This window comes from Manacus candei, unplaced genomic scaffold, assembly GCF_025592945.1.
Source record: "Manacus candei isolate 608988 ecotype Guabito, Panama unplaced genomic scaffold, ASM2559294v1 h1tg000027l, whole genome shotgun sequence".
In the NCBI taxonomy this organism is placed as follows: domain Eukaryota; kingdom Metazoa; phylum Chordata; class Aves; order Passeriformes; family Pipridae; genus Manacus; species Manacus candei.
Window position 1 is genome coordinate 3,977,737 of NW_026138075.1, and position 72,089 is coordinate 4,049,825.

A 72,089-nucleotide genomic window follows, 5' to 3' on the forward strand; every position below is an offset into this window, starting at 1 on the left:
CATTTCACTGTACACATAATTTTAGTGGATGTTGACTGTTCACTTAAATGCACAGGCTATACTAGCCAGCAACTCATCTCCACAATTTGAAAGAAACTGACATATTTGGGGCATGAGCTCCACAGATGCTGAAACAAACTCCCATATGAGGCTTTCAGAGGGAAAATAACTTAGGAGAGTTAGACAAAGGAATATTGAATAGGGAAGCAGAATATTCTGTTTTAAAAGGGATAGTGACTAAAGAATCAGAGACTTATTGTACATTGAACATCAGTTTAAGAAAGAAGGAACAATGTCTTCAATTTGAGCCACTTCATGTCATATATTTTTAATTCAAAAAGGACCATTGACACAATGGATAGAAGAATGGGGATGATTTTAAATTGTTGCAAACATCTACAAACTATTTAAACCTAAAATGTAAACTATACTTCAGTAGCACCTTATCTTTTATTCAGTATTTCAAGTGCAGTTCATGATTTTGCAAACAATCATTTTGTTCATGCTAGTGGTTATTCTGTGGTACAATGCTTGGAGTTTCAAGGAAACACTTTAATTTAGTACAATGTGTGGGAGCGAGCTTCACAGAGGAAATAGTTCAGCAACACCTCCATTCACCTGGGTTGAGAAAAGTCTGCTAATGCTAGGTGTTAATTGCTTATTGAAAGACAATAAGCAAATCTTCAATCTTCATAATGAGTGGGAAGATACACAAAATAAATTAACAGATTCTTGAAATAACCAGAGTTTTATGATAGCCAAATATGACAGCTGATCTGAATCTTCTATTCACGCTAACCTTGTGATGCAAAAAAACCCTACAATTTTTTGTATGAGCAACCAACACTCTGTGACACTGAACTCCAGAAATGCCATTATCCTTTTGTTCCGCAACAGGCTTCAGATTTTAAGAAAAGAACCTACACAATCCATTCTTGTTTTCAGTTGTCTAGTACACACAGTAACACTAATCCTCACTAGGAGACTAATATGAAAGCACTTTTGTATTCTCTCTTTACAGAGAGAAGAGATCTGATCCACAATTCAACTGAATTCTAATCCTGATACAAGCAAAAAACAAAGATCATGAGCTAAGAAAGCTGGATAAACACACATGAACTCTGCATGTCCAAACGGACTCTTTAGTTCTGGATATACCATTTTCACTCTCAATGGAACAAACTTGAAGTATAAGATTGAGCTGTTCAAGTTGTTGTTCAATTTTCATTAGAAAGCAAGCCAAAGTCAAGTACATCATAACACTTAACAGAGTGTCATGCCTACATCAGTTTCTTCATCATAAATCTGTTGCATACCCGAGCTTTTCAAAAAGCAGTTACAAGATAAATGACTGAACAAACACTGATGCATAAGATGTTACAAGCTTAAGGTGTTAGCATTTAACCATGTAAAAATATGATTAATAAAGGCTTGCCAAGGTTTTTTGGTGGTTTTGTTGATATTGTTTTTTATTGTTTGTTCGGTTTTGGTTTGGTTTTTTCCCCTTCTAGTTTCCTTGAAGACTCACAGAAATGCTGAGTCAACAGAACTATATAGAGAAACAACAGAAGACACTAATCTGTAAAGTTTACACTAATTTTGTTGTAAAAAGTGTACGATCTTCCAGCTAAATTTAGGTTTCCATCTGTTCAGAAACAGTATTGTGTTCTTTTTTTCTTATTTGACCACAAATAATACAAATTCATGGGCTCTTCCTGCAGCCTTATGATTAGCTGAAAGAACAGCTTCTCCTGTATTTTATATGATTAAGATTTGTCTACAATTGGTTATATTAATACTAATACATACCACTATCAAGCTCAGTATATCGTTAAAATGACAGGACAGTACATCCTACGTTCATATTGTACATTTCAGAAAAATGTTTAGGTGCTCTGATTTCTTGAAGAAGGGATAACCAGTCCCTGCAAATGTATCTTCTACTCAAGAACATCCAAGTAGAATGATAGTTCTTACAATTAACATGCACGCAGATGAATTACCTACTTTTCTTCCTCCCTGATTCCCAGAATTACTGCAAATTTTTTTTCTTTTTGTATCTTGAGACCACCGAAGACAACTGATGAAATTTATCAGGTTCAGTAGTATTTGACCATACAAGTGATTTTAACTCTGCAGAGGCTTTGTAAACGCTTGAAGATTTCACTTTATGTCTTTCTGCTGCCCAAGCATCAGTCTTTGGACCCTATGAGTATTAATGCATTACAGATTGCCAAGGCAGTGACAAATTCATGTGAAAATACCTGTAATGAAGAGATTCAGAATTAAAAACAGAATACTTTACCACAAATACTTATTTGTGGATCTTTAATACCTTCTCCCGCACTCTTTACTAAATGTTGTTTTTTCTTGAATATAATCTCAATTTGTTCTGAACAGGAAGTATCCAGACACGAAAACAGAGCGTTTAATGTTTCACAAGGTACATCCCTTTATTATTGTAATCACAAAAACATAATTTTGTACAGGAATGTTTAAGTGAACATTAATCAATGCAATTAAATTTGTTTCATAAAGATCAGGTAAACATACTACAGAACATTGTATTGTAAAGAACAAAAATATCAGCTTTCTGGCCTTGCAGTGCACACTTTAGTGCAAGTATTAAGACACAATAGTGTTCAATTCAGCAATGTATTGCAGAACATCATGCCACAGTCCACTTCAAAGAGGGTCAGGACATGCAGCTTGTTAATAAAACGCTGTGGTATATAAAAAAAGCCACGTTAATTCATAAAATATATAGTGGTTTATTTGGATGATTTAAAGTGATTTCACTGTGGAATTTAGTTTAATCCAGGACAAATATTCAGAGTGTCTTGTCATTTGGAATATTCTTCTTTTAGGCAATGGCTTTGGCTTCAGGTAGGAATGCCTCCCAGTATTTTATTAGCTGGAAGAGAAGGGAAAAATCACTCGTTAAATACTAAATGCTGGAAAACACAACACATACCTACCTCCTCTTGAGGTAAACTTGCTTCCCAGACAAAGTAAGAACATAGGTGCTTATTCATTCACGTTTTTATATAGTGCAAGAAAAAACACAAGTAATAAATATACAAATATGCTTAATTATATTAAGCTATAGGTATGTTACCACATGTTGAGCACAATGTTACAGAATACAATTATACAGAATTTTTATAAAAGCTCAATCTGCTATTCTTACTTCTAAGGATAGTTTTTTTTTTTTTAATTAAACAAAGCTGGAGGGTTATATTCCTAGAATGAACAAAAGAAAGCATCTGGACACTTTTTGGGGAACAAGGCCTACTTCTTAGACACTGGAAACTGTTTTAATGCTTTATAATATTCAATAATATTATTTCATACTTTTTAAAAAAAGCAATAAAGATTTAACTATCAAAGTTTCTTCAGTAAGTGTAAGTACATACTGATTACAATTTACTCCAATCTGTAAATGGAAATACTGCTTTGGTTTTGGAAGATTACAAGACCCTTCGCTTGCCCATATCCCTGAGAGAGCTCCTCCCTTGCTTCCCCGAATTACAGCTCTGCAAGGGAGTATAGCAATAGCTGGGAAGCTGTGATCATCATGTCATTCTCCAATACAGTACGGACTAGCAGTTCTTTATATTTTGGAAATTGCTATATTTAGAAGAAGACGGGCTTTAAATAACCTAGTATGGAATATATTAAATATTAACTTGTACAAAATTTAAAATTTATCTTACCTGCTGTTGTGTTTGCACTAACGACTCTAAGTACTCGATAATAACAGTTTTAAAGTCTTTCACTCGTTCCTTCTGTTAATAAATAAATTATGGCATATTAACCTCTTAACAGATTTTACTTGGAATGTCATATTCTCAGAAGTAAAACTGTCATTTAGCTGGACAAAATTATACATGCCTCAAATCTTCCCACTTCCTTGCGAATGGTTTTGGAGATCTGTTCAAAATCTTTTTCCCCTTGCTGAACTTTTGTCTCCCACTGGCAAAGGAAAGATATGCAGAGGTAAGAGTTTGTGTTGTTCATTCAGTTTTCCAGTACCTGAACTTTCTTTAGCATATTAATAGTCTAAAAGTTCATATTGATGAACTAAAAGGACCTGTTTGATTTTCTTTTGCCTACTTAAGAGAAAGCCTTACAATAATTTCAAATTTACATAATAGGATGTTACAACAACAGTATCTTTAAGTAATGCTATCTGTAGATAAAATGTAAAAATTTCTTAATATGGCTATTAAGAACACTTAACATTTTAAAAATATTCTTTAGAAAAGAAAATGGATATCTAAGGCTTTACTTGCTATTCCTCTTACAAATATCATATAAAAAGAATCTAAACCTGTCCAATCCAGCATGGAACAGTCTCAAAAGTTAGTTCCCTGTACTTTCCTGATTCCAGAAGAGATGATTAAATCTTCATGTTTGCCTACGAGCAAGTATATAATTATCCCTGTCACATTTTTGTTGAAAAGCTACTGAGGATGTGTTTATTTGCTTTCCAAACAGAATACACATTGCTTTAGGAAGCTAAAGTGCAAGCCTTCTTGTGGAAGCTGTTTTCATAGAAAGCAGGAATAGAAATGCTATTGCAGGTTAAGAAGATCACTAGAGGAAAATGCAGAGGAAGAAACATTTCTTATGGGATTTTGCCATATTGGGAGCATGGCATTTATGTAACAGTACCTGACACTAGGCTGCATCTCCGTTTCTGTGAAAAGACATGCAGCTAGACAAGAAGAGATCATCATCGCCTACATTAACCTGTAACTGCTTTTACACATCTATTACATTGTTAAGTTTAAGCTATCTGTGTAGATACACTGTGAGCCTCACACTGCAGACACATGCAGGCTAGAAGTTATTTAAAATGCAACTGTATCTGTTAATCACAACATATTACCTGAGTCATGGGAATATATTCAGTAACATTTATCTTCCTCAGAAAGAGGCAGCAGGGAAGCAACATGCGTCAATGTAGCATAATCCTGTTAGCAATCCAGTGGTGCTACTTATTTACAAAAAATCATTTGGTGATGCAGTGTCAAGTTACTATTGGGATATGACATAAACATCATCTATGTTCCAATAAACATCTCCATATTTGTATTTTTAGTTTATATTTATTCAGAGCCCCCTTATTGCCTTTTTAGATGTACATAATTAACCAGTAAGTCATAATAGGATGTCCTTCATGGAAGAACAGCCTAAAGAGATAACTCAGACAATATAAAACACAGTTAAGGAAAGGCAGATTAAGACTACCTGTGCCCTCCTACCACACCAACTAGAAGTGCCTGAGACTTCTGTGAAAGCCTCTACAGGCCTAATGAATCCAACAACATTCCAGTTTCATCATGCCCAAATGCCAGGTTTTATGTGAACTATCACAGGATAACAGTTTGCCATCCTACAGTATCTGACAAGAAAAAGTTTCTCATTCAATAAGGTATTTCTAGGACTGTTCTTTGCCCTTTTATCCATGAAAAAAACAACTGAGTCATGGATGATGCTCAAGCTGCGTAGGCTTCCACCTTGCAATTTCTCTGCCAGAAGGTCCACTATTACAGAATTCAGCAACTCTAAACACATTTCAATGGCAGCAAGAACTTTCACTTGACACATTTAAATTGGGGATTTACTAAAAGCCTTCTCTAATCATCCAATAAAGTAGGAAAAATAAGTTCTTAAGAAAAATTATAATTAATTATTTTAATATTGGAACTGGGAAAGGATCACTATATCCTACACTTCCAATAATCAGGAAATGCACTGTGAATGGATGGGTAACATCAAAAGAGGCAACCAGCAAGAATGTGGTCACACAGGAGTGATACTAAGTTTTCTCAATAAGCAAAGGCCTTTTTTAAGAAAAAGAAAGTCAAGTTAATGAGTAACTTCACTACTGTATGTGAAATATATTGAAGGGCAAAAAGAACAAAGGAGCATGTGGTTAGTGACCAATGAGGAAGCCAAACAAAGCAACTGTGTAAGAGAGCTTGAAATCTGCAATAATGTTCTTCTGTTATTTAATAGAGAGTACTGGAGCATAATTAGAACACATTAGTGTTAAATAATTAAGTTGTCCTACCTCCTCAATTTCCTTAGTGAAGCATGACAGAAAAAGTGTATAAATTATGACACTTCAACATGTTAAATTTATTTTTACTGAAATTACACCATATATACATGCATATATATATATGGGTAGATATGCTGCACAATTAAGCAAAACATGGGAACAGTTCCCTATTAGTTGCCTTTGCTAGACTTAGCCAAGTCATCTTAGCATTAGAAATAGAAATGCTCCGCTGCCTATCCAAGTGATCTGTTAAAAGTTAAAAGCATTACGTTTTACGTATTCCCCTCCTCCCATCTCCCAGACTCCGTAGAGACACTATTAGCTGCCTTACAGATCTTACAATGAGTAACAATTGCACATACTTGGAATTTAAATAAATTCCTTTTAACAATTTCAGTAAATATGGAAAATGGCAAATAAGTAAGTGATTTGTAAATAAAAATGGTATAAAGCAGCATTAATGCAGAATGAATGAGCTAATGTAGCATGTCCAACCTCCAACATAGTGTTTGATAACATTACCTCTTTTATCTCATCTTTAGCTTGCTGCAATTTATCAGGTTTGTTGGCAAGTTGGAGCTTTGCTTCAGCTTCACGTTTTTTTTGTAAAGTGACCTGAGCATCTTGCCACTTCTGCCAGCATTTCATTCGATGGTCAAACACACCCTATAAGAACAGATAAATTTATTAAACAACTGGAATTGTAAGAGCTATCTAGATTCCCAGTAGGAAAAAGTAATTCTGAATAGAGCTGGAGACTAGCTCAGTTGGTTAGAGCATGGTGCTAATAACGCCAAGGTTGCAGGTTCCAACTCTGTATGGGCCATTTACTTAGGAGTCAGACTTATGATCCTTGTGGGTCTCTTCCAACTCAGCAAATTCTCTTTGATTCTGTGTGAAGTACACTCAAAAAAACCTAGTGTGTCTCCTGTTATTTCATGTGACAGCATGCTTGCACAGCTCAATACCTTCCACAAATAACAGTATTTAAGAAGAATTCTTTTCAAAGCAGATACTTTAGTGCCCCAAAACATTTTATGTGCCTCATTCCATTAAAACACTACCAAAACAACCACTAAAAAGTGCTCTGTTATGCAGACAATTCTCTACATGCAGATTCTAGCAAACTTTTATGCATACAGATTACATGCATATTCAGCAACACATTTTTGTTAGCAATGGACTACAGTAGCAGAATTAAAACAAAAATATCAAAAAAAAGAAAAAAAAAAGAAAAAAGAAATAAAGTGAAAAAGAAAAATATGTACTCCCAATAGCCTGGCAAGTTCAAGGATATTTCTGTAAAGAATTCACAGACACCCCTTCCTATGTCAAAACCTAATTATGCTGTGAAGCATAGCTTACATCTAAATTGAATATTTTCTTTAATGAGATGCAGATCCACAAATTGCATTTTTTTCTTATTTACAGAAACTATCGGCTATCTACCAAATACAGCTGAATTATGTTATTAAAAATGTATGAGCATAGTGTAACAATAATCTGAAAGAAGCCGGTACAGTATGCTAAACACAGTATAGTTCAGTGTCCCCAAACAATGTATACAATTGGTACTGCTCAAAGTAGATTTTCCTTTTCTTGGGACCTTATTACTCCATTCACATTTTCGATCACAACTATTTTTATCACTGGAATAGCTGATCATGAATGCATTCATTTTTACTCAGCTACAACTTCAGGCAAAAAACTTAACTGTCTTAACTCCGTAATAACATGCAAATGCACACATTCATTTACCCTGAATCTACAAGTTGAGAATGTGACTTCAAAGACAAAATCGGTATTTTTCCTAGCAGTACTCACTTTTACTGCAGCAATCAGACGAATGTAATCCCCAAGAAGCTCTGAGAACACATAGAAATCAGCAAAAGCTTGTTCTTGATGCAATTGATCTATCTTCTCCTCAACCTCTGCAAGCTGAGACAAAGCTCTAGATAGGGCAGTGTGATCCTCAGAGTTACCTAACATGGCAGCACTTTTAGCAAAGGCAGCTGTGTTGGCTGAAAGCTCTGAAACACAGGAGTAATGTTCAGTACAACGTAGTTAATTTGTTATATTACTCTGTGGCATAGATCAGAGGAACAGAGACCTCTATTTCAACCCTAACTTCACCAACGGAAAAACAAAAGCTAAAGATCATGATAAAATACACAAGGAGACCACAATGAAACCACATTTAGGAGAAAGACTCCTATGCAAAAAACTCTTGATCAGTAAATGTTTTGCTGAGTCTGTTAATGTCATGCTTAATCTGTCAAGCAAAAGACATGGAAAAAAATGTCACTTCAGTATTATCCAACTGCGTAGCTCAGAGAAAATTCAAGCCCACAAAAAAAAAAGCCAAGTCACCCACAGGGCAAATTCAGAACAATTTTAACAGGTTTACAGCACAGTTGTTCCATTAAGTTCAGAGAGAAAAAAAAAAAACAACTCTTTCACAAAACCACCATTCCCATGAGTGGAATTTATTTCTGTTGAAAGGTTTTATTGGTTGTTAAGTAACTTCTACTGTGCATACTGTAACATATTGCCACATCTGCCATGCTTTAGAATAAAAAACAAACAATCCTCACATATCAGCATCTGTGGAGGTAGTTTTGAGCTTATTTATTAACAAATACTGGCACAATTGTCTCATCAAATCCTATGTAAGTAATCCCATACAAAGTTAAGTTCTATGAAGGACCTTTGAACAAATGTTTAGTCCAAATTACTTCAGGATTAAAAATGCAGGTTTGTTTGCAGCTCTGCTACTCCTGCAGAATCATCAGAACACCAGAAGTGATTGCAGAAGAAAAGTGTCTTCAGATATTTGAAACCTTTACAATTGAAACACAACCCTTAAAGAAACCAACCAACACTTCAAATTTATAATCAGGTGTCAAATCAACAGTAAACCAAGATTTCCATTTTCCACTACTTCTTAAATACTTCTTAGCCTTGAGGACAGCTGGCTAAAGATTTTTCTACTAGAGAGAGCAATGTGTGCTTAGAATTATGAGAAAGCAACTTATGACATTTTCATGTACCTTTGAAAGAGCTCAAAGGTGACACCATATTTTAACATAATACAATAGTGTCAGAAAGCACACTCATGGTCTTCCTCGAATTATAAATCAAAATTGTGGGGTTTGGGTTTTTTTTTTGGGGGGGCTTGGGGGCTTTTTTAAATCATCTGATAGAAATCCATCTTTGACAAAAAAAGCAGCACAAGCTGCTTATGAACTTATGGTTTTGCTTCTCTCTAAAATAAGTAAACAAAAAGCTGATACTCTGTGACTACTTATCTTTCCAGGAAAGTTTACTTTAACAGTAGCTTGATGATATACCCTTATGTGGGACCAAAATAAGAAAAGCAATAAGAGCTTAAACTCAGTTAACAGAGCAATACTGAACCAAAAGATGTTTAAATGGATTTATGCAGCCACTTTTTGTTCAGAAAGAAATTACTCTTGCCATGAGACCTAAATTTATGGATGTCTACTGTAGTGGAATCACCTGGTACAGGTGTGGTATTGAAAGGGTGCAATGGAAAAAAAATATGCTAAATTGATAAAGTAACTGTAACAATGACAGATATTCTGGTTAAATTTAAGATTAAAAAGATAAAAAAGTACTAGAGCAGTTTAAAATAAAAGGTACAAATAGAAGATCTGTGCATTAAAATATATTGCATATCTCTATTAATTAGTTAAGAGCTCTCACGTGCTAAGCTCTTGTTTCATCATCACTTCCTAAAGTTCACGCAGTCACATAAAAGTTAGGTTACCTTTCCTGTGGCAGACTAATGCTTCAACACTGGCATGAAGTTTCCTAAGTTGCTGATCCAGATTCTCAAATTGCTGCTGTTTTTCTTCAAACCACTGACAAAAGATGAAAGAGTCAAGCATTACAAATTAGATTACCAACAACATTTCTGGTTCTAAGGAAGCAAATTATCCAGGTACTGCCAGGGTGGTCAACTTATACAGCTAAGAATTCAAGCCAATAAGCAAATTAATAACCCATTTTCCACTTCTACAGCTTTAAAATGCAATTGTTGAGGCTCATTAATTCGTCTCATTATTCAAGCCGAAAAATCAGCTCTTACTGCATCCGATTCATTCATCTTGATTGTCATTTTGTTGACAGCGTCGGCAGCCTTGTTCACCATCCTCAATATTCCTGCTCCACTCAGAGCCTGGGTGTTAACCGCTCTCGGCAGCTGGAATTGAATGACAAATAAGGGCAAACAGACTGGTTAAAAGGATGGAGGTTTAACTGGGCACAAGGGGGAAAGAAAAGGATATAGTGTTTTCTTTGCTCCTATGCGTTTCAATATAGTGGAATCTAATTCCTCAGATTTACTACTTTTACATTCTCAAGAGGAAAACTTAAAAATATAGACTATTTACTTTTCTTCTACAACTTTACATTTAAATGGAACAAACAACCCACTTGTCCAAAGCTGTTATGAACTAGTCAGGTGTCCTAACTAGCCACCTCTACACTACAAAGAACAAACTGCCACTACAGGAAAAAAAAAACACTTAGATTTACAACAAATTAGAAAAAAGAAATTCTGTAAAACATTTATCTGTAATGTAAGACATGCACTATGTGCTGATTATAAAAGGTCGATGACTTTTTGCTTTTCAATATAGAGTGGATTTCAAAACCTACCTCAAGTGTATCATGAGAACTGTGTTATCTGCATAGGTACTGAGAAATCCTTAGAGGTAAGTTAACAAACTTTAAATTTAACAAACTTTAAATTTATTACTCAGGCTAGATTGAATATGCCATATGCCGTACAAGGTGGCCCCCCTTATCACACCATCTACCCTTTATATGATGTTTTGTCCATCAGGAGCATTGACAAACCCACTGTAAATTATCTATTGATGCTTTTATCAGCAGTGAGGCCTCTGTGACTTATTAGTATAACTAAGATACTGATATTAGCCAAAAGACAGTTCAGTATTACAGTGAAACCACTATGAATATTTATAAAGAGATATCATGTATCTTTAACAATATACTTAATATTGTGAAACCTGCCAGATTGATAGTACAGAGGACTGAAGTCCTCTATTCACAAAACACCCAGCCTGGCCAGCAGCACTGCTAGCATTTTCACATTATCCTACCAATACAGCTCACATTGAACTCCTGGGGGCAAGAGAGCTGCTTCCAAGCCAGCTTAATTCTTGATCTTAATTAACAATCAGTAACATCAATTATAGACTTCCACCATGTATGACAAGTTTCACTCAGAACAGGACAGACCAACTCACTTGAAAAGTCACTGTACAGCAAATAGCTTTTTGTCACTACTGCTTAGTTTTATGAGAGCCAGAGGCACACCATTATTTAAGTAGGTTACTATATCTAGAAACAAATAGGAGAAATTAAAAGAACTGAAATACCTCAGAACTTTCCAAGAACTGTCTTAAATCTGGATCCTGTAGCAAGGTTGGATGCTTTACTGTTCGTTGTAGATACCTATGATTTTAAAAATTAAAATATCAGATAACAAAACAAATATAATGTGTGTGACTGAAAATAATACAGTGCCATGCACTCCATACCACAGCATAACATACTAAAGGTCAGGCATTGGTTTATAACAGTTCCTTTAAACCAGAAAGTCCTTAACCTGGGACCTACCATAACTGTATGTTGCACAGCGGTAAAATATTATACTTAATACTTTCAACAGCTGAATAAAAACCTCCTCCTTTAATAACATCCAATTTACACCAGAAAAAAAAATGTATAGTGCAGTGGACAGGCCTTTTTGTTACAGGTAGTTCTGGTATTTAAAGGAAATCTTGGACAAGTGACTTGATTATGATCCAGGTATGAACTACTTATATGCTGGATAGACTATAGTCATCAACACATTTAGTTCTAAAGGACTGATGCACACACATAGAAAAGTAAAAATCAATGCAACTCCTTGGAGTGGGTTTTTTGCATTGCTGCTTAGATACAAAGTGTAATTTGTTATCTATCCTCCATTAGGTATGACCACCAGCTCCTTATTTTTCTTCCTATAGAAGCTAAGGATTGCAGTGCAACTATTTTACACACTAGATTGCTCAGCTTTTCTTTCCCTGTTCTGTACTCAGCATCAAGTACAAGTACAAGTTAATGTGGCAGTATACCAGGGACAGGACCTTTCCATGATGAAGACACTTGAACAGTATCAGCTGTATGCCAGCACTGGGCGACAGACATCTTAGGCCAAAACATATCTCTTAGGCCAAAATCCAGCCAGTCACATCAATGTCATCAATATATGTAATCAGGAGGCCATTTGACTTTCAAGTGACCCTTTCACTCATCTCCCTGCCCCACAGTTGGTTTGCTATAGAACAGATATGCTGCTGTAAGTGCCTTAATTCCTTCAACAACAAACATCTAAATAAGCTGATAAAGATAGTACTGAATCTGTACAATCTTAAGTTGAAACAAGTTATCCATAATTTTACTTAGATACAAACATTACCTTTCTAGAGCGGCTCTTCTTTTCTCTACAAATTCAGTAGATGAAGAATCTTCTTTGCCTACTTTAACCTTGGTCATGCCTTGAAGAAAATGGCATCATATTGATTTTAATTAAATCATTAACATAAGTGATGTGATTAGAAGATAAAGCTCACCTAAGTTTACATATTTAATTCAAATTACAATGAAAACCACTACATAGGAACAGAAAAAAACCAAAATATCAACACTTCATGTTAAATGGTTTTGTGGAAGCAGCTCTGTGAAATATGTAATTTCACGTAGCATATTAATTGTGACTAACAGTTGTGGAAAACTAGGTTAATTTGCATTTATGAAGACAATTTAAATGCCAATCAGAGTCTAACTGGTAACTCATGTTCTGAAGAAGAAAACAGTTAACCATATAAAGCAGAATAGAAAAATAAATCTTGGGTTGTAAGCCTATTCATTGGTAAGCTTATGACCAATATTTTCATTCTACTATTTTTCCAAGTTCTAAAACTAGTAATTTTTCAGTCAACTCAGGCAAGCTAACAAATTCTGAAAATTCTAAACAACTACAAACTGAATGAAAAATGAATCAGCAGAATAAAATGTATGCAGTTTTACAGTGCTTCCTCTGACCAAGACAAGAATGGCCAAAAAACTACAATGGGGAGCCAGCTATTGATGTGTCATGGTATGGGAAATACGTTCAATCTCAGCATCAGAAGAACTCTAAAACTATCAGACTGAGGTCACTATTTTCATGCTAAAGACCTAAAGAGAGTTTAGCAACCTGAGTCCTATTAAAAACACCATGAAACACTGGAGATTCATAATTATTCTTATTTCCTAAAACACAGTATTTTATGATAGTCCGGACACCTTATTACTAGCTGTAGTGTATTTCTGACCTGTTAGTTTTGTGCTTCTCCAACTAAAAGGTCTACATCTGAGATTCTGAATATGTACTCTTGTGACCTGCCAGGTCAACAGCTCCCAGTGTTGTTCCTTGTCCCATCTCCCTTCTGGCTTTACAAGCTTCGCATAGTAACCCACAGAAGGGACAAATAGCATCCTTACAGAAACAAGGAAGAACCCTTAAGCTCTCTGTGGAGCCTTAGCTTTTCCTTTCTCTGCAACATAATGAAAATAAATCTGATAGGCATTTTTTTCAAAGGTATACTAAACAGTGTAATGTAACTGTAAATCCACAAATTTATCTGTAAAATCAAGTATGTCTTAAAGTAGAAGGATTAAGTATTCAAACAAAGTTGAGGTAATTCACATACCTCACCTTTTTGCATTAGAGTATTACTATACATTAATATTTCACTGCAGAAAGTAAGAAATTCTGTGTTTAATACAAAAGATCCTTCACCTTTGAAGTTTGAACAAAAGTTCATAGGGAAAAAAATGAATACATAATCAAACGACCAGTATAAGGAACCCTTAATCTGTGATATTGACAGTTCACGCCAGGTTTCTTTCTCCGTTAACATAAGCATATTTAAATGCAAGTGTAAAGGTTGATTCTCAGCCCAAGCACCCATGTAAATCCTTCACAGAAAAGATCCATGATTTAACAGATTATTTTCTATAAAAAAGAAAAAACGTGACTTTCACACATGCATATGTAAGTAATGAAGCGGTTTGGATGAATGCCCAACTCTAACTCACCACTGACTCATTTTTATCCTTTGTTCCACAGTCACTTGAAAATAGCTAAGATCTAAAATTCCAGCCCCTCCCACTCATCACCAAAATAAAGTTGGAGCTTAAAACTCCATGTGTTATCAACATTGTGACAGAATGAACAGACCAAGGACTTTTGTACAATAGGCACTGCATAACACTGAATGTACGCCATTATGTATTAAGACTTTAAAAATAAGCACGTGTGATGTAAACACTATATATCAACTTTCAGCTGCTTTGTCAGCTCCCTGCTTAAAGATGAGTTATTTTAAAAGGCTCTAGAATCAATCCCTTCTTTTCTCCAGTTACAGAATCACGGAATTATTAGGTTGGAAGGGACCTCTTGAGATCATCTAGTGCAATCCTGCTGCCAAGGCAGGGTCACCTAGAGCACATTACACAGGAACATGTCCAGGTGGGTTTTGAATGTCTTCAGAGAGGGAAACTTCATGATCTCCCTGGGCAGCCTGTTCCAGTGCTTAGAAATGTATCGACTACATGCTTTTGAACAGAACCAACTAAGACCCATGCAGTGAAGTTCAACTTTAAAGAGAGAGTCTCATGCTCCTTTGAAATGTCCTACAGAATCTGTGAGTTTTCCCAAACTACTTGTAGCTTAAAAAAGTCTCTATACAAGGATTTGAAGCAGCAGCCAGTACTTGCTTACACTGTAGTAAGTTGAACCTTTTTACAGACTTCCAGGTGTATCAATTTTAATGCTGGTTTTGTTCAAGTAGTACCTGAAATCCAGTCTAAGCTTTGTCTTACAGGTGATTCTGACTGTGATGCAAGCTCTATGTTTTCATGTAAATGCACGCTGTCATAAATGCCTTAAATGTTGCATCATCCAAAGGATGTGACCAAAAACCTCACTCCATCTTTAAAAGACCTGTTTGCATTTGGAGTTAAACTTATTTTTGTTATATGAAAAACTGGTTATTACAGAATCACATATTTCTTTCAAGAACTACCAAAAATTCAGGTAAAATTTTCAGTCTCACAGACTTCAAAATGCAGTCCACAGAAGTGTCCATAAAATGTTTTCCCACAGAAGTAAAATCCTTAATTTCCTAAGCCTTCTGCTGCCTACATCTACTCAGTCTGCCTACTGCTGCTTATGTGAAAAGCTGCTGCTCTGGTTAGCTTTACAGACTAAATTACTGAAAAAGAAGTCTTGCTATTCTCTACATATCAAACAACATTCTAGAGTCAAATCACCTATTTATGAGTAACACAAAATATTTCAACAGGTTTTACTTTTTTAAATGCTTAGTTATTTTGGAAGAACTTCTACTACTTATAGATCATAAAACTGAAGTTGTTTTAATGCATTAATTAATGAGAGGTTTTGCATTCACCATGATAAAAAGAAACAGACAGTATTAGAAGGTGGAATATGTATGAGCTCTCTATGCTGCAGGCAATTGATAACAGCTCAGGCTAAAAATAAATTTTTTAACATCTTTGTTTCAATAGACTAATCAGCTTTTGAAGGGCAACAGCAAAGAAATTGTCATAGATAAGAAATTCAAGGCCATGTAGTAAGACATATGTCCTTCTTATTATCAACACTGGTCTGAGTTAGGAAGAGGCCATTACATGTCTTTCCAGTTTAACCTGAACTGTTTAAAAATACAGAGCATGAAGAAAATTTGGACCACCTGAGCATCACTAAGCAGTATTTGTCCAGTAAAATAATTTGTATTACAATACTTAAGTGTCACCTTATAGGAACTGCACTTACCTACAATACTTTTTTCTGGAGCTGGAGGCACAATATAACCAATATGCATGTACTTCGTTGCTAATTTGCTGTGCAAGCCAAGAAAATCACTGAATCTTCTTTTAACAGAGAACTCATTTTTGTGGAACATTGATAGTGATGTCTTAAAAAAAAAAATTGTTATGAATTACTGATCCATTTTAGCTATGACACAAAGTTATCTACAAGTATTTGTTGCACTAGTTACCTTTGTTGTTACTCTGTATGCCATATAAGCATTCATGCCATCTCCTGTAAGAAAATGAAGATACTTATGCCAGGGCAAGGTATGGTTATCCCGCCATACACTTTTTATTCCAAAATATACATTAAATAGTTTTCCATTTAGATAGCAAAAACTGCCAAAAGACAAGTGAAGAAGTCATGCTGAAATTTAAGAATAGTCTTCAGAGAATAACACAGTCTGAAATGCTAGGTTCAAGGAACTTACCAACTTTCTCTGGGTCTGATACATTGATTTCTATATCAAACAAATCTCCATTTGCTTCCTCTTCAATCTAGGAAAAAGATTTGCCACATTTAGAAAGGTAACATGCACTCATCTTATATACATGGTTACAAGGATAAGAGTATAGAGGAAGGAGGAGAAAAAGTTGGTATGTTTGTATAATTAAAAAACACAGTTGGTATTTTGTATAATTAAAAAACACAGTGTCCAACGTTACTATAATTTCTAACACTGACTGTGACTGCAACTAAGTTCATGTGGTGAACTTGGCAGTGCCAGGTTTACAGTTGGACTCAGTGATTTTAAAGGTCTTTTCCAATCTAAATGGTTCTACAATTTTAGTTTTAAGGCCTCGTAAAAAAGCTCTTAGTATGGCAGACTCAGAAGTTGCTGGTCTAAAAAATTTTAGTAAATATTTAACTTAGGGGTATGTTCATTGTATGACCTACAATGATACTGTGGTTCACAACCACTCTCATTTGCAGTATTTCTATGTGCCTATAATCTAAGGAGAGGCATTCCTTTTCATTAATGGTATCTGCAGCAGAAGAGCTTCGGAAGGGAAATGCAACAGATCAAAAATTTTCTGATACCTGAGTTCTAATCTCCCAGAATGTCATAATCTTTCATGTAATATATATATTTGACAAAAATGAGAGATCTTAAGAAAAACCATAGCAGAAGGGACAATTACTAGGGCTGAAGGGGGCAAAATCAGAATCAAATGCCATCCTGTGATATCCGGAGAAGCAGCCATCATCGAGTCACAGGTAGGTCTTGTTAGCAAACTCATTTAGCAAAGCCACTGTCCAGTAAGAGAACTCTCCAGAATGAATGGCATTCAGCAGCTCCAAGGCTTTGACTGGAACATCAAATGTACACAGCAACATTTAAACTACCATTATCCTCAGCTGTAGGTTACTATGCAGGATAACGCTAAAAACTGCTTCTTCCATTTCCCCACTAAAAACAGCTTCAGAAATCCAAGTTGAAGCCTGTAACAGGCTAGTAGGAGTTATTTCACGTTATTAACATTTCTCATGTATCAAGCTTATAGCTTACTCCTACACATACTTTTAAAATACCTGTTCTGAAGGAAGAGAACTTCTTACTCCTCACACTAGAGATCGCCAATATAATCACCTAAGTAGTGAATTCTTACGGTATTTTCATGAGTCAAATCCACAATAAACTTCATATGCAAAATAAACAGAATACGTTTTCTTTTACATTCTTATCCTTAGCAAAGAATGCTGCTATGAGGCAACACTGAGGAACTGGCATTTCAATAGAAGGAAAAACTTAAAATGCCATGTAAGACATTTCCATAATTTAGAAGTTTACTGCATACCTCTTCTCTGGATCTATCAAAAATCACTGGGGCTGTTATGCTTTTTGATTCCATTCTGGGAGCTACTAATGTAGTAGGTGTTACAGGAGTGATTGCAGGAGTAGGTTCTGGTGAAAGTATTGGATCCCTCTCCGGACTGTCCAATGAAACTTCTTCTGTTGCTTCTAGATAAACATTTTGAGTAGATAAATATTTTGAGTTAGCAATGAAGTTCTTGTGAAACAGAGATGGATAAGCATCAAAAACCAAAAAACACACACACTAAATGACGATAGAAGTTGATCTGTAAATAGCATTCATTTGTGCAGGATAATTTCTTTCAATACATAGCAGAGGAGACATTTGAGCTTGTAGTGCAGAATGGGTTAAAGTAAGATTAATACTGCTTTTTTTGGTTGGTTGAGGGGTTTTTTTGTGTACTGTTTGGTAACAAGTCTTTTAAAGCAGTCACAAGTCACAATTAATTTATTTCTGCATGAGATATTGTAAAAACTAAATAATTTTTTTTTACCACTGATCTTTTTCATCACTGTTTTGCTGAACAACAGCTGTTTAGTCATACAGGCTGATAACTGAGCAGACCATGAATGAAGTATTGAATGAAGTACTGAATGAAGTTACACAACCATATGACACCCCCAGCACTGACAAACCTTACCACAACATGTAAAATAGCAATATTAGCAGGGGAGACATTCTTACTAGTAAGACTATCTTTAGTCTCTAGTCTCTCTGGGGCTTAAAACAGTTCACTAAAAACTGAGTACTTTCTTCACACTATGGACAGTTCACCCATCTTTAAAGAGGATGTAAACCTTGGCTTTTTGTTTGCACTTTCCTGCACTAACTGGTTTTGACCACTGGCAAACCACACACTTCCTGGGTATAAAGACATTTCTGTTCTAATTCAAATAAATTAACAATGCTGTGGTTCTTACTGGATGAGCATTTTCAAGAATTCTAGTTCCTTAAAAGATAACATGGACCACAGGACAGTCATTTGATACCAAGACTGACTTTCCAATTGATCTCAAATCTTTTTACAAACTAGACTTCCTGTGGCAAGTACTTACAATAGATCCACTTCAAAGTACATCAGGTTACAAAAAAGGTTTATTCTGCAGTTTGGAAAAGACCTAAGCTTGCAACTTCTGCTTACATAACCCACTGAATTTTCAAAAGAAAATATGCTATCTTTCTTCCCAACTTCTTAAGGCCTTGTGAATAAAATGAATATAACTAATCCTTACCTAACAGTTAAAAGGAGTTTTAAAGATCAGATCTACTTTAAAATTTGTGGGATAGTTCTATTGCATGTAAAAAAGCCCCATTTTTGTATTACATAGGATTGTTTCCTTCTCCAAAAGTGCCTGTAATCTATTAGCAATATAAAAATCTTCATGGCCCTGCACTAGAGTCAGTCCTGTCTGTCCAGGTGTCCCTTGCACTTGGGTAGCTCAAACCTGCATTCAGCACTCCAGGTGTGGCCTCAGTAAGGCTGAGCCAAGGGGAATGATCACTTCCCTGAACCTGCTGGCAATGCTTTTCCTAATTTCCAATTATAGATTTTCATAGCATTTTCAAACTAAACTTAAAAGCAAGCACCTTTTTATATTTTCCATTTTTAATATGAACAAAGAATATCTAAAGCCTTTATTTGAAAATATTTATTTTCCTAGTATTGCTTTATTCTTACGGCTAAATATTGAGGACCTTAAGCATCTGCTGATGCTTCCTTTCCTCAAATGCCACAGGAAGGACATTGCATCTTAAATCAATAAAGAATTTTAATTCAAAACCTAAGAGCAGGTGGGAAGTCATGATGAAGCTGTGACAAAAAAAGCTTTTAGAGTGGTACAACATTTCAACATCGCAAAGAGGCAGTTCTCTTCTTTGTGGCTAACAGCATTCAACATATTGTTATACAAATGACTATTTCACAGAAACATTTATCAGAAAAATATATACATACATAGGTAACACAGTATCTTATATACATGATATAATGTAAAATATAAAATATTTATAAAATAGAGCAATTACACTTCAATTCTCCCTTTTTTTTTTTTATCACCAGCTATATTCCAGCACATGTGTAGGAAACAAATCATTAATCACCACTATATACTTCTCTCTACTTCAAATTTTAGACAGGTTTATAAAACAAGTCATTAAACAATTCAAAGCACACAGATTTCTTGCTTACACTACCTGAGAACACAATCCTGTTACTGTAAAGTATGACTTCATGAAAAAACTGTGAATTTAATGTAACAAAGCAGCACTGCTATCAGATGAAACAGCAGCACTCCTTTCCAAGCACTCTTCTTCAGACTTGTATCCACACACTCATAAAGCAATCCAGGTTGTGCATCAAAAGAACTCCAGCTGAAGCTACTGCTAAGCTGGTACATTATTCACACAAAAGAGAAAGTGGCAAGAGCCAGCAGTTGGACAGGCAAGGAGGTTTCCTTTCAGCAGGACCAACAACATTAGAGTTTGTCCATACCAGTCTTTCTAAGGCTGTGGGACCTCAGGTTGGTTGAGCAGGAGCACATTTTTATAGCTGCTGCCTACTAACCTTTTTTTTTCTGTTTTACTGGAGGAACTGACACAGAGAAAATAGTATCTGTTTGTTTGATGGCAGTAAATCAGTCATTTTAGGAAGAAAGGAGAATTTATGCTATCCTCCCTCTTGCTACCTCTCAGCTCCAAGTCTGTGTGCCTTCCAGACATTATGTAAAACTAGAAGCATGGAATGGAAAAATCATGGAAGGGGATGATGCGACAGAGCAGGACAGGGACAAAGTGACAAAGTTGTTGCCTGAAACAGAAGTATTAGACAGTTCTGAAAGGGGAAAAGAAGTACTAGTTTTAAATAACAACAGCAGGTTCTTACTTCTAGCTATTTTACCCCCTCAGAAAAGCAGCCTTTTGAATAGTACAGAAGCTGAACATCTATTTCCCAAGAAATAGGTTTGTTCTGATGAACTCTGACATTTATGCTTCTTGCATACGTTCCTTCACTCTGAGAAACCAGATGACGTGGTCTAGATTAAAAAGTTTTGTTGACAATTCATGTGCTTGTTTTGCAGGTTTGGTTTTCTTTCATGGAAATATTAATTTGTCAGGTTTCAGAGTAGAAACTATGGCACTTGCAGAAACATTTACTTGATCTGTTCATTTTAGACCTTCCCCTGAAAACCTAATATGAGGTTATGGTTTTGTGGTGTGGCTTTGAGGGGGTTTTTGGGGGTTATGTGTGTGTGTACAGTTTTTGTTTGGTTTATTTTTTAAATATTTAGTGTCAGTACTAGCACAGAAGATGAAATCTGGATGCCTTCTTTACAGTGTACTTCTTAAAAGCATATATTCTTGCTTAAAGAGAGGGAAGCAACTGCTCTGCCCAACTTTTGGAAGAAAAACATTGAGATCCAACAGTTTTATCAGCTATGGGAGCTACCAGCACATATTAAGCACTCCCACCAAGCTAATGCTGTAAGACTGATACACATAAATACATACTTTATAATCCATAAACAGTCTTTGTTATGGATCACTGTCAAGTTGCTTAGTGCCAAAAGCACATGAAAACATCTCATTCTGCTGTAGAAGACAAGTATGTATGTTTACTTAACATTCTACACCCAGCTACATCAAGTTTCTATCGATGTTTGAGCATGGGGCTCAATCTCACCATTAGACAGCTCGCGTTTCTTTATTTTTCACCACCAGTATTTGTCAAACATCATCTTAGAAAGTGCAAGTTTGCAATTCCTCACTAGCAGCTCATTTCAGCCCCAAGTTATTTTTACTAGTCACAGTTCTAACATTCTGACATGGCTTGAATGTTTAAATTGGCTTATCATCTTTAAAAGCTTGCTCATGTGAACACAAATTTGGAAGAAAACATAAGCAGAAACAATTGTCTAGAACAGATGACAAACTACTAAAAAAGGCTTCTCCAAGTGTATTGGACACCAAGTATCCAAGTATAATTCAGATACAAAACCAAACGGAACTGACTGTAAGAACTACTACACCTAAGTCACATCCCACAACCCTTATTGTTATACTAGGAGTACTAAGCACGACCTTAATGAGAACAGAGTTTTAACAGAACAGTCAGATATTAATAAGACCACCTTCTGACTTCAAAACTGTAGGTTCACGTGCTTTTGTGCATGTTTCTTGCAGAAGAAAGCTAGAACAGAACAACTAGCAGCAAAGCATTTGCACCAAACTCTTTGTATCAGACAAATCACACAACAGCCTGACAGACACCATCAGCTACAAGCTTTTCTGCTCAAACAGGTTTAAAGTACATGCCTTGTCTGGTCCACAGAATCATCGTCTCCTTTTCTGTCTCAACTATGAGGAAAAAAGCCTAAGACAAACTTATCACAACCCAAAGGGGAAAAAAAAGAATACAACAAAAAACCCAATGAAAACAATCATCACCCCAGACCCCACCACACTGACTTTTCCCCAGGACAGAGTAGCTAGATACTTGCATAACTTGATCCATTGCAAAACACCTTTCAGAGCTGAAAAAACAAACTAACAAAGATAGTAACCTTTTACCAGAATAGGGGAGAGGCAAAATTATAATTTTCCACTTTTCCGAAGAAGGTGACAGAGCACTGACATAACTTCACAGATCTGTGCACCATCTAGGAGCACTAGAGGCAGAAGGCACAGACAGCTATGCCCTGTCCATGGCATATTTGTGCAGTTATACACTGAACTTTGGGTCAACATTTTGGAAGACTAGTTTGATAACTAGTTCTTCACTGTGTAATAGCAACTTAGAGACAGCCAAGTTTTAAGATACGTCCCAAAATCCCTGAACATACACCTAATACTACCTCATCTGGAGCACTGACCATTATGTCCTCTGCATATAAGAGCTCTACAAGGTAAGAAAAAGTCTTTTTTTTCTAAATAATCAACTGACTTTTATTCTAAGAGTGAAAGTGCTTAAGTGGGCCTAGCAAGACAGTTTGCTTTGTTACAGAACCAAGAACCACAGCGCAGCAGCAAACTTTACTGGTCTCTGATGACAGCTGGAAAACTCATTTCTTCCACCTTTGAAACCTAGCTTTAATAGTTCACTTATGAGTCGCTAGAGACAAAGTAATGAGTATCTAAACCATTTTGTTGCACACTCTATCCTGTAGCTGCAACAAAAATGTAACAGCAAAGGGGGTTTAAACATAATCAAAAAAGCCAAAAAAATCCCAGGTTCTGTACTGAATTAAAACAGTACATAAAATTTGTTCTGCTTCTTGTCCTTTTCCATTAGGTTGCATTATTAAGTGGAATAATGAAAAATATTTTTAAAGTCTACAACAGCTGGAGAGGCATACTATCGCATCTCTTTATAAGTAAGTCTAAAAACTATAATTATTTCTGACCCCTAAGCATGACTGTCCCTCCTTTCAGGAGCAACAAAGGATTTTCTTTACCTGGATTTTATAGTGTCTAGGAATTCAATATGAAGGAACAACAGAAGTAACAAAGCTGTGGAGCTTCATTTTCTTCCCTCCAGTTAAGTGTTCCTATAAGCTGTGCCAAGATAGGTTTCTCTGGAATTTCAACATGTCAAAGAAAAAAAAGTCACACTCACTTTTAAATTAAGTCCCACTTTCACAGAAAGCCAGACTTAAGCAATATGAGATACCTATTTTCTTGCTTCCACCATGATTGCATTTCGCACATTTTTTCTATATTGTCTAGAAAAACAGTCCTAAGAAAGAAAAAACAGTTATACTTGTGAGTACCCATAAATTAGACATAGTTCTTCTGAATGTCATTTCAGAATGACAATGATACAAAGACAGAAGTTCATCACCTGGGCTCAACTGCACTACACAAACTTTCTGCTTAGAATAGGAAACTGTGAAAAATGTTATATTCTGTCTCAGGCTCCATAAATCACACTTGTTTTTTCCTCTGTTTGAGAGTCTCAGCTGTGTTAGATGTGCTGTATGTTAGATGCCTTCAGTTCAGTGCTGCAAGCATTTTAGAGAATGTCCTACATAGCAAGCTCAAACTCATTAAATCAGTTTTTCTGTGTGTTTTTCTCACAGCATTCATTTCAGTTGAAACAATTTGGCTACAAACATTTGTTCCTTCTGTCTGGCTCCCCTCAATATTTACTACAGCCACCTTTTTTTCTTAATGTTATCCAAAGGAGAACTGGCTTTCCTAAAATATACATTCCAGATGGCTCTATGGTTATAAAAAGCTGGCTTTATATACTGAAGCTAAATAACCAAATTACTAACTAGTACTAGAAAGCTTCATTGCTAAAGAATGGATGGTCTTTATAAGTCACAAGATAAGGTAAAATAAATACAAAAAAAAGTAAGATTACCCCTCTATTCCCTTATTCCTTTTTTCTTTTAAAACACTTTCAGAGAGTTAGTAAACTAGTGAATACATTCTAATAGTGTCATGAGCAAACATAATTTCAAATATATGGAAATACAAATTTAGGAAGTTTAGAACAGAGGTAATGAGCATGTATATACAAGTATTTATACAAAATAGCCCAGAACTAAAGGCTATGAAGTTCCTTTTCAAATGACTACATCAGGTAATCAATGAAGATGAGATGAGGACTATATTCAAAGCAGACTGCCAGCTGACTCACTCAATATGTAGTCATACGGGATATACTAGTAATGAAATGCAACATTCAGAACCATCTTTTGACACGCATGATAGATTCCAAATATTACACCTCCTTTCTTGAATAGTTAATGCTCCTACATCTGTAACTGACAGCAACAATAACCCATGTTAGGAGAGTCAAAAACCAACACCGAAGCAGCAACTGAGTAATGAAGCCTTAGAAATGTACAGTCTTAGCAGATTACTTATCAGAAGTTCCAGTACTATCAACTGTCAGAGAGATAACCACACACTACTGAAACGATAGGACTGGTCCCATGTGCCAGTTTGTTACTTTTTGATTAAAACAAGAGTTTTAAGATGAAGGAAATATTCTTCAGTTTGCACTATTTTTTGAGTTATCTGTCTTTGTAATTGGAAAAAAGACTGGGACAGCTTATGTATAGTTATTAAGTAGAAAACAAGAATGCAGCTTAAGTCATGTTTTTTCACACAAGTTTGAACATTTTTAATCACAGAATGGTAAGTACATTATTACTGTCAGCAGAACATCTAAACACTCCCACGCTACACACTGACAATACACACCTCTGAAAAACTTGCATTTAGTAAACAAACTTAGCTAATGTACCACAAGAAAAAACCTGTACAACACTGTCAAACTACTTACAAGGTTTCAACTCTCCCTCTTAGAAAACCAAATTTCTTTCAGTCCGAGGGCAAAAGAGTTTGTGCAGGTACATTACAAGAAAATGGTAATTACCAGCAAAGAGGTCTTCTCTGTCGCCATCCAGCATGATTTCGGCTGGCTTTGGACCATTGGAGTTTGTGCTCAGGTCTTCTGCAGGAAGACTTGCTGGCTCTGGAGATGAAGGACTTGACTTTTATTTAAAAAAAAAAAAAGTAAAATAATTAGCAGATAACCAGTTGTCATGTGTCAGTATATAAGAATTACTGCAACAAACATTTTTTTATTGCAAAGAAACAAGACAAGATGTACAGAAAGGAAGCCCTGTCAGCTATTTCCATTTCCCACTCCCAGCACAGGAACAAAGAACAAAAGATATGAGTTAGTCAACAGCTCTCAATTTCTTTGTCCAAGAGAAAAAAAGAGTCATAAGTTTCCTCAGGTTTAATTAACATGAAGCAAAAGCTGCTATCGAAATATCTAGAATAAGTTTATTAGTATCGCCAAATGTAATTTCATTATTAAGTTCCTTCTGGAAAGACTTGGATTTAAATCTGGATTTGTACATAGCCAAAAATTAATAAAAAAATCTCCAAGTGCTTTGTACCAGTTTTTCAGAGACTGAAAAAATGCATTAATGCCATCCAAATAATTAAAGACTGCCTGGAGCCTTAAGAAATTTTGATAGCTTTGCTAATGGATTACTGCCACAGAGGGTCATGTAGTACTGTACATGGAAACAAGGCTTGCCATAGATACAGTTCTTTTAACTCATTGAAGACAAGAACTTGCTCTGTTGAAGACACTCAGGAAAATTAAAGCAATATTGAAGCTGGGCCACCAAATGTATCTCTTGCTTACAAAACAAATACACACCTAATTGAAGTCAGTGTTTCACTTAGAAAATCTTCCTTGAATAAATATCTACTATGTTTACTGCCAGCAGTAGAAAATTCGCAAGACTCACTTCTCACAACTTCACCCACGATAGTTAGCTAGAGAGCTTTCAACAACAGCGTCTTTATTCATGACTGCATGCATTTTAAGGAGCATCTGTAAACTGTACCACTACTTGCTTCCTAGTTTTTGCATAAAGTTGTCATAACTTAAGCTCAGAACCAGTATTCAAAAAAGATCATAAATGTTTCACTATATACTTCAAGAAACACCACAGACTAAAAAGATTTTAAAAAAGACGGAAAAATATGTAAATGTCACTGAAAAAGTCTGTCCAGATGGTATTTTCACATTCATAAATGCACAGAGGCAACAGTTTTAACAAACAGGCCTTCCTTATAACTGGCTCTCCAAAAGTAGTGTATGTCCTGACCCTCACATCTATCCAGACTGCAAACACCTGAAATTCTAGTACAGAAGAAGTAATCAGAAATAGTAAAAATCCTGCTAGGCAAATTCAGACAGGGTACAGAATAGTTTTTCAAAGGAAAAATAAAGTATGAAATCAAGACGCGATTGACTTGGAAAGGTTTTCCCTGATGAAGACACAAGGAAGATACAAGCAAATAAAAGAATACAAGAAAATTTATAATCCCTAAATCAGTGTAGTAGTTTAACCCCAGACAGCCACCAAGCCCCACGCAGATGCTCACTCACTCCCCCACCAGCAGGACTGGGAAGAGGATCAGAAAGAGAATCAAAGGGCAAAAGCCAGAAAACTCATGGGTTGAGATAAAGAAATAAAGAAAACCAAATATTTTAATAAAGAAAACAAAATCCGTACACACAGGCAAGGAATTAATTCACTGCTTCCCATGGGCAGGCAGGTATTTAACTTCTCCAGGAGAGCAGGGCCCCATCATGTATAGCAGTTACTTGGGAAGCCAAACACCATCATTCCAAATATGCCCCCTACTTCTGTCTTCCCCTACTTTATATCCTGAGCATGATGTCATATGGCATGGGATATTCCTCTGGGTCAGTATGGGTCACCTGTCCCAGCTGGGTGTCCTCCCAACCTCCCATGCACCCCCATCTTCCTCACCAGTGTGGCAGTATGGAAAGCAGAAGCAGCCTTGGCTCTGTGCAAGCCCTGCTCAGCAATGACAAAAACATCTCTATTTTATCTATTTTTTTAGCACAAATCCAAAACACAACCCCATTATCAGCCACTGTGATAATGTTACCCAAAGCCAACACAGTCAGATTATAGTTGCAACAATGAACTGCTCCATTCAAGTGACAGAAGAGGTCATATCTCCCTCCCTTTGCCAAAAGCTGCCCCTCTCTAAGAACCCCACATATACACGGGGAAAACAATAAACAAACCTAAGTGAGAACAAAAGGAGCCATCTCGCAAATTCTTGGCTGGATTTTGCCCTAGAGCCTGGAAAGAACATCAGAGAAGGAATACTTGGAAATGAACACAGGTAGAAGAGTTTAGAACCCTGCAAGGAACCAATCACTAGTCAAATGAACACTTCTCATCTCATACTAAATGAATGTCAAAACGACCCCTCAGGAAATAGAGTGCTCTGGGGTAGTAAAAGGTGTATTTGTCCACTCTGTGAAGACTCTGTGAAGTATCATAAGGAGATACAACTCCTTAAGTTGTATCACAAGACTTGTAATAATTTAGATGAAATTAACTAGGAAATTTAAGAAAACCACAGTGCTTGACATGCTTCAATGTTTTACAATTGATAGCATAGACAGTATGTGTTACATGTAATAGTCAAAGGTTTTATTTTGTATCAGAACTCAGAAGTAGCATATTTCAGAAGAAATGGTGTGTCTCTCCAGGTAGTGCTGTGTAGAGCTGTGAGTTCAAGATCTTGTACTTCAGCAAAACAGCAGAGCACAGAAATGTTTGATTTCTCTGTGAGGTTCAAGAACTTTAAAGTGTTATCAGCAAAAGCAGTTTTTCACAAAAACATTATAGATACTTCTTCCAAACCTGTTTTGATGCTACTCAACTTTGAAAAGCAACCTACTTACGTTTTGATAGATCTGAGGTTTAGGACACAGTGGGCGCCCCACAATACCACAGATGCAGAATGGCACATAAGTTTGTGTTTGTCAATTCACTGCCACAAAAAACAGCTCTAATACAGACAGACACAGGGAACAAAAGCCTTCTGCTTATTGTACATAAGCAGAGAGCTTTCTGCTTTATCACTTCATTGTGCTCTTGATTAATGAATGGTGGAAAAGAGCCCTTGGAGAATACTCACACCTTTAAGCTATTCCCTCAGCCTATCTTCTCAGTTTTATCTGAGGTAGCCATTTTAGTTGCTGATAGTTTTGATTATACCTGGTTTTGATTATACCTTTTGATTATACCTGGTTTCTAAAAACAAAATGAAATCCTATCAGACAAAAAATTCACCTTGAACACTTAAACCTGATCAACCCATGGCATAATATGAAATACCAAATATTTACAGGCCTAAAGCAACAAGTTAACCAGAGGTCAATACAGAGCTATTCCCACTTCTAAAAAAGAAACAGATTCCTCCTAGGAATGGTTATAAACACATGTATCTTTCTGTTGCTGAACTGGGAAAGATCCTGTCCAGTGGCATCCTTAAAGAACACCAATAATTCTGCACTACACCAGGCTTCACAGCTGTAGTTAGTATAGCAGTTACAGACAGCTTTCTCCAAATTTCATATGAGAAAGGAGAGGACTCAAATAGACCTTAAGGGCACCTGAGAAAGCTCATGAAGCAAAGCTTATTCAGCAGTTGGTATAATTTGTATACAAGACAAAAAGTCTAGAAGTGACTTTTATAGGAATATTTCCAGAGAAACTGATATTCTGTCTGTGTATTATTTGTTTAATATTAATAATAATTTTTACATAATAAATTTGCATTTGTTATAAATGTTAAGTTCTGCTTTTAAGAATAGTAGATACTAAAGTTTAATTTTGCAGATAATTTATGGATAAAGTGAATTTTCAGCTGTGTACTGGTTTTGGCTAGCATAGAATTAATTTTTTCATAATGGCTTGCAGAGTTCTATGGTTTGGATCTGCAACTAAAACAGTGTTGACAATGCAGCCTTGATGTTTCACTTATGGTTGAACTTTGTTTAGGTAGCATGAAGGCTTTCTCTATTACTCACTGCCCTGTCAACAAGTAGGCTGAGAGTCCACAAGAAACAGTGAGGGGACACAGCTGGGACAGCTGGCCCCAACTGACCAGAGGGATATCCCATACCTTGTAACACCGTGCTCAGCAATAAAAGGTACAAGGAAGAAGGAGGATGCAGAGGATGTTTGGAGTTACAGCATTTGTCTCACTAAGTCATCATTAGATGTGATGAAGTGTCTTCCTGGAGATGGTTGAACACAGGCCTGCCCATGGGAAGGGGTGAATGAATTAATGATATTGTTTGTGTGTGCAGCTTTTACTATACCCATTAAATTCTCTTCATCTCTACCTACCCATCTTCTAACTTATACCCTTCCAATCTTCTCTCCCATCCTGCTGGCAGGAGTCAGTGAGTGTGTGGGGCTCAGCTGCCAGATGAATAAGGTATCTCCTGGTCTATTAAACTTTCTGTGGCTCTTTGGTATTTTTAAACAGCTGTCATTCTCAGATAAGATAAATTAAGCATGGAGTTAAATATCTTTGGAAACATTTGGGACTTTATACGAAAAAGACAACATGTAAAAATTTATTAAAAATTATTCATGGTCTGAACACTGCATCAGCTTGTTTTTAAGAGTTTTGCAATGAAGTTTTAGTTTTTTCTCTTCTAAACACACATAGCCCTCAGGGAACTACAAAAACCCAGCAAGACACAGCCCTGAACATATCAGAAACTGGACTCGATAATTCCAAATAATCTGATGATTTTGCACAGCTAGTGCTATCCAGGTTCTCAAAAACCAAAAAAGCACCCATGCATCCATCACCATAAAAACCAAAAAAGCACCCTTCAGCATATTAAGCTATTCCAGTTACAGTCTTCTACATATGCAAGCTAAAAGACAGGATCCCAATTTTGCCTCTTTATCTCTACAAAGTACAGCTAAAATGGCTGAATAAAATGGCTGTCAAAGGAGTTAGTAGTTAGTGTAGCGAAAATCTGCATATCAGACAAGAAACAGAAGATGAGACTAACATAAAAGCTCAAGGCCCAGACACAGACAAACAATATAGCTGTTTAGAAATTTTAAACTTACTTGATGCAAAGGATTCACAAAATGTCACAAACATGTCCATTTCCTGAAATGTACATGGCTGTGAAATTTCTGAATGACTGGTGAGCTGAAAATTAAGTGAAGCATTCAATAACCAAGATACCAAATGGCCAGGACATCCAGGTACGCAGGACAGTCAGGATCCTTCCTTGTTTTCTTGAAAACAAGTTTCTGGTGAGAGAGCCAGGGACCCATTCCAATTCACAAGGGCAATAATAAGCTTAATTTTCTTTTATTGTTCATTATGTTTGGAGGCAATAACTAAGCATCTTATAGCTCTGACTTATGAAGAAACAAGAACAAGTTCTCACATTTTCTGCTCGCTGAAATTATAGCTCTAAATGTTTGCACATCCTCCCTCCTCTTAATAGTAGGGTCCACCTCAAACTAGTTCAACTACTTGTCTGAATCCTACCTAGCCTCCTTCAGTCAAAATACAGTAGGCTGACAAAAGGTGACAATCATATTATAGTTGTTCAGGTTAACACAGCTCATTGTCTGAAACGGGGTTACAGGAGCTCACAACTCACAGCATGGGCAGAGAGAACAGATTCAACAGCAGGACAGTTTTATTTCCAGCAGAAAGTAAGCAGCCACATAGGAGCAATGTCCACATGCTTCCATTACAGCCTGGATTTAACATCAAGCAACAAGACACACACTTCCAGTAGAATTACACCAATTAATCCTGGATACAAACTCAGCTTTCTACAAAGGTACCGTACAGTATTGAAGGACTTAGTATTTTCCTCTCAGATATTCCAATGGGGTCTTTACTGCTTCCTCAATAATTGCCACTGTTAAATTGAATGACTACGATTAATGTCATCTGTGGTTATCTACTGTTATGCCTTCTATGCAAAAACCAAATATATATTGCAGATCTTTGACATACACCAATAAACTCGTGTCCTAGTTAGGACAGCTGAGATCAGTTCATCATGGTATGGGTGTAACCCAAAACTGTGTATTCTATAGCCTTCCATGCCATTTCCCAGAAATTGTTAGCAGTAGAGGCCTGTAGATGTTCCTGAGCATCCTCATACCCTTTTATGGAATTCCCCGCTCTGAGGGAAGGATTGATCATTCCTGCCTGAACTGGAGAATATATAAACTTGGAATTTCGGAACCTTTTTACCACTCGTGGGATCCAGAGGAAGACTGCAGCTCACTGCTCTCAACCAGACTGAAACCAGCACCCTCAACTGGACTGCAATCACCACTGTTGACCAGACTGCAATAGCTCTCCCACCAGCAGGTTTTTCCCCTCTCCCTTAACTTTGGACTCGGGGGGGGCCCAAGGAATACCACTTTGTTCATGCCCCAGGGTGCTGGGTTATACATTTGGGTTTTGTGGGTTAAGACCAATTGTTTGTTTGTATAATTGTACTTATTGTATTATTTTATTAAATTGTTATTCTGACTTATAATCTCTCTCTTGAGTTGAGTTCATTTCCCCTGATGGTTAACTTTTAAACCAGCAAAACTGGCAATAAGATTACACACCCTGCCCTAAATGACATCCTTGATAGATTACCACATCTACTGTTTACTGATCATTTTCAAGTTCCTCCATGTATTTTTCCATTACAGAAAATCAAGCTAAAAGCAAATGAACAGCTTCAAGATGAACCAGTTTGGAACCCTTCCAAAGTACCACAGCCTTCATATAAGCTGGCTTTGGACCTCACCGTCTCTTGCCACACTCTCACCTCTGCTATCAGCAAATACAGGATCAACAACAAAAAGCGTGATTCTCTTGTTACAACAGAACTCCCACTGCCATTTATGATGAGCTGGTTTATGAATATTTACCAGATTAAAGTAACACTCAAGATAGAAGTTTAACTAAGCCCACATCACGAGATAATCATTATTCTGTGGACTGTAGTACCCTATAAACTGCATTCATCAATCCACGTTCAAGCTAGTGAGAAGCCTAAAGTCAATTTTCATGACCTCTTTCTTACAAATTTGCCAGAAAAAAATCACATGGTTAAGGCACTTCTCCAAATGCTGTAGCCGACTAGATGTCAAAAAAAGCTTTACTGACACAGCTTTTTAAAAGCTTCTCTTCAAGCAAAGAGGCTTCCCCTTTCTACTTAAGGACTGTCTTCCAAACCGACTGTGTACACACACCGCAGCAGCGAAGGGGAACTCTCAGCCAAAGCAACTGATACAAAGTGTTTCTTTGCCAGTTTTTGCAATTAGAAGAGTTTTCAGTAACTTTTTAATCATTAGGATGAGGACTTCTCCTTGTTACTGTGCAGATACTAAATTTATCTTATCTCCTGCAGCTTTAATTCTAGATCACAGTGAACGAAGATGTTAATGTTACACTACAGTCTTTCTCAGCGCACATAACAAGACTCCAGCAATACACAATGTCACACAGAGATGCACAGAAGTCTACTCATGCAACTGCAGGTTCACATCATTTCCTATTCCTTTACAGCATTTTTCCACAGATCTTTTTCTATCAATGCACAGATTATGCATCTATAAAAAGAAAGAAAAAAAGACAGTGGCTTGATAGAAGGCAAGTGACTTTAAAATCCATTTAAAAGCCTCTTTGTACAGTGGGCTTTTTTTTTGTTAAGGACAGGCAACAGCCAGAGTAAAAACATAGAAACCTATACCAATCCCATTACTGTAAAGGTCAGGGATAGAAAACTCTCAGGAAAAGAGGAACAGAAAGATTTCCTTTTTGAATGGGTAACTGTGCACAGGAAAAACCGAAGTTCTTCCAGAAGATAATGGCAACACACAGAGGCGAGACGTGACCACAACAACTCGCCAGGGAAAGCTCGCACTATAAGGGATGAACACAGAAAGCATTTCTCAAGTCTCCTCATGCTCCTTTTCCAGCAGGTCCCAGCAGCCGCCGCAGACAAGAACTGCGCCGACTCCCGTGTAACAAACCTCAGAGAGAAATAAGTTTTTGCAAATTTTCGCGAACTGGAAGAGGGTGAAGCCTCGGAAAGAGGCCAAACAAAGAAAATAGGCTGTTATTAATCCCCTCAAAGTCCAAGGTGGGAGTGAGGGGACGGACACGCACAGACCAGCGAAACTGGAAAGAGGAAAGGTGGGAATATTTTTTACCCCAGCAGCACAAAAAGGGGCTAGGAGGAGGGAGAGCGGCGGCCCGGGATAGCGGCACTCCGAGACAAGAGTTGTGGGTTTCTTTCGGCGGGAGGAGCCCCGAGGGGATCCCCGCGCCGGGAGGGACGCGTCGAGCGGCCGCTCCCGGGGCACGAGCGGAAGACCCGGTCGGTGAGGGGCTGCGGCGGGGCGGGGGGCAGGGGCGAGGGACCAGCGGGCTGACAGGGCGGGGACGAGATGGAACGGGAGGGGACGGGACGGGACGGGAGTGGAGCGGACGGGAGGGCCCGGCGGGCGCCGACCCGGCTGCGAGGCTCGGGGCGCGCAGCGGCGGGCTGTCTCTTCTCACCTCCAGGGTGGACACGGTGCTAGTGAAGAGGTCCTCGCCATCCTCCAGCTCTTCGAGGTCAGCGGGCCTCGCCTCCCCCAGCGGCGGCGGCTCCCGCTCCGCCGCCATCTTCCCGTGCTGCCCGGCCCCCGCGTCACGTGACCGCACCACCGGCCCCGACGGCACGTGACCGGGGTGGGGGCGGGACCGGCCGCCTCTCCTTCTCTTCCCGTTTTCATCCGCGTTCCTCTGCCAACCCCTTTCCCTTCCCCATCACCCTCCCTATCTCTTCCTTTCTCCTCAACCCTTCCCCATCCGCTTCCCCATTCCCTTCCCTATCTCCATCCCTTTCCCCATCCCTACCCCCTTCCCCATCCTCTACCTCCTCCCCTTCCCCTTTTCCATCACTTTCCCCATCTCCTTCCCCATCCTCATCCCCTTTCCCCTTTCCCATCCCTTCCCCTTTGCCATCCCCTTCTCCATCCCCTCCCCTTTCCCTATACCCTTCCCAACTTTTTCCCAGTCTCCATCCCCTTCCTCTTCTCTTTCCTCTCCCCATCAGGTGTAGGACCTTGCACTTCGCTTTGTAGAACTTCATGAGTTTCGCACAGGCCGCCTCTCAAGCCTGTCCGGGTCCCTCTGGATGGCATCCCTTCCCTGCAGCATGTCGACTGCACCACTCAGCTTGGTGTTGCCAGTGAACTTCCTGAGGGTGCCCTCGATCTCACTGTCCGTGTCACCAACAAAGATGTTGAACAGTATCGGTCCCAGTACTGGCTGCTGGGGGACACCAATTGTCACTAGTCGCCATATTTATTTCCAGAAAGTTGTAAATATGTAAACAGAAATACATGTCATCTTGAAAACGTAGAATACAATGCATAATTTTGGCTGTATTGCCTAAGCTCACGATGTCATAAATTGTGGAGAGCTCTGTCCTGAGAGATGTGGACTGCTAAGTCAGGAGAGAATGTCCCTCATACCTGCCAACATCTGAGAACATTTCATGCCTCAGTGCTTTGAGTGAGACCTGGTAAATCTCCCACTCAGGAGAACTAAATTAGTGTTGAAGCTCAGGAACCCCAAGTTTCCGATTGCAAGTAGCAAAGAAGTTACCAAACAGAGGAGATTTAAGAGCAAGAATTAAAATAAATAAATAAATAAATAAAAAGGACAATATCTCTTCTTAGATGTGTAGAAGTAGATGGAAAAGGAACAGTCAAGCTTTCCCATTTTCAAATCAGAAAAAGTTATCTGCTATTTTAGTAAAAGATGTATTTTGAGACCAACACAGCTACAAAATTACCATTACTAAAAGCTGTAGTAACTTGCTTGTCTTTTACCAGGTTGGATAGCATTTTTTAGGTTTCAGGGTAACAGGACATTTTGCAGCATATCAATGTTTCCCTTTTCCATACAAAACAAGATAGCAGTGCTGCTAGCTTGTTTCCCATGACCGTGAGGTGAAATATACTCTATCTACATTTTTACTCTATTCTTAAGCTCAGCCTATTGCTTTCAGTATGTCCCTAAATAAGATTTAGATGTCTTTTAAGGCTTAAAAATTCAGAGTAAGAAGCTGAAAAAAATCTATTCAAAATATACAAGTCTTTTCTATCCAGAAGTGCAGTTCTCTGGCATTACATTTTTGTGGATGACACTATCATTATACTCTTACGGCCTTTCCAATTTCTTGTGGTATTCCTGTTCTGCTATGCTGTTCCTAAAAACTTTTCAAATAACTGGCTTTTGCATGCTTCATCTAGATACTAGGATTTAATCACCTCAATAATAATCAAGTGTCCTTGATTATACTCCTAGCTATATCACCATAATTTTATTTTTTGTGATTAAAAAGATCATAATATATGTATTTTTTTTACTATTTCTGGCTAGTGTACTAATCTAGCATAGTATTTAGGTGTTTAATAGTTTTCCACTAGACTGACTAGTTTTCTGACTTCTTCAAAATTCATATCTATGTCTTTAACAAGCATGCACCTAGGCTAAAAAGCAGCTCTATCATACCTTGAAGTACTCATTTTTCCACCAGCTGAGCATGCTTCAGAATCAGAATAAATGAAGTGTAAGCAAGATGTCACCTGTGGGTTTGTTTGTGAGTTTCGTGGTGGGTTTTTTTGTTTTGTTGTTTGGGTTATGTCACTCATAAAGAAAGGTACCTAAGAAGCTTAGCTCCTCTGATTCAAAGTAACATTGTAATTACAGGTCAGGCTAAAGAGATCTGTAGCCACAGAAATCTATTATAGATATTTATCTCTTGCAGCAGAAGGGTCAAGGAATAATGTATGGATAACTACAGGAGCTGGATTTTTAGCTAATTGAGATTTAAGTTTGAAAAACTGGATTGGTAAATCTGTGTGGGAAAATAATCCAAATTAGAGAAAAGCAATCAAGAAAATAAATTGGAAAACAATTAGTGCTGCAGGGAAATTTAGGGTGAACGCAAAAAACCAATCACATATGAGACTGTGATGCGTTACTGAAAAAACAAAACCCCAGTGTAAAGCCAAGCCTCATCCCCATCAGTGCACGTAACAATACGTATGTCACTCAACAAATACATAGCAGCTGTCAACTCTACCTCATGCTACTATGTCAGAATCTAAGACAGAGAATAGGGAACTACCCATGTGTCCCAATGGAAGCTGCAACCATCCCTTCCTTTGCAGCCAATAAATCCACCTCTGTAATACTATCTGAGATGGACATGAATTAAGTCAAGAACCCCAAAGTAGAAGTAGAAATATCAAGGCTAAGTTTACACGGTGGAACTTCTATATGTATTGACTGCACAGTTACACTGTTTTTACTTATTGTTTCCTAACAGCTCTGTACTTCATTTATAATATGCACTTCCAACCCTATCCTGAAGATAAAAAGATTTGTCTCCTCACAGGCATTTCTCAGAGGTTTGTCACTACCAAATCAAAGTGTTTCACAGGCATTGATGAATTTTATCTTCAGAGGATTTCTGTGGGAATATGATGCCCATTACACAGTGAGCAGAGAAGGAAATATTAAAACCTAAAGTGTTCACTAATTTGAAAGCCCTAACTGAGGCAGCTGGGATTTGTTTTTTTTTTTTTCTAGAATACCTAACATTTCATCAGTTTCTTCTCATAGACAGCATTCCCCAGTATCACAGTACTAGCCTTATGCTCACCCATTTTTAGGAGTGGCCTTTTATTTCTTTCCTTCTCTATTCTGTCCTTTCCTTTCCTTTTATTGGCCTTTGCCAAGTCCCATACTTTCTTGATTAGCCTTAGGAGACATTGAGAACTCTCCAAAAATGGTAATTTCTGGTTTTGGCCCGTCAGCCACTAGTTCCTCCAAGTCAATACATCTGCCTCACAAAACTTTCACCTTACTTCTCCTGATTCTGTCCACAGCATTTCTAGACTCTGTAAGCCTTTGTAGTTCATCCCTTCAGAGGAGATTGGGAAATCAAAATTGCGTTCTACATAAACACTCTTTGGAATTGTTGCACAATAAAAAGCTTCCTTTGTTCATGCAGAATGAGATTTCACTCAGGACTATAATCTTGCCAATTTTAAATGGCTTTTAAAAGGAACAGTACAACAGTATTAGGCCTCTGTGTCATTTTCCTGGTTCAGGTCACAGAGGTGCTGAAGCATTGAAACAGCTACAAGAATTTATGTAGATTTAGGCAATTTTTTATCTTGCTTCTATCCACCTGTCAAAAACTATTAAATTAGATGCCAAATAAAGATGACAATCTTCTAAGCAATGTGAATCAAGGTTTACAATCAAATATGACTGATTTTTGTAATTTCTTACATGTGTCAGTCTATCTTAGTATTGCACTTAATATACTTAGTATAATAGCCACTCTAATATTGTGTTATTTTAATAACTTAAATATCAATGAAGCTGGAAGAAATTTATTACTTCAAAGAAGCTATTCTGGAAGAGAGAGTGACAGTGAATTATACAAGTCAAGATCAGCCCCCTGGTTTGGATTTGCAGGGAGCCACAGGGGATTATCTAGTCCATTTGCTGAAAAATGTTTGTTAAACCTTTTCTTCAGCAACTCCAGTGATGAAGACCCCAAGACCTCTACAGGCAATGTGCTTTAATGCTTTGCTCTCCAGGATCAGAAAAAATATTCCTTGTGCCTAACCTCATACTCTGTCACCACCAATTAAACATCCTCATATGAAGTATGACTTTGTAGTAGCATGACACTGGGCTTGTGATTATATTCAGAACTGATGCTGGTCTCATTTTCTACCTGTGAAGTGATTTAGTCAGACTTCAGAAAAAATCTCACATTCCCTATGGAATTTTTTCTTTCTTTTTACTGGCCTTTACTTCAATCTGTTTTGACCATTTTGAATTCTCTGGCTATGCTACAGCAGTTTGGTTTCACTCGCAAACGCAGTATGCATTCTCCCTGGTCTATCACACATGAGAATAGTAAATCATATCAGGCCTACAGTAGGCCAATGTCACCTTTCATTCAATTCATCCTTTTATAAAATGGTAATCACTGAAAAATAAATTCTGACTGTTTTCTAACCAGTTTTGTACCTAACCTATAATGATTAACATATAATGTTTCATTAGCTTTCTTGTGAAAAAATCATAAAAGATAAATGTTCAAGAAATATTGAAGGAATACGTCCTCACTAGGAGATATTGCAAAAAAATGACTAAGTACAGTGTGCTTAGAATTAGAGATGGGTTTCTGAGATTTTTTTTTCCAATTTATAAAATAGTAAAAAATGAATATTTTATTCTTGTATAGTGACTGCATTAGGACATAACAGTAAAGCCTTGCAGTGAGTCAGCCTTCCTAAGAAAAATTTACTATATCTGTGCATTTGATTCATTTGCCCACTCGTTCAGTCAGCCAAATGAACATTACACTTCAGATCATGATGACTGTTCTTCTGTGGAACATACACCATCTGGGTATTTAATTGCATATTTTATAAAAAAATAATTTGTTTGGTCATCTTTCTTTGCCAGTGAGTGGTCAATGTCTTCTTTTATTACAGAAAAATAATTTTTATATATATAAAAGAGACTGGTTCTCTCTTCAGTCAGATGTTTCATCTGTCTTTGGACTAGTGATGGGTACTGCCCTCTATCAAATAAGGGAATGGGAGTTCTTGCTCCCTAGTTCATCTAATGTTGCAGTACACTCAAGTATAAAACTCTATAGTTCATTTATATTAGCTGCATGTTTACCCTGTTGCAATAGTAAGATGATGTAGAAGAGTAGTAATTTTTTCTGTCTTGATAAGCACTAATGGCAGGTGAGAACTAAGCAAGAAACATTGGTTACTGTGATATACATTTTTCTGCAGTTCAGATTGTCCTCCACTGTTCATGCTTTACAAGAGAGAGAATGGCTTCCAGCAAAGTTTTGCTTTTACTTTACACTGTTAACCTTACATCTAAACCAGGCCATTGATGAGAGACACAGCAGCATCTAAGATATCCTGATTTGCTTTAGGCTTCAGTCACTCAATCCCTGACGGCTGCCTGTCAAATCTCATGGGTTGTGTCCCAGTACAGGGGTCATGATGGAAATAAATATAAGGATATGGTCACCAGGCAGTAGACCTGAGACATGCCTTGCCAAGGTAGAAGGCACATGTTTAAAAGGACCCAGAATGGATGGAAATGGGACAGCACTTGCCTGAAGCTAACCCTTCTTCAACCATCAGTTTCTGTCCACAGAGAGAAGCATAGTCTTAGTCATATTAAAGGGAGCTAAGGGTTCCTAATTGCCAAGTAATTATTTGTTCAACTTCAGCCCAGCAAAATTTTTGGGTTAGCCTTAGCAGGCCCATGCTCCATGACTAAGTCAATTTTATACATTTCTATTAATGCAAAGCTGTCTTGAGCTGCTTTCCTGTTTTCAGAGAAGGTAAGGAAATCATGTATGGTGTGCGGTTGGTTCCAAGTAAGGTATGAACATTTGCAGAGTTTTCTTAATCAATTTTAACTCATTTTGTCAGAGTTTTGTCATTGTAATTCATTTTGTCATTGTTACAAGATTTTTGATGTTAAATCACTAAAGCCAACATCTAGTTTTTGCTATTCTCTAATTTGCTAGGACTTTCAGCTAGAGCTAAGAATATCAGAAGCCATCAGTCTTCTTAAAGATTCATGTACAATTTTAAAGGCTGTCTGAGTGATATTTGTATCAATTCATTTCAGTGAATATTCTTTGAGTCCTTTTTCAGAGCTATCTGTTTATATTGATGTTTTGAGTTGTCCTAATTCTTTCATCAAAAACTGCATGACACAAGAAAAACAGAACAGTGGGAAAAGGAGGCTGGACCTTTAGTACAGTGTCAGAGACAAGTCAGTGCACAATATCAGTTGGCGCTGTCCCTGTGTGGCACATAAAGAATTATCATTTGAAAATCTGTCTGGTTAGAGAAAAGGTTTCATGTTATGTAATTTTTCTTTAATGGATTCCAAGTTTCTTCAGATGCAGATCATTTTCTTTTCTTCAGATGGGGTACAGGGTTAGAGGTTTTCTGCAGCTAATTTCTGGTACTGCATTAGGAACTCCTCTATGCCTCCTAACTCTTACCATCACTGATTTACCAGTGATGAATGCAACATTGCCATTCAATTTTATCTAATTTGTTCGGGGAAGATTTGATCTAGTGAGAATATTAGAGTCAGAATGATAATGAAAACAGTTTCAGAGAAAAAAAATCCCAAATCAGTTGAACAAACAAACAAAAACCTCCGCAAAAAACAGAACACCCCCCAAAACCCCACACAAACCAAAACCAAACTCCCTTCCCCTCCAAAAAAACCAAACAAACCAGAACAACAACAAAAACCCAAGCAAACCAACAATTCATTTCCAAGTGTCCATTTGTAGAGGAATTAAAAAAAAAAATAAAATCACCTGATGAAAACAAGCACTTCATTAAAAAATTCCTGTAACCAGAGCTACATCTCAGTGTACCTCTATCAATCAGCAGTACTATATCAATACAGAGTAGAACTTAATAAGACGAGAGCTTGAAATAGTTTTGTGTTAACACTTGGTAGGTGAAGAAAGTTTATATTGTCTTTCTCTTTCAAAGAGTTACAATTCTTGAGCTAATCTTAGTTTAGAAAGTTTTAAGAGGGAGCAGGGGAGGATGTGAATGAAGCAGAAGGTTTTGCTTGTTTGTTTTTTATTTTGTGGAGAATTATGGCAAAAGCCTGAAGGTAGAGAATGTGGCAGCATGGAAGAAAATGGAAGTGACATGCAGCAAAAAATGGTAAACAGCCTCTCAAGTTCACCACCATAAACTTAGGACATCTGTATTGTTCTGCCCAGTCTTGAGCCTATGGGAAGGAAGCTTATTTCCCTGCTTGCTTGGCACAAAGCAGAGGCTGTGTGACAATTAAATACACCAACCTACTCCTATGCTGTAGGACCCCAGCAATGAGAGCCTTGTTCTGTCACAAGGTGGTTGAGAGCTTTCGGTTGTTACCATAGGAACAAAAGAAGATTTTACCAGTCACAGTACTTTTCTAAAAGGTCTGCATTCTTAAAACATAAACAATAGTGTTGGTTAGATAAGGACCAATATTTCTTATTTATGTTCCAGACACAGGAGGCAATGTATTTTGTATGTTCTCATGACTTTGAAGCCATTTCTAGGGAGGGGCCAATAGAGTCTCTGAAGAGGGTCAGCTTTTTGGCTTCCAACTGTTCCTGCACTGCAATTACACACGTACAAAAGCAGGGAGGTGTTGCATCTGTTCTTACTTAGCGTTTAGTGCTTTAAAACAGTTTGCCCCTCTCAGCCTGCTGAATGCCTTTGATTTGAGGTAATTCACCTAGATTTTAAAGCAGCAAACAAGAGAATGGAAATGTGCTCTCTGAAACCTGTGTTGAAATTTTAAGAACATGCATGTCCAACACATCATTCCAAACCTCTTCACTTCACTTCTCCCTTTGTGTTTTCATATGCATTTGGGTAGTTTACACTTCATAACTTTAGCTGGCTAAAAGGCAGCAATCTAACAAAAGCTATTTCAGCTTAGTTTGTAGGCTGTTGAAGGAGGCAGTCAAAGAAAAAGATGATTTCTTGTGCTTGCTATCTGTCTTTAGCTCTTAGGATAGGATGCATTGGCTGATGAGTGCCTATTTCCATTGCCAAGGGAGGATGCTTACTCATAGGTAGATGCTTGATTTTAAAACAACTGTGATTAGGTGAGAAAATCTCATTCAGCAAAACATACGTATATATCTTAAATTATAAACTGATTAAATTAATGAGCCTTAATCTTAAATGCAGCTTTCTGGCTAATCATAATATTTATCATAATAAAAATTATAAAGTGGCTGTTGAATTAACCTGAGGTAAAATACTATCAATAATACTCTATCCAAAATTAGCCTGAGAAAAAATTTCTTCCCTGCCCTCCAGACACACTGGTGCATGTCTGCTGCTGCTTTAGAAAAACCAGAACCCTAAAATTAAAGAAAACAAAAAGCACTCTCAAAAATATCTTTCAAGATGTTTGCATTTGCATGGATTAAGAGAGCTAAGCACCAGAAAAAAATTGTTTCAAAATGTCTCTGGTAATTTTTTTCAGAGTACAATCTCCAATCCACAGAGATTTTTTTTCTGCTTTGTGAACATATAAGATAAGGGCATGTGAAAGTAATTTTTCATTGAAAATTGCTCAGTGGATATGCATGAAACAGAATTTGCTTTATTTCAAAGTTTCACAGCCCAAATGCAGCTGTAATTTGCATCATTTACAATTTTGCTGTAAAGTGACTTGGAGCATCTGTCTACATTATAGCCAGACCAGGCAAAAGATAAGTAGGAAAAATTATAAACTTCTAACAGAATTGATTTCCACCACATAGCACTGTCTCTGGCTGTTATAACAATTAGTTTATCAATTTAATGTTGATTATGGCTTTCCCAATAAGTAACAGGAAAACTTGCAAATATCCACTGAACAGCAGTGCAGAAAATTCTGGCACTGTTGCCACTAGAGCTGCTACAGTATTTAATACATATATTTGTGTATCTAATACATATATTTGTTTTTCTTTAAGATGCTTCTAGACATATTCGGCAAAAACCTGTCTTTACAAAATAGTTCTTCTTTGAGAAATTTTAATTCACTGTACTCTGGCTAATTTTATCCTGTGGAGGCATAAATTTGGACTTGGAAAAATCTGTTTCCTTCAAGTTTCTGCTTCAAGTGATAACAGTTGCTAAACACAGAGTAAGAAAAAAAATATTAACATCTCAAGAGTGTTGAGAAAGCAATCAACATATTGTCTAAGTATGTTAATAAGCATGTTTTCAAATTTCTTCGTAAGAATAAAGTTTCAAGAGCTCAATGAAGTCCTTAGAGGAGGATGCAGTCATAAGATACTGAGGAATCCATTGATAAAGAGATGGGAACTTCAGTAACAAAATGATGCCTCAAGGTATTTTTAAATGTTTGACCTGCGTAAGCTACAAATTTAGCTATGGAAAAGTGTCTGTGGCTTTCTAATCATCTATTTATCCAGTTTGTGTTGTATAATACAATATATTTTCTTTGCTTTGATTAACCTAGAGTTTTATAGGGCAAAAAACAGGGCATCAAGCATCCCATTTCAATACTATTGGTTACAAGTATGATTCTACCAGTAAGTTAATTAATGAAATCACTGAATCTGCTCAAGAATAATTTTGTATAAACTGAAAGCGATACTAATAAAATTCAGCATGAGTATTTTAGAGCAGCACATGGTAGGATTGTTTTAACTTCATCTAACCAGTCCTCCTTAAAAAACTAAACACCACAGGAACAAGGGACGTTCTATCCTAGGCAACTTTTTCCTTTCAGATAAAGACAGGCAGTAAAGACTTTTTTCTTACCTAATTTTAAGCATGATATTGAATTTCCTGTACTGTAAGCATCCTCATTTCCTTGTTCTCCATTTAGTTGGAAGGAGATACATACCTTTGAAGAGGAATTACAGTTTTACTCTGGGTCACCCCCACTTCTCTCTTTATCTCTTCTATTGACCATACAGAAAACTTACACAAAGTCTTATCTTACCTTTGGCCCTTACCTTGGGCAACTCAGGTGGATGTTTGATTTGACACAAGCTACATTTTAGCTTTTTTTGCTTTGATCTTCAATCTGTTACAAAATATGCATATCCACATGGAAAAAGCCACTACAAACAATACATAGAGAGTGAAAGAGTGGGGAGGTAAATACATATCACTGCATATGGGTAAAGTATTTCTATGTAGTTGTACAGTCTATATATGTGACACATAGATACTATATATATTCTCTATACAATATATATATATACTCTCCTCAAATATATTCATTCTCTATGTATCTCTATATACTCTCTCTGTATATAGAATATAATGTCTATCAGTATATATATGTGTATATTTTATATATTAATATGTACAGTAGACAAAATAGAAACAAATATAAATATTTGAGAAAAATACAAATATTTATCTATAACAAAAAAAAAAAAAGGTTTGTCCTGGAGATCATTAAGTTCTCTTCCTGTGGTTGCTAGTATACTGGCACATTAATGTACTGGACTGATATCTCAGTTCCTCTTTTTTGCTGGCAGTTCTATAGATTAAAATGGGAGAAGGAAGAACAGTTTACCACTTCCTGCCTCATGCTAGGAATGTAGATCAGAAACAGCTGATGTGCTGATTTATCCAGAACAAGAAACAATGGAACTAATTATTTCAATATATTTGAACTCCTTGAACTATTTTTAATATTTTCCTCCCAGAAACACACCTTCCTTCCTCTTCATAGATCAATTAGGTTTCTACAAAATCTGTACTGTTTTGAAGCATTTGTTTTCAAAAGATGTTAAGGTTTGTGGTGTTTCAAAGCTGTTTTCCCAGCTGCTCACCTGGGAGCTGTCACTGCCCACTCACTCAATGGACCTGCCTGCTGTGCCAGTGGGAGTGATCACCCTTGGAAGCCATTGGATGAATGGTCAAAACAATAAGATCAACATGCTGGGAATCACTTGCTGACAACAAGCAACTCAATACATAAGTTGGGAGCAGTACCCAGTCGGTGAAGATGTGCCACTTGGCTCAGCCCAAAAGTCTGGCCCAGTTCCCTCTGTGTTAGCAGAGCATGTGATTGTGCTCTGGTTTTTGTTGCCCTGTCCTGTGGGAGGTTATTGTTGTTCTGATCTTCCAGCCAACCAGCTGAGATGCACAGTCAGAAGTGATTTTGCCAGCCCAGGCAGGATCCAGCTGGGTTTGCAGTCTGAGCAGGCTAGTTGATTTTGTCCCAGGTGGTCTAAAAACAACTCCCACTTGTACTTAGTGACAGAGACACAGGACTAAAAATATCAAATAGTTCTTACATGGAAAATAAGTAACGAATTGCACATGTGAGAAATGGTGAAGAAAAAAACATGATAGTTTTGGCACAAGACTTAAAAATTAGGATTCGTGTTTAGAGAACATTTATTATGTCATACCAAATGATTGAACTACTATTCAGTTGCAGCACTTTTTGATCTTTAAAAATTAAATAAATCTGTTTCAGTACTAAAGTCTGGATGTAGACAAGGTAGTTGAAACCTTCAGAAATGCTTAGATGTTAATATGATGTTCTATCACCCACAGTTAAACTGAATTAAATCTTTAGAAGGTTAATTAGTCTTCAAATTTTAAAATATGAATGATATTGTCCTTGACATTTGGAAGATTTATCATATATTCATTTTTTTATATGGGAGGACAATTTTTTTAGTGGTTGGGATAAGACCATAGTTTTGCTTTGCTGTAGCTATTCCTCTGATCCTACATTTGGTTAAGTTTTGTCAGCAGCATAGATAGAAAGGCAATGGGTACAGCTTCATGCTTTAAGTTACCTAAAAATTTACTTCATATCCCCAAGATTCTTCAGGTACTTGTTTTCTAATGAGACCGAAAGGGCTGGGCACACTCGCCTGTGTATTGAGCTTTAGTTATTCTTTGACTTTTACCTAAACACTCCAGAAACTTCATAAAAGTGCATACTGCCATGTTAGCAACAGGTACCTGCTGGGAAGGTGCCAGCCTCCACTGAGCTAAAAAATCCACTTGGGGTTCTCAGTGTAGGAGGAGGAACGACAACCAGAGTAAGAAGCTGCCTCCTTTATGCTGTCTGGAGAAGAAATGCCCCATCCACTTCCCAGAAGACATGGCTGGTTATATGGAGCAGAAAAGATTGAAGCATAGCCCATGCAGCAACAGGACATGGTCTGCCCCTACAGGAAAGGGTGTTGATGCCCATGGGTGGGTCATCCAGAAACAGACTTCGTGACAGTCCGTGTGATCTTCACCATCACTGCTGTCCCTGACAACACGTTATCAGGACTGTATATCTGGTAGATACTATTTACTCATTTTGTGATACTGGCATGTGCCTCAGCATCTATTGTCATCCAGCCAGTCCATGTGCCAAGGATGACTTGTACATACTTCTATTATTAATAGACTTCTATTCATCAAGGAAGGGCTGAAAAAGTTATGCTGGTACATACTTCTTGTGGAGCAGACTGCTGATATTATGGGGCTTGTCTCAGAGGCAACATTGCCTGTAGAAATGGTGTTAGCTGGCAGGATTGGGAGAAATACAAGTGCGGTCCTGGTACTAATGCTTTTGCACAGGTGTTTAGGCAGGAGAAATCTATGAAGACACATGTTTGCTGTGTTGTGCAACTTGATACAGGTTGCCAGGTCCAGGCATCAACTGTCTGGTCATGGAGGAAGGGTGAGGAAGGCTGAGCATCTCTCAAAGAACTGGATCCTACCTCTGCTTAGCACTCTCCCCTCTCCACGCTCTGAGAAACAGAGTAGCAGTGCCCTTTACATCCCCTCACTGGGCACAGATAATGGAGATTGAGGGAGGGTGGCATATCTTGAGGTGCTGTGTATTCTCTCCCCTGTATTTCTGGCATACTGAGGATACAGCTGGAGCATTGAAGAGGTATCATGAAAGCTGCTGGTGAAAAAACAGACAAGTATACAAAGATGGCTCTTTGCTTAGTTTTTGCATGTGAAATGTGGGACTCAGGTTAGAATTAAAAAATATTTAATATTGTAGCGGGTTTTGCAAGTTTTTTTTTCCTCTTCTTTCCCCCCTTCCCTCCTCCTTTTCCCTCTGCGGTGGGGTGGGAGGAGTCTCGGTGGACACCGGCCATTCAGCCAAGGTAACTGATAATATTTCTGTATGATCTAAACAACTTATGCATACTGGGTTAAGGTCATGATTAGTGCAACCTGTTTGAATATTACATGGGATAAATTCCTTCAATTATTTTTTGAGGTCTTATATCTTTTTACTTAAGCCTTTTAAAAAAGAGGAAATTAAATTCTTCTCTGAGGTTCTCACAGATGGAACACTTTAATGCTGACATTGTGCTCCTTATTAGATACAAGTATCAGCTTATCCAAATAAAATCAAATGGAAAACATTAGTGCATTTGTAATTATGACTTCAGTATGATGGGAATGCATTGTGGATTTTCTTGTTTAGAGAGCAAATATTGTTTCAAAGTCATTTCTCTTAAAAGACCATGAACATATACCATCAGCATTAGGAAATTCCCATACTATTTTTTAACCAGAGTATAAAAATTAAAAAAATCTTATGTTGGACTGGTGAGCTTTTTGTTCTCTTATAACAGCTCTAAGCTATTACCAAGAATATATTTCTTGTTAAATCAGTATGTTGACATGGAACCTGATATTTTAGATGAGCATGTTGCTTTTGGAAAAATTTATTGGTCTCAGTTAAAGGATTTTATATTTTTCTTCTTCAAAGAAAAAAAAAAGCATTGGATTTCATTTTTATCAGACATTTATGTCAAAGCTGGCATAGGCAGCATGTTACTTCATGAATTCAGTAATTTAAGAGACTTTGACTTTCTTTTCTAACACAGGTGCTTAAACTGCACTTGGTAACACATTTTATACCCAGAACATGCTTCAGTGTTTCCACTGAAGTGTCCTCATACTCTGTATTGTTGGACTTTCTTTCCAAATTTATGGTCCGAAATTGTCCTTTTCTTGTGAGATCACAGGGTATTTTGTGTTACATTTGGAGCTAGCTAGACTCCCTCTGGTGGCAAATTCAAAACTCAGCTGTCCATGGACTGCCATTTCTTTACATTGGTCAAGTAGCTACCCTGGCAGAGAACTATGTGTGTTAAAACTTACTGTGAAAATAATGTAATTGGAGCCTGTCTTTGTGCTTCTTTATGAAGTGGATAACAAAAGTCACAAAGGTGTACTCCAGAAAAGCATAATAATAATACCTGTACACCAATTAGAGAGGCAAAAACTTGTCTATCCAAGAAGATGAGGAATATACTAATAAAAACAGGAGTAAGAAGTAACTTACAATATCAAGAAATACTAATCTACTGAATTAAAGCCATTACATGTTATTGAACCAAACCCCTAAAGTAGTTTTTGTCTTTAGAAAAAGCATTTTCCTTGAGAGTTTCGAATAATTACCATAATACACAGTTTCAAAGACATGTCTACTTCCCAGAGAAACTATCTGAAATTCACAGGAAGTTGTTGCCTCATCCATCTACGATAGTAGGGAGCCAACAAGCCATGTCAAAAATGAATAGTCAAAGCTTCACAGCCAAAATCCAAAGATGTTGTAAGCTTATAGCACAGGTATCTATTCTGTGTCAGTCCTTCAATTGCCATTTAGTTGATAAAACAAATTTGGGCTTAATAAACTTGTATTTATTCTATAGATAAGTGAAAGGCTGAAAAAGAATTAAATTCTGAAATTAAAGAACCTGAGAATTTTCTATTAGAATTAAAAAAAATCATAGGAAATTAATATGAAACACACAAATCAACGACCATTAAGGAAACAAATCTACATTAGGAAATTAAGAGTGTGGAGCGAATCACAAGTTGATCCTGATGGTATCACCGCCAAAACAGATAACTTTCATTATGGGGTTATCAACAGGAGAATTTTACATAGGATCCAAAAGACAGATTTTTTTTTAAATAACTCGATGCTCAAGCCCCAATCCAAGAATATCGTATCTGCAGCGAACAGTAAAAAAAATGTAGACTAACTAAAAGAACTTCAAGGTGCAGCAGGAAGAAGGATAAGAGGTTAAATAACATGATCTGTGAGGAAAAGTAGAGAAAGAAATGAGGGACATGATACTAATGTAATATATGAGAAGTTCTAAAGAATGGTGTATAAAAAAGTGATGGCAAACCATTCTGTATTTCTCTAATAATGTGGTAAGAAATAAAAGCTTATTTGCATTTGGGAAATTTTGGGCAGATAGTAAGAAAACTTTCTAAGATATGCAGAGTTGATCAAGTGTGGATCAACTCTTTCATGAGACACTTTACAGTAGTTTGAACATTGTCTTTCAAGAGCAGTCTATGTATATGTGACCTTAGAATAGGGAGCATATTGGGTCACTTTCTTTATTCCAGGTTGCAAGATGGCATCTGTTAATACCACACAGCTTCTGCAAAGTAATTACTTTTGCTCAGTTTTAGACTTCTGTGTTTAAAAGTAGTGATCAATGCAAAAAAATGCACTGAATACTCTCATTCCATTGGAGATATCCAGGTTTTATGAATTGTTGAAATGTGCTTATCAAGAGACACAGAATTAAACTATCATTTTTTCTTGCCTCAGAGTTTTCTTGAAAAAGGTGACTAGTGGATAATGCTTGTTGTAAAACTTATTTGTTATGTTTGGCATCTGCTGCCACTGAATGGTACCAGGGAGTCTGGATCTGTTGTTTTTCCTCCTTCATCCACACTTCACATATTTTTTTCAGCTTTATTTATATCTGAAAAGAAGCCACAGGGGATTTTTTAAGATGGAAGAATCCAACACAAACAAGCGTTTCAATTCACGTGAAGCAAGATAGTAATCCTGAAACATAAACCAAAATCACTTAGATCATTTTGTCACAGTATAAATCCTGTACACAGTATTTTCTTAAGAATTCTTTAAAAAATGATCTTGCCTCTCATATTTGTTCAAACCAATCAGTTATTTTTGTCAGTTAGGTGTCTGTCTGTGATAACATCATGCCTTATCACAGTATCGTAAGAGGTGGAGTTGGAACGAACATCAAGAATTTTCTGGTTCATCCCACTGCCTTATGTTCCTCTGTCTCCTATTTGACAATATGCTCAGGTTCATTTTTAAACCATACAATTTTTTGGTTTTCATTCTAATTATTGAAGCAAACTGATACGACAATTTAAAGGTAGGGGGAATAGTCCTGCATGCCTTAACAGCACCTGGGACATTATGGTGATCCTCCTTATCTGCCTTCCAACATTTTGCTCTGTTAAATGTGTATTTTGTTTTCCTTTTGCTCTTTATGCTATTTTACAGCTTTATTTTCTAGAATTGTTACCTTCTAGCTTTTGTCTTTCCTTGGTCTTTATTTCCTCTATTACCTTCACAGATGATGGTGCAAAGAGGACTCAATGAAATGACTTGCTATAGAAGAACCATCAGAAGTACAGTACCTTTTCACTGAAGAAAATGGAAACACAGTAAACACAGTAATTATACTGGTAATTGTTGATAAACATCTCAATGATGAGATGATTTTTCCCTACTCCAATTGCATTTATGTCGTGATCTGGATATGCTGCATAAGGACACAATGATTACTCAGTGTTACATCCAAGCAGTTTGTTCCCTCCCTCAGTTCTCTGGCAGCTGCTTGTTATTTCCTCTGGACATCAGATTCCCTTCTCCACTCTTTCAGCATGGACCTGATGCCAGTAGCACGCCTAAAAGCCAGGCCAAAAGTGATGGCTGATCTCCCACCTGGGTACTTATGGGAATCTGGTCGGTTGGAAACAACCTTTCAGTGAAAAATCTAGCCTGTTTCTTGGAAGGTTTTTACATCCAATGTAAATCTGAAGGCAGGAAATAATTCTGTAAAACAGAATAGTTTATAAAATTAATGAAAAATGCCTGGAAAATAGAATCATATCTTTCTAAATTTCATGGTGATGCAGTATGGGACACCCAAGGTTTAGATATGTTTACGGTTTAGTAAGTACTGTTTAGATATACTAAATTTGGATTTCAATAATATACATTTTTGCAGAGTTTTTTGTAATTAATTTTCAACCTCCTTTATGTTCTGCGCCCCCCCCCTTACCATTTTCCAATTACTGTTGCTACATCTGAGTTGTTCTGAAGCTTGTGCCATTGTCACGTTGGGAACCAGCTGTAAGAACCAACAACATTCTCTGCTCCAGGTGGCCTGCTGTCCCTTCAAGTTCTGCTCTGGAATGGATACCCAAGGCTAGCAGCTGGATTGTGAAACTCTAGTATATAAAATCATGATTAAAATGAAAAGGAAGAAAAGACCTTTATGTTTAATTTTATACTCTATTTGCAAGACAAAGAATTAAGGTAGTTGAGAAGCATGTTGAATTTCTGAATGCCTGATAGCAAAGATTCCTTTGCCCTGAAAATGGGGAAGACACATACAGTATCTTGTAATGTGACATTTGCTAGTATAAATGAAAGAAATATGTTGATCTGTAGTTGTTGCTGTTGACTAGCAGTTGTCTGAGTGACACCCCTCCATTTCAGTGTGTAACCTGAGAAGTACCCACAAAATATTGTGAGATCTGTAAGGTATGTTTCTTTTTTGTTGGCAAGAAAAGTGAGCTCCAGCAACAGGAAACTAGAAGGGTTAGTAACCAGAAAGAGAGCATGTAGATCCTTGAAGAAGACAAATTGGGAAGAAAAGAAAAAAAAGTTTTCTATGTCCATGATTAAAAAAATCATGAATTCATGATTTTCATAAGAGTTCTGTATATATGCAGGGGCTTCCACCATTCCTACGAGGTGGATGTGTTTCGGAGCTATTAGCCATCTTTGATGCTGGAAAAGGATTCTCACCAGTCTTATGCTGTCTCCACAGCATCCCCAAAAGGTCTATAAATATATGAGCTGATACACAGATGAGGAGAAGTAGAGGAGTTTAAGGCTTCACTGATGAAACTAGTAAGCTGGTTCACCAAAGAGCAGCTAGAAATCAAATGTTTAATGAGTCTTTCTCTAAGAAGCGCTGTGAGTTTACATGGTTTGTTCCTCAGGACATTTACACCAGAAGTGCCTGTGAATCAGGGTTTAGTTTACTCATGTTAAAGTTCAGTCAAGAAATTGACTCCATCATTCTCTCATTGGACACCATGGGATATATATTTTATGTTATGCAAATAGTAAAATCTCTAAGAATTCATTAGCTGATGGTCTAAAGGATATGAAGAACAATGTTACATTATAATTCCCAGAGTAACAGGGAGTCCAAAAATAATGTCAGATTTGGCTTTCATGAGCTGATTTTCCCCAACCATATTCTTACATCAGTTTGAGTTTATTTTTCCAAGTCCCTGTGCATGATATCTCTTTGCATAACTTTAAGTATTATGAAACACAGAAGGGACTTAGGAGGACCCTATAGGCTGTGTTCTGCCACATCCACCATGTGTTATCTGTGATTGCTCTTTCTTAAACTGGCTGGATTCCAGCTCACTGGGAATTCAGAAATGCCTGGACGACTCTACTAGTATTGAAGATTGTCTCTTTTTGTTCTTGTAAAATCATCATAAGGTGATACTGTTTAACAGCATTCCAAGTGCCTGGGAGTAAATATTGCAAAGACTGGGGGCATACACAACTTTTTCTTACCTCGTTTGTGTTTGCCTTAGGTAGCTTTATCCCTCACTCTTAGTACACTCTGTGGGCTTTTTTTATATATTCTAAATCCTTCAGTTATGCTTGGATTTGTAAAAGCACCACAGAGCTGAATCTTTTGCTTTCATTTCATTTATGAGGGAAAATACTTGGACTTCATTTTCCAGTACAAACCTCAGAGCAAAAGAGCAGGCAAGCACATGCAGAACATATTGATGCTACATAAAACACAAAGAGAAAAGAGTAGCAAATGGGGAAGATCTGTTCAGGCAAAATGAAATAATGCATTTCTTTCCTGGGAAAATAATAGTAAACACTGCCTGAATATTAATTAGGATAACTAAAGCAAAAAATGTTACAGTATAGCTGGAACAAAGGGATATTTGCCACAGAAGCACTCATAACCTACTGAATGAATACCCATTCTGATCCTTAGCAGATATGTGCACATGCAGCATATATATTTCATAAGAACAGAGCTCTTAACCATCCCATCTACGTAATGTGTGCTGGATTACAAAAATGCAGTGCATACATGGTTGTTTATGGCCCTTGGCTTGAAAGCAGCACATTTGTCATGTCACTAGATGGTCACCTGCCAAAAGTTGCCCACATTCTGTTATCTGCTTATGTGTCAATAATGTGCTTATCCTGGTTGTCTAGAGCTCAGTGAAGTCAGTCAAGTTTCCAGGGAGTATGGGACTATTTGTATGCTGCAAAAAGAAGGAAAGGGAATTTGAGTGCAGTGAAAAGGGGTGACTCTATACTTTTAAACTTTCTAAGACATTCGAGCCTTCAATCCTAATAATGTCAACAAAATACACTAATTACTTAAAGAAAAAGACCTGCAGATAAGAGAAGACCTCAGATACTGGGTAGCATCTAAAACATGGAGCTGCCTAACCAGGTTAGTACGTTTAAGTGTGTTCCATCTTACTCTGTATAAATATCTTATATGTGGTAATGTTGTTTATCACAAAACTAAGGACTGTATTAAAACTCAGGAAAACCATGTGATGCCTGAAATTGCATAGACATATTTAATATGGCCCATACATTCCAATAATGAGAAACTCAGACTGATACCCTAAGGTGTTCCCAAAATTACATCTGAAAAAACCCTGAACATTGTTTTTCTGCTGGTCCAGGCTGGAAAGCATCAGGATGCACCGTGCAAGGACAAGTGGTATTTGGAACGGCTGTGGGAGGAGTCCACTCTAGGCAAACACAGGCAAGGTCAGCAAGGCAAGGCCCCTGTGGTATCTGGAGACCACCGACATGCTGGATAGTGCTCTGGACAGATCGGCAGGGAGCAGTTGAGTTGGGTCAGTGTAAACACCTGCAGTCCATCTGAGCCGCTAACTTCTGAAGAGGAATTTCTCCTAATTGGCCTGTATAAGGAAAACTAATGTTAGGCAGGGGAAAAAAGCATATATTGGTCAGATAGCAGATAAGAACCTCAGTCTGACCCAGCTGTGTCTTGTCTGTGACAAAGAAAAGTGAAATAAATTGCAAGGTCATTGCACCCTGCCTGTATCAGACTGTCTTTCATATTCAATAAATGATGTGTGATTACAGTAAGCAGCTAGCTTTGAGGGAGTATATTTTGGCAAAGCCTCTCCCCTCTCTCTTCAGCACTGGTTCTATGGCTTTATGCCATAGTATCCTCCTACCTGTCAAAATACTTCAGTCTGAATGCACTGACTGCTACTGAGCGAGGAGAAAACCTGGTGTAAGGCAGCCACCTCTGGAATGCTCACCATGGTGAAGTCATTGGCCAGAGAGATTGCTCTCCTCATACCCCCAAGGATCATTATGATATCTACAGGACTTCCCTCTCAAACAGGGAGAAGTGGGTTTAGGAACTAACAGGCTATTTTGTCTAGGTCTGTTGTTTGTGGAGGATACAGCAAAGTGATTGTCTCCTTCATCTATTTTTCCCTTTTTCCCTGTGGTGGGCTTTTTTGTTAGTTTGTTTTGGTTCTTTTTTGTTTTGTTTTGTTTTGTTTCAGTGTGTTTTTTTATAACTGAGTGTTGTTTTTTTCTCATTACTTTCCTTTTGAGCCTCAAAAGCTCAACATTTGAATTTGTTTCTTTTATGGGTAGCATAAACTGAAGACAGATTTTGTTTGCTTCCCTTTACTGAACTTCTCTTGTTAAAAATGACTGATGCTTGTTTATTCTTTCTTTTGTGCTTTGAACAGATATCAAATCTCATGCTTTGAGAAAGGAATATAGAAGGGGATCATGGGTTCATCATCATTCATCATTCACTTCAATGTGCACATGTGTGCCTGCACTGCAAACTAAGACTGCAGATAAATTCATTTGTCTGTTTGCAGTGAGCTGTAATTAGAATTCTGACTAGGTGGAAAGTGACTATTCATTACGCTGCAAAACTACAGAGCTAGATTAACTTTTTCTGGAGGCTTTTCAAAAACATCCTTTGCACTTTCTGGCATGCACTGAATGATAATGACATAGCGCAATACCTTCTAAGTATTTTGTAACTCAATATCATATATGAGCCCATGTCATCAACCGGGAGCCCACTGGGTTAGGTCATGTAGAAACACCATTTGTTTTGGCACAATCGAGAAGGTCTTACAGCCTAAGTGAGCGTGTCTGACTCTGAAAGAACATTTCTCCTTCACAAGAGATGTCTTTATTGCTCCCTCCAGTGCCGACGGCTTCCTAAAGGCACAAGTGGAGAGCCCCGGTATAAGCAGCATCTGGCAGCACAGTCAGTGGAGAAACTCTGATGTCAGCCTCTGTCTCTTTGATGGCACACAAGCATGGCCACTGATTGTGGCCACGATCTTTGGCTACCGTCTTCATCCCTAAGGTCTGCTAAAAGCTAAGTCAGCTTAAAAAAATACGAAAAGACTGGTTTCTGGTCCAAAATGCCAAGGTGTAGAGGCTGCCTTAAAATGAGAGCACCAGCCCCATTGAACCAGGGAGTATGTACTGTGAAGGAACAAGATTCAGGATGGGAGAGGCTCCAGACGTGGAGAAAAACACACAGCAATTGACAGGACTTTATGACACGGACTTTAGAGTTTGTATGTGTTTATAAATATACACATTGTATGTTTCCCCAGGATTTGTACCTCCCGGGCACGCCCAGGCTTGCCCCCTTCCCTGCTTCCCTCTCTGATTGGCCGGAGAATCTGGAGACAGGAGACAGCCACCATTCGCCCTTTCCTTCCCCGGCTCCTCCCACGTTCCTCCCCCTTTTGCCTGTGTCTCTATCCCGATTTGTTCCCCCGTTTGTCTGTCTCATGCCCCACCCCATGTTCTAGCCCTTTCCCCGCCTAAACTGATAAAAAAATCCCGTGCATTCCTCAATAAAGCATTCCGTCTGCACCCCTACCTTGTTTCTGGACCCGTCCGTGCTGTGTCACGGCCCCATTCCCCCCTCGGACCGTGGCGATGGACTTCAGGCACAGTCAAGGATTTAACCCTGTCTATGTAGTCCTTGAAATAACACACGTAACCTTCCAAGCCAGTACTAAATATATCAGATGCAAATATATATTCCCTTGATGTCTGCAAACATCTAGGAATTCTTCTAGGATAAATAAATTACTTAGCAGCCTTTAATTTGAAGTGTATTTCCCCCTGTAACAATAGCAGTTGGTTAGAGCATGGTGCTAATAACACCAAGGTTGTGGGTTCAGTACTTGTATGGGCCATTCTCTTGGAGCTGAACTTGATGATCCTTGTGGGTCCCTTCCACCTGAGAACATTCTATGAAATCTGTGAAATATGTGGAATTCTTACCTTTTAGGTTGAAATATATTGTTCTCTCATGAATAGTCAGTTTTTCTTGGAAATTCGAACAAAATCAATGTATGCATTTTTAAGAAGAATAAAATAAAATTACATTTCTGCTGCTACTATAAAGAAAACACTAGAATGTTCTTTCCTACCAGCTTTAACACTGAAGCCTAGAAAGTCAGAAAATGTACATCTGGATTAGAAATGTCTTTATAATTCTAGTAGTCACTTTCAATATTCAGATAGAATTCTGCTTTGATTAGTAGCTATGACATTAAATATTTTTGTGTATATGTCAAACACAATCATTGTGGAAAATTATTTAATTCTGTTTTCCTTGTGATACTTGTTTGTATAGATACATTGAATGAGTTTTGAATCCTATTAAAAATCAATACGTGGAAGTTTTGCTTCTCAGTGTGTAAGAGCTTGTGTTTGTGTTGAGTGTGAAGGGATGTGGAGAATAAATCAAGCTTTCTAAAAGAAGGGAAGCTGGAGAACAGCTACAATACCTTAAATGAAACCTCAGGCTTAATAAAATCCACTCTTCTTTTGAGCTGATCCTTTACCCTTTCTTTGGCCATGAATTCTGTATATTGCAGCACTAGCCCCTTGGCACCATCCACAGGGGTTTTTTTTGATGTCATGATGACCTTCAGAAATAGAGGATTTTAGTGTTCCTATTTCTGTTTCAATTTTTCATATAAGCCAGGCTTACTGTACCATTTCATTAGCCTCCTCCATTTGTTTAAACTACCTATTGTTTCTTGTCCTGAACAGTAAACACCCTTCTGTGCTGTATATACTCATCAAGTGCCAAAAGAACTGTGACTTGTTATCTATGACTGGGCACCCAAAGTACTAAAAGATACCTTTATGGAAGATTTGCTGTGACCCAGATGGAAGACACCTGGTTGTTACAGAACCTGCTATCAGAGGGACAGTGCTGTACTACTCTGTGGTAGTGACTCCTTCCATCCTGAAAATTCTTGAAAGGATAATCAAAACTAATCTGTTGCCAACTTTACAACTTTAAAAAAGAGCTTGAGACCCACTAAGAAAACTTATACAGATGCTGTGATTTCTAATGGAGGAGAAGAACTTACCAAGCTATGCTTGCATTTCTACTGTGTAGTATAGGAATGAAATTCTCTGACAGATGGTAAGGTATCTCTGTGGAGAGAAACCCTTTAATAAAAGGTTGTTAGGGAGGCTGGGTGTTGTAATGTAGAAATACCCTTCCGAACCTTTTTGAAAATTTTGGCCACACTGAAGAAAAACTTGGGATGGACTATATGACATAGAGAAAGGGAGGGTCAGCAGGAAGGACCAGACTGATGAGAAAGTGGACACATGAGAAATTCACGTGCTGCATCCCCCAGAAGCTACAAAATAAAATGTGCTTTTGAAGTTCTGAGGGAAAGAACCTTAATCCTTTTCTGTCAGTTTCTGAGAGCAGCAGCAGCAGCAGCAGCAGGCAGAGATGTGGTGAGAGCCTGCCAGGAAGGGCCAGACTACATGGGGCCAAGAGCCAGCAAGCTGCAAGATAGCACCTACAACTACTGTTAGAGTGCTCTGTTGTGATTTAAACGTGACTGGCAACTAAGCACCCCGCAGTCACTAAGCACTCCCACCCCCAATGAGGATGAGAATAGGAAAAGGAAAAAGTAAACCTTGTGGGTTAAGATAAAAACAGTTCAATAATTGAAATAAAATACAACTTAATATCAATATTAATGATAGCAGCAGCAGCAGCAGCAGCAGCAGCAGCAGCAGTACTAGTAGTGAAAACAAATGAGAAAGAGGAATAAAACCCAAGAGGAACAAATGAGGCACAATACAATGCTCACCACTTGCTGACCAGTGCCTAGCCCATCCTTGAGCAGCTATCAACCCTCCTGGCCAACTCTGCCCAGTTTATATACTAGACATGACATTCTGTGTTATGAAATATCTTCTTGGCCAGTTCAGGTCAGCTTCCTCCCAGACTCTTATGCACCTGCTCAGTGGCAAAACATGGGACAGTGAAAAGTTCTGTTTTAAGGTAAGCACTACTTAGCAATGACTAAAACATAATTAACATTATTGTCATACCAAATCTAAAACACAGCACTATAGCAGCTACTAGGAAGAGAATTAACTCAATCCCAGCCAAACCCAAAAAACCCTCCTTGGTGGTGCAATGCAGATGCATGCCTCCCAGATGATCATGGGAGCAGTAACCTTAAAAGAATTTCTTGCTTCAAGGAGTTTCCACCAAATCCATTTATGATTAAAAAAATTATGAAACTCGCTCAAGTAGGAGGTTCAGTGTTTAAGATGCCACAAATGGAGCAAGAAATTGTGTGCATAGTATCGAATGTAAGGAAGCTTTATACCACTGATTATTTATCTTTGAAGAATAGTAATTAGGGCCTAAATTGCATTCATAGATGACAGAGATAGAAGGAATTAAATCATCTTTATTTCCTTAGTTATAATTGGTCAAATAGTGAAATCTAGAAGTTCAAAGTTCAGATTTTTCCACTGAGCCTGATCAGAATGGGTTTCTCATTCCTAATTTTGCTGTTGCTATTAAGTTATTCTGTAGTTAGACTTTACATGTAACATAAGATAATGTTACTCCATGCCATCACCGCAGTAGAGGTATCATTTATTCCTGTCTCTCAGGGACAATATTAGATGTGCAGATGCAACATAAGCTTGAGCTCAGTCCCATGAGATGTACTTATCTGATAAATCACTTTATTTGTCAGTATTTGTTTAAGCTAATACCCTTGCACTGAAGCAGGGTCTAAACACTAAGGCAGTAAAGAACTGTTCAGGGAGAGCTCAGGGAGCCCTTTTTGCCACTGCTGAGCTGCCAGGTGCCTGTGCAGAGGACTGCAAATTGCCAAAGGTCTGCCAGTCTCAATCTGTTTACAGTCGTAATCAGAAATGTAAACTTGGTTTCTTAAGCAGAGTTCTAAGCTTAATCTTTTTGTACAGCTTTATTGCAGCTTAACTACAGCTTGCACACACAGAGTATATGTTAGATATAAGGCTTACAAATATATTGGTACCTGATCACGATAATCATATGGTCATAGCCTTAACAGGTCAAATAACCAACATTACTTTAAATAAGCCTTCTATGTCATGGATTTGGTACTGCTCCTTAAACTTTTCAGTGAATGTGCCATTCTTATTACTATTTTGATTCAGCATTCTTGGAGAAATCTTTGTACATTCAGAGAGAAATGTTAAATGCCTTTACCAAATAGAAAATTTTTCTTCCTGTACCTAACTTTCCCAGCCCCAATTTTTTTTAACCTAATTTAAATAATAATCTGTCTCAAAGACACTTCGTCCTCTTCAAGTTCAACTGCACAATCAAATGAGGATGTGACTATAAGCTGTGGTAGTTTTTCCACACCAGTGTCATAGAACAAGCGCTGACAACAGTAAGAATCATTGTAGCAGGGCAATCTTGCAGTGCGGTATCAGAAGATAAACTCTCCAGGGACCCTTAGTTAAATTAGAAGCAGTAAAGTAGGATATGGTACAACTGCAGTTTGCTAGGCAGACATATCTTCCTCTTCTCATCAAAACCACCAAGAAGGTTAGGAACACAAATCTTTATTGACTGCCAATAAAATCTGTTATACTAACTCATTGAGGCATTTCATAAGTCTTCCTTACTTATCTTTACAGGTTGTATATAACATAAATATTGTTCTTCTGTCCATCTATCAATCAATTAATGAGGTTGATTGAGCTAATGGTTAACTAACAACATACTGATGGTTCCCTCTGGAAGAATACAGTATGTTTCAGTGTTGTAAAAATAACAGTTCTTTTCTTGCTCTGAATTTGATAAGTAGGCAAAACATACTACATGATACCATGCTCTAAGAAAATACCTCTAAGTACTTCAGTACTGATAAGAGTGGTTGTTAACAAGAGTCATCTGCAATCATCTTTCTTTCTGCATTTCATTCTGCTATTACAAGAACCAGCACATGAGTGTGTGACATTCTGACAGCAGTCCAGCAGTTACTGGGGATCTTTGCTGTTACACATTATAGTCTGTAGCCATTATTTTTAATGTCTCTCTCTGTAGAGAGCTTGGATTTGTATGTATGTATGCTGTATTAAATTCACAATAATTTCTCTAAGTTAGCCAGGTATGCCTTATTTTACATATATATTCTTTATTGCCCTGAGTTCTGGTTTTTGCTGGTTCAAGATAAAATGTTTGTTTCTCTTCCTTCTGAAGACTTAAAACAGCTCTCAAAGCCTCACATAAAGACACATATTTTAAAAAAAAGCTTGATAATTACTGATTTAAGGTCCAGAGAGGTTGAATGGCATATCTGTGGGAATCCTCCATTGCAAAGAAATTGCAATGTAGAAAGTCTTTAAAAGACATCTCATTCTTAAAAAATATCTCTAGGTATAATGCATAAGCTGCAGACATGCAGAATAATCCTTAGAGGAACTAGTGAGTAACATTTAAGACTACACACCTAAATGAAATAGGATTTCACATTCTATTTAAGAGCTGATGGTTTTGTCTAGAACTTGCAGAAAAATCAATCTGAATTAACTTTTAAAATAGATTGGCTAAACCACATTAAATTTCTGTGTAGCCAACTCTCATTTAGAATGTATTAATTTACTTTGGAAGTAAATGTAGTTAAATCAAATTAGGGCCACTTTAATTTTGAATGAGAATGTGCACATAATGCAGTTAAAGTAATCACAACTTTGAATTCACACCTTTAGTTAATTTGTACTGGTTTTCTTGAGTGTTCCGAGACATATAAACTCTAAATCTTACTGAAGTCAATAAACATTTCTTCAGATGTGGATTGTTAGGTATCCAGATAAAGAAGAACAATCAAGACAGCCTAAAGGAGCATGTCCTGACAGCAAATAATGCTACAGATGCAGGGTGAAGGTAGAGTTTCCTTTCTAGTAAAAGCTGTGGTGAAAACAACTGTCTCTTGTGAGTGGTATCATCCAGTACTTGAACACTGAAAACATTTAAAGCTGCCTACTGTCAACATTTCATTATATCTGTGATAGCCAAATTTTTGATAGGGAAATAATGTTATCAAAATTGACTGCTGTGGGTTGCTACCACTTGTCAGGCAACATCACCTATGACAACTGAGAGGCATTTAATGAACCGTGGGTGTTGATTGCACATGCCAAATTCCCTGCTCTCTCTGCAAAATGCAAGTTAATGACCTGTTTTGCTGTATACCTGATGGCCTCCCGCTGCCGATTGTGTTTGCACTATGTACAGTTTGCTGCTTCCTTGAGGAGCTGCAGATGGGAAAGTCTGAAAGAGCATTTATTTGAGCTATTGAAAAAACAGTGGGAGATGTGAAGGAAGAAGACAGGGGTAATACAGTTTCTAATAAGGCCCCATCTTTACTCTTACAGTGCAGATTAAAACTTACATGACAATAATCAATGTGCCAAGTGAACTACAGGATTTCTGCTGGGAATCTCTGTTCAAAGGTAACAAAATCCAATGGCTGCAGGACTGAGAAATGCCAGGGTATGAGTATGAAGCAAATCAGTCAACAATAACTGCATACAGCTGAGTGGACTGTGTTGAGAAATAAGAGAAACCGTATGTCTGGCCTTCCAAACTTAGCTGATTGAAATTTGCTTTTATGCAGGCAAACTGAAAATACTGTGAGACTGTGAATCTCAAAATTTAAAAATTAGAACAGGATGGCTTGCAGTGAATTTAACTATCTTTGCTATTTCAATGAGATAAAGTCACCAAAATAACATTAAATAAAAATTACTGGGATGCAAACACTGGTATCAGATTTGTTTTTGAAAGAAGAAGTTGAAGATATAAGCAATTCTGATTAAAATATTTTGAGCATAGCTAATCTGCTTCATTTCAGCATCAACTTACTTTTAAACGTTGTCATTTAAAACAGCTTCAGATAGTCAAACAATTCTTTCTAAGAGATGCATCAGATTAATAATACAAAGAACTTTTTTAAAACTGTATTAACTTCTGTCTTAATCTTGCATAATACAAAACTCAAATCCTAATCTTTCAAATTTTTAACACATACAAATCACCTGAAAAATTCAACTTAACATGAAACTGTACACCTACAGTTGAATGAAAATTTATAGCAGGTTACCATATAAATAAAACCTAGCATTCTAAATCCATGATTAGACATTTAAATATAAAACAGCATGCTTTTAGGAGAGCAACATTGTCATATTTGTAAATAAAAAATCAAAGTTTGTTATTTCTGGGCCTATGAAGGACTCATTTTAAGTACATCAATCTTGCTTATACAGGTAAGGTATTAATGAGAGACAGAAGAAGAAAGAAAATACAGCCAATGAAAAATAAAGTGTATATGTATAATACAATGCTGATAGATTACTTTTTTGCATTTGTTGTCAAATTTTTCAATTTCCACTAAGGTGTCATTTTAATTATGCTCGGATTCTAACAAATTTCAAGCCAATAACAAATTTCTCTCAGGAGCAAGAAACAGATTCAGGACATGGACTGCAGGCAGCTTACTGCTGTTGTAGAATCTTTCAAACCTGTGATCCAGTTTTATAGTTCTAACTGAGTTAGAAGTGTCTAATAAATCATCAGGAGTTTTGTGTGTAAAGTGGTATGAGCTCCAGCCAGCACTGAGCCCACAGCATCCTTTCACAGGTGTGAGTCCCACTCTCTGCCATGAAAGCTAGCCAGTAGAATCGATCCTCCTGAGTTTCAGTTCAGCAGTGGAAATGAAACACATAGAGATTTCCCCTGATTTGACTAAATGTTGTTTATACCAACTTCTTCTTGTAAGCAGTTTATCAGAGGAAAATGTTCAGCAATCTTTTAATTCAGAAGCTGCATCTCAAGGTTGAGGAAACTTCATGTGCTCTGGGGCAAATCATAATGAAAATTCCAGGTTTAGAAACATTATTTTAATGCCAAAATACTTATTTTATCCTTTCCTATTTCACTGAAGCCATGGGCTTTCTATTATGATTATTTATGGTTATCATTTTGGCTGCTCTGAGCAGCAGTGTCTTGGCTTAGTTGTCTTCTCTGCTCAGGATGAAAAATGAAGTTTGAAAGAATGTTCATTACCTTCACGGCATGTGTTGACTGCACTGATTCTTCATCTGCCAAACTGCATATGCTGGCTTCTGTCTCATCTGGAGACCTCTGGAACTAAAAGTAATTGATCAAATTAATTCTAATATAATCCCACACAGACCCTGCTACCACTGCAGCTTGTTAACCTTATATGCAAACAGTTTATTTAAACTATCTGGATGACATAATGAAAACTACCTTCTATACATCAAAAACAGTATGAAATGAAAGCCCATTTCAACATTTTTTTCCAAGATATTACTTGTGTTTTGCTACTTTTTTTTTCTAAAAAACCAAATTTGGAACCTCAGCACCTACTGAATTAATTTCAATTCATTTTGCCATACTTCCCAGATTACTGGATTTTCCCCATTTCTTAAAAAACTAACCACAACAACTTTCAAATTATCAAGTTCACCACAGTAGCCTTCTACTCAGTATGAAGTAGTAGTTGAAGGATTCTAGTAGCAATTTTCTGAACTGTGCACTCCCTTTTATTTCATTGAATCACAGAAAGGCCTGAGTTGGAAAGGACTTGAAAGATCGCTGTTTCAACCTACCCCTACCCCTGCAGGCTGATGATTCTCATTCTTGCATTTTGTGGACCTTTACATGCAAGGCAACTCACTGACTGATCTCTATTGTCCCTTATGAACTCCAATCCACCTATTGCCTCCCTATAGCAGCTACAATTTCTGGTTATGCAAAATATTAGAGCAGTTCTAATAAACACCTTTGCAATTGTTTCCATCAGCTTGTGTATTTCCTACTTTCATACTGGCTGCTATTGACACTGGTAATAAGAAGTGCCTTGTGCAATGACCTCGCTTAATGTGTGAAAGAAAAAATGTCTCTGCACTTTCACAGCAGAACATATAATTTGCTATAAAAGTAACTATTCATAAACCACTGGAAATTCCCAGGGTACCTAAAACAGCAGAAAGTGATTCTCAAAAAAATAAGAATGAGGAACATAAGTATACACAAGGTGAATTAAAGATAGCACAGCAATCTCAGCTTCAAAATTTCCTATAATTTGTCACTGTGGCCCAAGCACTTAGCCATGAGAATGTCATATATAGATATTAAATTACTTTGCATAATATTGAAAAAATCATGATAATAAAGATTAAAATGTTATAACGATATAAAAATATAAAGTAGTATCTTTTGGTCATTTGCCCTCAACTAGTGCTTACAGGGGTAGCAGCTAAGACATGTTAGACTTTCCAGTACTGATTACCTCAGGGAAAATACTTAATACCTATTAAACATGACTTCTTAATAGGAAGAATGAAGATTATCATGAAAGCACTCAAAAAGATAATGGATGGTAATCATGTCTTGTGATTATTCTGCTACTTAATAAGCAAAATTGTCTTTTTCAGGTAGGCTGGGCTCTTTCTCATGGGCATTCTTGGCAGCTTTTTAAATTCTCTTGGCTCTAGACTAGTAGGCAGTTTCCCCAAAACACTACAGTTGTAGTAGAAAGGATATAACAGTCATTCTAGAATTGCTCTATGCTATATACTACATTCTGTATTCTAGATAGGGTTAAATTACAACATTTCAGTTAAAGATTTTTCTGAAAGGCAATACTGTGATGCAACTTTTTTACAAAAACAATATCTTTTTCAGATCTAGGATAATTTTTACAGTCAAAATGAGAGATGTAATTCTGATTGTGCTATTCTTCTGGGACATAGAAGCCCTGAGTTCAACTCCACACTCCACATCATTCCTTTCTCAGTAACTTAGGAGCACAGTTCCATCATTTTACCAACAAAGGAAGGCAATGTCATCTTGGTTGAAAAAATATATTATTTGTTAAAAAAATTAAAAATGTGCTCATTTCTGAAGTTATTCATGCAAATAGCTGCAAAGAGAACAAGATACCTGGCAATAATGATATGCACAATGTTCTAGCCAATGACAAAAATATCAGGATGTGAAATGTCATGTATGATTGTTGTTTTTTTAGCTTACATTAAGCAAATACCAAATGTGGAGAGAAACGGCTACATTTCATGTATCAAAATTCCCAGATCTTGTTTGTGTGCTAGAGTGCTACCCTGTTTTTGTGGGGGTTTTGTTGGTTTGGGTTTTTTCCTTAATAAAAAATTAATACCTTTTTCCCACAGACCTTTCTCCAAACACAGACATTCAGAGTAGCTGAACGATCCTTTAGACTGTTACTCAGGGACAAATTCTCTGAGACAATACCTTAAGAATTAAACATATTTATCGACAAGCCTGGTAGGTTGCCTTCTCCGAAGCCCTTGGTAATCACTAACAGTGATCATCCATTACCCAAAGAGGGAAGTGTAACAACCTGTCCTCATAGGCAGTTGGAGTGGTTAGAAAAATATATCCCTCAAGCCACAAACCCAAGGAATTTGTAGCAAAACTCTAGCTCCCACCTCAAAGATCCATACAAAGGTCCCCCTTACAACAGCAGGGGTAAACCAGGCTGATGTGGAAACCATGGAGCACAATACAACTTACTAGCCTGTAGGAGAAGTGAATCCAAATATTTTCAGTCTTACAAAGTCAACAGGTCACTCTATCTGTTTTTCGGCTGAGCACATGCACAGGCTGGCAAAGTTCCCTACTTGCCCAATCTCTCTTGATTTCTTTCCACACAGTCCGTAATTCTACATTAGTCTTTTATAAACAGTTCATGGTAGGAACAGTCACTTTCTGTTTATACCTAGTGATTCTTAAATGTCATGTGTGTGTATGAATTCCTCTTGCTTAAAAATTTTGAAAGGGTAACTAATCCTGGCAGAAATATTACTGCAATAAAAAAAATAACAGAAGATTGTATTTATGGGCATATCAGTTTCAAGTTCTTCATGGATTAATCAAGAAAAATGTTTGCAAGAACTTCAAGAAAAAAAGAAACAAGATTATATTTTAATTTTTTCTTTAGAAAACAGAAGCAGTGTAGGCTACTACTTGAGAAAGTGCCACTGTTTTATGCATCATTGCAGTTAATAACTTATTCTAGGTATTAAATCTGTCACATTCCTTTGACTTAGAATAGAATTGAAGAATTTACAGCCAGAGACCCAAATCTGACCTAGCAAATTGAAAGCATAACTGAGATATGAATCCAATTTTTCTCTGTCCAAACACTGACACACATACCTTGTATCAGAGAGACATCTGAACAAGTCATATTTAATATCAGACTGAAATTATTACAAAAATGATAGCATGAGGATTATTAAACATTCATTTACTGAAGAGAATTCACTCCTGAAAAGAGTCTCTTCAAAAGGACAAATTTGGTCTCCTCTTATTTCTCACATTCCATGACCTCACATTTTTAAAAATGCTTTTTTTTCCCAACTCCATTTAAAAAACCCTAACATACTCATCTTTGCAGATATCTTTGTGACAGCAACATTATTAACACTATATTAGTAAGATCCAAAGGTTTACTCACAAGTGTGTTTTGGTATTTTGTGGGTTTTGGTGGGGAGGGGGGTTTGTTTGCTTGGTTTGGGTTGGTTTGATATGGTTTTTTTTGTTTTTTAGTATAGCTGGATTCCGTAAGGAGAAAAGATGAAAACTTAACAGTGGAATTCTCCTTTTGCACTGTTTTTATAAAAAAGAATTGCAGAACATCCTTCTGCTGGGTTCACCAGTTGCAACAATGACAGATCTTGTAAAACATTGAGAGTGAATGTCTTCTCTTGAAGATGTTAAAGCATCAGACCAGGGATGGTATCATAATACCAAGTATAGGTGAAATGAGATGCATGTGAAGTGGCATTGAAACAGGGAAATAATATACCAAACATACTTATTTTCATCAGGTACCTGATGCTAAAGCAAGTAGCAACACAAGCAACCAGAGTAGTCTGATGAAGGAGTACGTGTGAGTCACGAAGGCCACTAAAGGCTTTTGAAGGTATGAACTCACTTTCCAATCTTTTTCCCAGGTAAGATTTTCCCTTCAAGAAGGTGGAAATGCTCTTGTAACAAAAAACACAGGGTCAGGCTTTCACCCCCTTCCCAAAGAGCAGGGGGAGATAGCGTTGTGGCAGTAGCAGGGAGCATCTCCTCCCACTGCATACTTACTGGGTAGTCCCAGCCCTTATCTCTCCCCCCAGGCCATCCCTGCCATCCATCAGCTCTTATCTCCCTGTGGGCCCAGCACTGCCTCTCGCCCCTGACGATGCCGATGCCGCCGGGGCTCCAGGTCGGCAGTGCCGTGTGGGGCAATGGGGGAAAGTGGATGTGTGGCAGCTCTCTGTGGGCTTCTCCCCATGGCTTGAGACAGCTGAAATGCCAGTGCACATGTGTAGGACAAGCCCCCCTGAAAAGGGACAGAAGCTGAGGACTTTGCTGTGTTGCAATCACATTTAGTTTCCATTTCTTTGAAGCTGAGATGGGCATATCTAATCTCTCAGGACGTCTGCACATTTTCCTCCAGCAGCCGAATGCTTGCAGGGTAGTACATCACCTCATGTCAGAGCAGGGATGTTAAAAGCAGTAAGGATGCCAGCCTTCTCCACCTCCTCACGGGTTGATATTACAGTATCTCTTCATGAGAGTTTCATTGCAGCACCAGGGATGGAGCAGTTTGCTCTTCAGGCATTCAAATCATACCACTCAACCGAGACATAAAGTGAAAAATTCTTTATTTTGCTCAAACAGGTAGAAAAGCCTGGAAAGGGACTGTGCCTTTCAAATTTCAGACTCAACTCTGCAACTGTCTGGTCAAGCTGGGAGCTATGAGTATGGTATAAATCCTTAGAGGGGCAGCTCTTAGATTACAGGACAGCAGGAAAATTTGGTGACTAAATATCTATTTTGTTTTCCAGACACAGAAAAAGGAGAGGGAAGGACAGCCAAAACAACAGCCAGGGGGAATTACAAAGCAGTGTAAAGTGGAAAAGGAGTGCCTTTACTCCCTATGCTGGGAGCAAGACATTTCGGCTGCCAGCTATGACTGCAAGGGAAGAAGTTGTGTCAGGTCTCAGATGTGTGTACACAGCATACAAATCACTTGGTTTCCAATATATTAGCCTTTATCCTAGTACAATGCAAACAAGTCAGGTAGCATTTTACACTTTGAGAGTGCTGGTCAAAAATAAGTGAGATGTGTACAGAGCAATGAGGGATAAGGTCTTTAAGACTGTACATAATTTTTCATGACTGCTAAATTATAATTGACTTTCATTTTCAGTGTAAAAGCTCATTCTTTTGACACTTCCTTAGACTCCCCTACAGGATTCATAATTCAATCAGTAAGGCAAACTAAAACCATTTAAGCCAGACCTTCCTGGAACACAGGTCCTAAAAAACCCTTTTTGAGGTCAGAAGATGATACTAGTATTAGACACATCGAGGGAATTAAATCACAGTGACAAGATTTTCCTGGAGGTTCTCAGTCATTTAGTATTTTCCAGTGCTAGTTCATCGTATCCATCACCTGTTTGCTTTGCTAGGAAGTACCAATCCAGTAAGAGGGGATCTGAGAGGTCCCTGACTCCACAGGCAAGACCACTATATCTCCTGCAGTTTACAAGCTGGTGGTTTGGATGCTGCTTGATCTCTAATTGCTTTATTTGCTGGTCACAGGACATGTAGGCTTACTCTAACTTTGGTAGTCTCCTGAGCAGATTGTGGTATCCTCTTCCTGTTCAGGCTACACCAGTTGTCTGTTACTTCTGTGGCAAACTGGTCCAACTTACACACCCTTCTCTGTAGCACAGCTATTCTCTGTTTGATGCTAGAGAATGTGTGGAAAATTTGTCACTGTCAATGCCAGGCACCAGAGGTAAGGCTTTTTGGATCCCCCATCCCAAGTCTGAATCTTCTTGTTTATGAGTATTGGATTTTTACTCATTATGATACACTCTCTGCAAAGAGAGTAAAACGAAGATACTCTAGTGTAAATTACAGATGTAAATTACCGAAGTGTTAAACACTAAAAAGGAGTAAAATAATAATTTACCTTGTCACCTAATTGAGTCTGATTATTGTTAAAATAATCTGACATGCCATTAGAAAACAGGAATATTTGCTTGTTTCACTTCTTTGAAAATATCTCCATGTTTTCCCCAAAGGATTCATAGGCATCCATTAAATTTTTTAAGTCCTTCTTCAGAATATTCCTTTGAAAACATGACATTTCTTTCTCTTTGTTGTATTCAATAACTCACTTGTTTAAAAATGTAGAAAACTTTAATTTTCAAATCACTGCTCCATGCTCTAAATTCTTTCTATTTAAGAAACAGAGCTTAATTTCTGAGTACTGTCATATGAAAAAAAAGTTAAAAATATTAATAAAAATAAACAGAAAAAAGCTCACTGTTACCTAAGGGAAAGGGGTAAAGCAGATTTTAATTATCAGCTTAAATGATAAGTGAGAGAAAATACGAAGATTCTATCAGAGGACAATAGTACGTACCAATATTGGGAAGTTTGTATGACACAATACCAAAATACAGACACTGAGAATAATAAACCCCACTATGGAGTAAAATTGCTTAAAAATTATATTTTTAACTAGTAGACAGAAAATGGATGAAAGCAACGTAATACTAGCAATTTGCAAATGATAGTTATTTGACTCTAGCATGCTGCAGTACCCCAAAATAAATATTTTGTGTAGACAATATGCAGTTCAGTGCTGAACAATTTAATGCACACAAGAAGGCACACTTTTGACACTTAGAAGGCTGTTGGGATTTGTATGATGCGGGATTAGACTGGTCCAAGGCAGAAGCACAGAATAACCAAACACAGAATACCCATTGTAAGACAATGTTTGGCTGATGTAACAGCTGCATTAGAGCCATTTTTTGCAACTTGCACACTGAAGAAATCTTGGGGCAATTTCTTGGTTAAGAAAAGCAGAATGTTAATACTCTCTTCCTTTTGCTGACACAATCCCTATGAAAAGCTGCTACGCCAGCCCCAGCAAGGAACATGTGGACAGCGTGTACCTTAATAGAAGCAATGTGCTTCCCCAAATTGGCAGTGCTAATGAGAACTTAGTAAATTCATTTATGAAAACATATTTAAGAGCAAGAGACAGGAAGAATAGGGAGTGTCACTGCCCGTCTTCTATAATAAACCCTGAACTGGGAGAACTCTGTTTAATCTTTTTAATTCTCTTCCAGAGCTGGGCTTGAGGAAGAAACAGATTTAGATGATGAGTATTTTCAAAGTATGTTAAGACTGATGACAGTCTGATAGACTTCTATTTTTGAGTTTATTGATAACGTACTACTAATAAGAAAAAAAGTAGAAATAACTCCACTGTGTGCAGCTTAACTTGATCTGTGTCTGATTACTGGGATTTTTTTTTGCCTTTACTGTTTGGGCTCATGGGTTGAATTATTCCCTGCTGCAGATTATTTTCTGAATTTGTGAACAACAGGGGCTCTAGATTGAAGGGATCTCTCCGGATTTCACCTTTCTTTGCAAATACATTTTAGATATGTTGCTAGGATCACTACTCTCTTGTGCACACAAAGTCTGTGGTCAGACACTGCCATTTCCACAGATACAAGAAAGGTTTGTGGAGTGATGAGCCAGCTCCATACATGCCCTTCAGTTCATAAATAGAACGAAGATAGGTGTTGTAGGGGAAAACATTGAAAGACAGCCAGATGGCAAAGAGGTCTCAGTCCAAACTCTTCCAGCATTTAGGATAATGGACTGACAAGGAGGATATAAAGTGTCATAGGGCAATTTACCTTCTCTGTCATCTCCTGTCAATGCTGTATGCTGAAGACAGGAGTGCTTAACAAAATGTATGGTCTGCATGGGTATCTATTACTAAACAATGGTTTCTCATGTAGCACTATATACGTGATTTAGCCCAAAAGAAAGAGGAGTGAATAGATATAACTAAAAGCTCAAGCAGCGATTTGTCTTTTGACGATTGCAACCTGGCCAGAATCTCAAAATAAGCCTGTGCAAAAGTCAACTTCGTTTTAGGCATTAATGTTTTGTTATAACTCAGTTTCCTTTAGCAGTTATAGTAGTTGTAACACTACTACTATAGTAGTAGTCAGAAGGAAATTATGTGAGAAACAGGCAAAAAATGGGAAATAGTAAAACAGAGGCCTTATACAATACCAGTCTGGCATGGGTTTTTTGGTGTTGGTGGTTTGTTCTTGTTGTTTTGGTTTTGTTTGTTTGTTATGTGTTTTGTTTGTATGGTATTTGTTTTATTTTTCTTTGTTCAGTTTTTCTTTTGGTTTTGTTTTGCTTTGTTTTTTAATTTTATTTTATTTTCAGGATTAAAAAAAATAAATTACTTTTTGTTTGGATTTTGGGAACATTGCCTAAGAAAGTTTTCCCCTACTTATTGGGTAAGTTTCTTCTCAAAAGAATACTGAAGCTATAAACAGGTAAGTAATAAAAATAAAATTACTATGAAAGCTATTAAAAATTAAAAATTACTAAAGCTGGTTATTAAGTCACTGTGCTTGGTTGACAGAACTATCTTGATAGAATTATGAAAAGGTAGATGCTCCTACTCAGATACTCACCAGAGTCACCAGAGTCCTTGCTGTCAGAAGTGAATATTGTCTTAAGCAGAAACCTGCTGTTATGGATTCTTAAAAAATAAAGCCCACATCATCCCAATTGCTGTGCTGC

At 37.4% G+C, this 72,089-nt stretch overlaps 1 protein-coding gene across 1 annotated transcript; it reads right to left on the reverse strand.

The window, feature by feature from the left end:
- Window positions 1–1,460: 1,460 nt before the first annotated feature.
- Window positions 1,461–33,961, reverse strand: SNX2 (sorting nexin 2). Its single transcript, XM_051789396.1, has 15 exons — window positions 33,800–33,961; window positions 25,254–25,371; window positions 17,852–18,015; window positions 16,483–16,549; window positions 16,240–16,283; window positions 16,014–16,155; window positions 12,588–12,666; window positions 11,503–11,578; window positions 10,185–10,298; window positions 9,864–9,957; window positions 7,898–8,103; window positions 6,596–6,739; window positions 3,895–3,975; window positions 3,717–3,788; window positions 1,461–2,914 (listed from the first exon to the last, which is right to left on the reverse strand). The coding sequence occupies exons 1-15, from the start codon at window positions 33,905–33,907 to the stop codon at window positions 2,864–2,866; spliced, it is 1,560 nt and encodes a 519-aa protein (XP_051645356.1). The 5' UTR covers window positions 33,908–33,961; the 3' UTR covers window positions 1,461–2,863.
- Between the last annotated feature and the right edge of the window lie 38,128 nt (window positions 33,962–72,089).

Bases quoted from the DNA above. Each gene is read 5' to 3' on its own strand.
- SNX2 (XM_051789396.1), bottom strand. From the start codon at position 33,907: ATGGCGGCGGAGCGGGAGCCGCCGCCGCTGGGGGAGGCGAGGCCCGCT. The intron at 11,579-12,587 runs GTAATGTTTGTA...TTAAAATCATAG, and splicing joins AGAAGAGCCGCTCTAGAAAG to GTATCTACAACGAACAGTAA. The intron at 6,740-7,897 runs GTGAGTACTGCT...CTGTTCTTATAG, and splicing joins GTCTGATTGCTGCAGTAAAA to GGTGTGTTTGACCATCGAAT.